This window comes from Aristolochia californica, unplaced genomic scaffold (assembly GCF_029961685.1).
Source record: "Aristolochia californica isolate CCGP_79_NKW_82.1479 unplaced genomic scaffold, dmAriCali1.0.hap1 SCAF_3, whole genome shotgun sequence".
Taxonomy (NCBI): domain Eukaryota; kingdom Viridiplantae; phylum Streptophyta; class Magnoliopsida; order Piperales; family Aristolochiaceae; genus Aristolochia; species Aristolochia californica.
Genome location: NW_027181992.1, coordinates 42,439,102 through 42,511,190, shown reverse-complemented (window position 1 = coordinate 42,511,190; position 72,089 = coordinate 42,439,102). Strand labels below are relative to the sequence as shown.

At 38.1% G+C, this 72,089-nt stretch overlaps 1 protein-coding gene across 3 annotated transcripts; it reads right to left on the bottom strand.

Annotated features, from left to right (window-relative positions):
• Positions 1–21,601: 21,601 nt before the first annotated feature.
• Positions 21,602–61,771, bottom strand: LOC137958751 (F-box/LRR-repeat protein 15-like). Of its 3 annotated transcripts, none has more exons than XM_068805864.1 (18): positions 61,579–61,771; positions 60,533–61,091; positions 42,418–42,679; positions 42,196–42,328; positions 36,391–36,490; positions 36,104–36,301; positions 35,729–35,999; positions 35,548–35,646; positions 35,370–35,458; positions 35,187–35,286; positions 34,930–35,100; positions 33,499–33,651; positions 30,809–30,969; positions 30,513–30,711; positions 29,918–30,366; positions 29,768–29,831; positions 22,101–22,187; positions 21,602–21,964 (listed from the first exon to the last, which is right to left on the bottom strand). In XM_068805864.1, exons 2-18 carry the CDS (start codon positions 61,045–61,047, stop codon positions 21,791–21,793), a joined length of 3,225 nt encoding a protein of 1,074 aa, XP_068661965.1. In that variant the 5' UTR covers positions 61,048–61,091; positions 61,579–61,771; the 3' UTR covers positions 21,602–21,790. The 3 variants fall into 3 exon arrangements, with proteins under 3 accessions (XP_068661965.1, XP_068661967.1, XP_068661966.1); XM_068805865.1 differs by having other exon boundaries at positions 21,813–21,987; XM_068805866.1 differs by lacking the exon at positions 61,579–61,771 and having other exon boundaries at positions 60,550–60,657.
• Positions 61,772–72,089: the final 10,318 nt, after the last annotated feature.

Here is a 72,089-nt window from a genome sequence, read left to right as displayed (position 1 = left end):
CATTGGTCTGCAAAACCAATGTAGGACAAAACACCCATCTACGTTCACCAGCGGAGTCCCCAGAGCGAGCGTCATTAGTGCCTATACGGGATGAAATCACTAGAAAAATGTGAAAGAGCATGATGAAGTGAGCATCTTATTGGCTTACTTCCGTCAACTTCAATTCTATAACAGACTCTGCTGTTAATCAGCGTCATATAACCATTACTAGTTGGAAAATTTTCTATTGAAAATATAGAATGTGTTGCTGGTGGTTCTGCCAAATGAAGTCTTCGACATTGGAGAAGAAATTACTCTATTTCCAAAAGGAGACTTTCTCATGAAAGAGATGAACTGAGGGAGCAGCTGTAGAAGTTACTCACCAAGTTTTGTCAAACAGAGCCCTACAATCTTCTTCCGAATCTCCAGTCCTAATGCCCACCCATCAGATTTTTGAAAGGAACTACCAACAGCACAGATTCTAACTGGTGATTTGCTGTGATTCGAGACGTTGCTGATTTCTCTGTAGCTTGGATCGCTGGTTCATCGCTACACCTCTTCTGTGTCTCAAATGCTGTCATATTTTTCGTCAGATTTGTCGCAATTATTGTCGTAATTGATCAGAAGTCCATCTTGAGTCTCGGCGCTTCTTGGCTGGGATGTCTTTAAAACTTGTTGTTTCATTATTGTTTCCATTTGAAGCCTGAAATCAGCTTGGAAAAGATCTGTTGGCTTTCCTTCAATCTGCCGAGAATACCTCCCAAGTTGGTTCTGTACATTGGTGTACTCCCAGATGTTACCGATTCAAAGATAATTCAGCTCTGTCGCTGTGGCATAACTATTTGTTACATGTTGGCGTAAGTTTATCATCAGTCAAAAAGTTTCCTACGCTCTTGTTTCTCAGTATTCAATCGTTGCTGGATTCAGAAAATTCTCTGCTTAGTCTCCTTTACTAGGTGGTCGTATATTTGCCAACTTTAGAGACGATAACTTCTCATTGACATCGTGTGTGAGGAAGTCATATTGATCCTGACTCGCTGGAGCAGATTAATCATCCTGGCATTAAAAAATATTACTGCTGATTTTTTGGTAACTAATCTACTGGATTGATTTATTTTGGGATGTCTCTTGCTGTTGTCCCATTTTTACTCAATGCCAGCTCTGCCTTGGGAAAGAAGATGACTGCTGTCAGATTTAATTTTTCCTAAGTTAGGAAATGTATTAAATCCGGCTCGAGTGCCTGCTCCAACCTGGACCGGACCGAGTTCCCTACCTGCCAAGTAAACTCAAGCCAACTCGGACTGAGTCAACTCAATTTGGGTCAACTCAGACAAGGTCAACCCAAATTGGCCTATTTGTTTTTCTACCTAGGTATATGTGTCTAGGTCCCAAGTTTTATACCTATTCTCTCGTGACTCGGTGCGACTCGGTATTTTTTCTATGGCTGGATTATTATTTTGAAGTATTGACAGCTTATTCCTTGGTCATCATATTATTTGGTACAGATACTTGCATTAGATTATTTAATGGGTCAATTTTACAAGGATTATTTTGGTTTGTGTTATATGGGCCCAAGTTCATTTCATTTGCTGTTATTGTGTCTCTTTGGATATGACAGTATTATTAAAGAAGAAGTAGCCTCGGTACCTTTTCTCATACCATAATTTATTTGACTATCAAAAATATCACGGTTGGGACACCATGAGAGTTGGTGCCTGGATTGGGACAACATCATTTATTTAACTCACAAAAATATCACGGTTGAGACACCATGAGAATCGGTGTCCGGAATGGGACACCATGATAAATAACCCCCCCCCCCCCCCCCCCCCCCCCCCCCATTAATGTCATTTATTACTCCTACCACTTGAGAGTCGTTGTCCTGTGGAGGGACACCGTGATGGAGGAGTTTTTTTTTTTTATTACACTTCATTGCAATGCCTATAACCAACTACCTATCAGAAGATAGGAATAAGCCCAACATCTAGCATGAGGACTGGAGTATGGAGCAATGTCTTAACGGCTAGAAGTGATTTTACTCTCACTTATCTTATGCCAGCTGAACCTCATGAATGAGAGCACCAGCGTAAGGGGGAGTGTTGGAAGATGAAGGCATATTGGAAGATGTGCTATTTTATGCACACAAAAAAAAACATCTATACATCATTTGCAGCAAGTTGGGAGTTCATATTGTTCTCTCACCCCCAGCTTGAGGGGAAGTGTTAGAAGATAGGGCCCAAGCCCACATATCCAAGTGTGTTGGCAGATGAGCTCAAATCCATAAGACCAAGGAAGGCCCATACATCCAAGTGATATAGAAGACAGGATCAAGGCCCACAAATCAAGGAGAAGGCCCATACGCCCACGTACAATGATGGCAGGATGGTAAATAAAGGGTCATCTCATAGAGATGTCATTGATGTAATTAAGTTAAAGTTCCAAGGTTAAAACCCTAAACCCTAAGTTCAGGGGCATTACTGTAATACAATAGTTTCATTAATCTATAAATAGAGTTTCAGGGGGAGGGTTAGGACAAGTCCATAACCTCGTCTTCCTCTAGTTTTCTCCCAATGGGTCTCTCTCCCTTTTTCTCCATGAGCTAAATTCATGGAGTCCTTAAAATCAATGAAAATTAAGCCATGCTAAAACTCAACTCCTTATAGCCTCTACAATTCCCACTTTTGATGATGTATATGCCACAGTACTCCACATTCCAGACTCTTCTTCCCCTTCTCCTACTGAAGTATCATCAGCTATGTACTCTGGTACTAGGGGCACATCAACCGACTGCGACCGAGGTCGTGGAAGAAATTATAGAGGAGGCCAGGGAAGAGGTGGATGGAATCGTTCCTCCAGAACATAAGCAAGGAATGCACCCTCTATGGGAAATGTGGCCACACTATTAATCGGTTTTGGAAAATCCATGGCACGCCAGAATAGGCCAAGGTTAACCAAGTCTCAACAAGTAGTACAACGAGGGACAAGTCTGCCGAACAAACAGAAAAGATGTGTATGACTTATTCCAAAAGATAGAAACCTTGATAGTCTCTCCTCCAAGTTCCTCCTCCAATGTTTTTTCCACCACCACTTCATGTATGCTCTCTGCCACTTCCTCCTCTTCATTTTGGACAATTGACTCAGGGGCTTCCGAGCATCTCATAGGTAACAAAAGTCTCTCCTTGTCTTTCAGATAAATTTGTTACCATAGTTGATGGATCACTAATGTTCTCGGGAAAGGATCCACCTTTGTTACACCATCACTACTGCTCATAGATATCCTTTTTTTCCTACCTTTCCCTTGAACCTTTTATCTTTTAGTCAACTTACTCACCATTTTAATTGCTCAATCACCTTTTCACCCACTTCCTGTGTGTTTCAGGATCGTACAACGAAGTAGGTGATTGGTGGAGACCGTGAACAAGGGGGGTTCTACTACCTGGAAGTGCCTCAAATCAATGCCATCTCAACCAAAAGAACCGAGGCGAGTCTATGGCATAATCGGTTGGGACATTCATCCACCCAATCTCTTCATCTTTTGTTTCCTACTTTTAAAAATGTGTCAAGTTTAAAATGTGAAGTGTGTAAACTAAGCAAATACCAGAGGACCACTTACTCTCCTTGGCCTGAACTTAAAGGTGTTGCTCCTTTTTCATTGATTCATACAAATGTATGGGGACCCTTGAGCGTCTCAAACATTTCAGACTTAAGTACTTTGTTACCTGCAATGATGATTTTACTCGTACCACATGGATATTTCTTTTTAAAGAGTTATTTGAAATATCATAAATCTTTCAATCCTTTCATGTTACGGTAGTCCCTCAATTTGGCTAGAAAATAAAAGTATTTTGGTTTGATAATGCCAAGGAATATAACTCTAGTGACTTTCACTCCTATCAAGAAAATGGCATTATCCATCAGACATATTGTGCCTACACCCAACAAAAGAATTGTGTACTAGAACGAATGAACTATCATCTTCTCGAGGAGCTCGCGGCTTATTATATACCATGAAAGTATAATACTTTTACTGGCCACATGCCATCCTTACTGCGTTTTTTCTTATAAATAATTACCCTCTTCTGTTCTCATTCATAAATCCGCATATTCATTATTATTTCCACATGGTGATCCTTTTTTACTCCCCTTGAAAGTCTTTGGGTATACAAGTTTTGATCATGTTATCCCTCCACATTGTAGTAAACTTGATCCAAAATCTATCAATTGTGTCTTCTTAGGATACTATCGCACGCAAAAAGGGTTATGTTTACTATAATCCTACTCTTCAAAAGTTACTTTTTCTAGGGTTGTAACCTTTTTTGAAAACTATTCATACTACTCAGAAAATGTGCCTCCAAGTCTCTCCTCTATCCCAACCTCTCCTCGATTGGTTGTGCCTAGTGTTGCGAAAACTATTCAACCCCCTCAACCATTGGTCGACACCACACCTACAGAGTTTCTGGATCAGATCAAGGTAAGTCAATCTTCTCTTGTTCCTTTTGGACCACAATATGAACCCCAACCTATCGTCTTAAGGAAGGACCCCATAACTATCACTAGGCCCTCTACTTCTTATCCCATATCCAATTTTGCGACTCACCATCGTCTATCTTCTTCATGTTGTCAATTTATTGCATCTATCTCCTCCATCTCTGTCCAACAATCCTCTAATGAGGCTCTGAGACATCCAGGGTGTAAGGCACTCTATGAAAATTAGACATGGGTTCTAGTTCCTCTTCCTTCAGGCAAGAAACCCGTTGACTGTAAGTGGGTCTATATGGATAAACATCATCTGGATGGGTCAGTTGCATGCCTTAAGGTCTGCTTCATTGCAAAAGGATATACTCAATGTTATGGGAATGATTATGAGGAAACTTTTTTCTCTGGTGGCCCAATTGAACTCGGTACATATCTTAGTATCCCTTGCTGCTAATTCTTCCTGACTAGTCTATCAACTTGATGTGAAGAATGTTTTCCTCAATGGGGACATAAAAGAAGAAAATTATATGCAACAACCACCTAGATTTGTGGTTGAGGGGGAGTCGGTATGCCAATTGAAGAAATCCCTCTATGGTCTGAAATAGTCTCCTCGTGCATAGTTTGTTAAATTTAGCCTAGCACTGATATGGGTCGGATTTCACATATGTTCTATAAATCACTTTGTGTTTATTAAAAACACACTTAAAGGGAAAGTACTTTTGGCCATCTATGTTGATGATATTGTCTTAATCGACAGTGATCTCGAGGGCATTCAGAATACCAAGGAAAAGATATGTGAAGAGTTCAAGACAAAAGATCTTGGACTACTTAAATACATTCTAGGTAGTGAAGTGCTACAGTCCAAACATGGAATTATACTATCTCAAAGGAAGTATGTCATTGATCTACTGGAGAAGATAGGAACGATGGGATGTAGACCAGCAAAAACTCCTTTGGATTCAAATACAAAATTATCTGTTGGCATTAGAGAAGACGTGGATATTGAAAAATATAAAAGACTTATGGAGAAACTCATTTATCTCTGTGTAATAAGTCTGGATATCTCTTATGCAATAAGTTTGGTGAGTCAATACATGCACAAACCACAACTTACTCATTGGCAAGCATTGGAAAGAATATTGTGACACTTGAAAGGAGCACCAAGAAAAGGGTTTCTCTATAAGAACCACGGTCACTTCAACATAGAAAGGTTCTCAGATGCAAACTAGACTGAATCCCCGAATGATAGAAAATCTACTTATGGATATTGTACAATAATAGGAAGGAAACTTGGTTACATGGAGAAGCAAGTAGCAAAATGTAGTTGCAAGGTTCAGTGCAAAAGCAGAATATAGGGCAATGGCTCATACAGTCAGTAAAATTCCATGGATCACGTCCTTTCTCATTGAACTAGGATTCTACAAAGAAACTCCTATGGATCTATATTGCGATAATCAAACGGTGATTCATATCATCTCAAATCCAATCCTTCATGAAAGAACTCAACACATTGAGGTGGATTGCCACTTTATACGAGAGAAATTTCAAGTTAGCATATTATCTCCCAAACATATCTCCTCACAAGGACAAGTTGCAGACATTCTCACCAAACCAGTTACTCATAAAATCATGTCCACTATTTGCAGCAAGCTGGGCATCTATAATGTTTTCTCACCCCCACCTGAGGGGGAGTGTTAGAAGGTGGGACCAAGTCCACCATGCCCACACGTCCAAGAGGTGGCATGAAGTGTCATCACATGAGATGGAAGATTTTATAATTTTCCTTGATTGATTTAATTTATCTTCCTTAATTGATGTAAATAGGGGTTCTAATTGATTGAGAATTTTCCCTAAATATGTAATGGAAAAAGTATTAATAGGGGTCTTGGTTGAAGGGTTATTCAATCAAGTCTCTTTCCCCTTCTTCAAATTCGTCCAAGTTGTCTTAGCCTAAAGTCATCTCTCCCTTTCCTTTGTTTCTCCCTTCTTTACTCAAGTTCTCTCTCGTCTTCTCTTATCCTCTTCTTCTCTTCTTTTCTCCCTCTCTTACTTTACTTAAGGTTCTATTTATGGGGTCACAAATTGAACACTATATTACATGAAAGTACCATACTTCTACTAACTACATTCTATACTTACTGCATGCTTTCATATTAATAGGCTACCCTCATCTGTATTCGGTCATAAATCCCCACACTCTCTATTATTTCCAAATGATGAACCATATTCACTTTCTTTAAGAGTCTTCGGGTGTACATTTTTTGTTCATGTTACATCACCTTAGAGAAACAAGCTTGACCTAAAACCTATCAAGTGTATCTTCTTGGGATACTCTCATACACAAAAGGGTTATGTTTGTTATAATCCTAGTATTTAGAGGTTACTTGTGTCTAGGGATGTGACATTTTTTTAAGACACTTCATACTAGTCTGCCAGAAATGATCCTTTGGGTCTCTCATCTATAGAAGCCTCTCCTTGACCGGTTGGTCTTCAACACCCTGAAGCATTGGCCGATACCACACCTACGGAGTTTACGGATCCCACCGAGGTAACTCCATCTCCGCCTACACTTGTTCCATTTCGACCACAATATGATACTCAGGCTATAGCCTTAAGGAAGGAATGTATGACTTGTACTAGGCCCTCTACTTCTCACCCAATATCCAATTTTGTGTCCCACCATCGCTTGTCCTTTTCATGTTGTCAATTTCTTGCATCTATCTCTTCCAACTTTGTACCACAATCCTATAAAAAGGCTCTGTGGCATCCAAGATGGAAGGCAGCAATGAAAGAAGAAATGCAAGGATTATATGAGAATTAGACATCGACTCTAGCTCCCCTTCCTTCAGGAAAGAAACCCACGGGTTGTTAGTGGCTTAATACCGTTAAACAAAATTCAAATGGATCGGTTGCTCTCCTTAAGGCACACCTCGTTGCCAAAGGGTAAACTTTGTGCTATTGAATCAACTATGAAGAGACATTCATTTCGGTGGCCAAATTGAACTCAGTCTATATATTGTTATCCTTGTCTGCTAATTCCTCCTAGGTAGTATATCAACTAGATGTAAAAAATATTTTCCTGAATGGGGATATTAAAGAGAAAATATATATGCAACAACCACATGGATTTTTGGTCGAGGGGGAGTCAATATGCAAACTGAGGAAATCTCTATGTGGTCGAAAATTCCCTTCATGCGTGGTTTGATAAATTTAGCCAAACATTGATACGGGTTGGATTTCATCGATGCTCAGTAGATCACTCCATATTTATTAAAGATACCCCCATTTTATAATACTCTTAGATATGTGGGCCTTCCTTGGTTGTGTGGGTTTGGGCATATCTTCCAACACTCCCCCTCAAGCTGGAGGTGAGAGAACAACATGAACTCCCAGCTTGCTGCAAATGATATATAGAATCTTTTTTTTATATAATGTGGCAGATCTTCTAGCACTCCCCCTCACACTGGTGCTCTCATTCATGAGGCCCAGTTGGCATAAAAAAAGTGAGAGTAAAATCACTTCAATTTGTATGACATTTCTCTTTAATCCAGTCAATTAAGTCCTCTCTTCTATAGGAAGTGCCACTCCTATCTTCTATAGGTAGTGGGTCTATACACTATTCGAAAGTGTAATAATAAAAAAATCTCCTCCATCACCGTGTCCCTCCACAGGACAACGAGTCTCAAGTGGTAGGAATAATAAATGCCAATTCATGGGGATATAACATAGAGTTAGTAATAAACACTTCCATCATGGTGAAATAACATAGATGTACTTACGAGTAGTGGATGTAGTAATAAGATCATCCGTCACGGTGATGTAACTTATATTGAGCCCACCTCTTCTTCAACAATAATGTCTCATCCAAAGAGACATAATAGCAGCAGTTGTAATGTAACACGACCATCTTCCAACACATATGACATGAACCAAAATAATAAACCTAGTAGAAGGACCCATGAAATAATCATAATCCGATATAAATATTTTTTTCTTAGATGCGGAACCCTTTTACTTGAATGTTTTGGTCACATTGTTGAAAGATAATCTCAAGCCCACTTGACCAAGGAAAGCCCACATATCAAAGATTATTATAAAATGGGCCACATGACCAAGGAAGGCCCACAAGATATGCCCAAGCCCAAAAAAATTAGGACCCACAATGATTACCATGAGCTGGCATCCTTACCACATCAGTTGGAAGATCAAGAAGGAATCACAAAAGTATCTTAATCTTAGGGTCATGACCAAGAAGAGTTTTAGTTTGAGTTATGTTTGTATTTTATCAATATTGAGTTATTTCATTATGTTAGGACTTATCTTTAAGAGTTAGAGTTTGGGTGTAATTGGGACAAGGGTAGTTTTATTATAATTGGACTCTACTACCTTCCTCTATTATAAATAGAGGTTCATGTACTCTGATTACAACAAGTTATTGATGTCAATGAAGTATTTCACTTTTCCATAAATTCAACATGGTAACAAAGCAGGTTCTGTGAGTTGACTTCATCAACTCACGGAGGTAATGTGAGCCTTTTCTCTAAACCCTAAACCCTAAGTCTAGGTTCGTAGTTATTATTTTAGGTCCCTACAACGGTAGATTGCTTTCTATTGTTTAACTCTATACGTAGTTTTTTATATTGCAAATTATATATTGACGGAAATATATTTGAGTCTAATTTCGAAATAAAACCTATTTGTTCCAATCGGATTTATCTACAGAGAGATATCGATATTTGAATGAACGAAGGTCAGATTGCAAAAAGGTTCGAGCAGCAGCAGCAATCTTCCTATTCCGAGGTATTTTTTGCTATCAAGAACTAAAATTTAAGTGGAAAAAATATATCAAAAGAAATATTTGTAAGTCTATTCTTTTACCTATTCAACCAATTTTTTACCTGAGTTATCTACAAAGAGAAATCGATATTTGAAGCAGCAAAGTTCAGAATGAAAATGAGGTTCAAGCGGCAGCCGAAAGCTTCAAATTCTGAGGTATTTTATGCTATCAAGAAAGAGACTTTATATGGATAAATATATATCAAAATAAATATCTATAAGTCTATTCTTTTACCTATTATACCAATTTTTTATCTGATTATCTAGAAAGAGAAATCAATATTTGAATAAGCAAAGGTCAGATTGAAAAAGAGGTTCGAGCGGCAGCAGAAAGCTTCAAATTTTGAGGTATTTTATGCTATCAAGAAAGAGACTTTATATGGAGAATTATATATCAAAAGAAATATACGTAAGTCTACTGTCTTACCTATTCAACAAATTCTTGGTGTGATTTTTTTATAATGAGATATTGTTATTGGAAGAGTTGATGGTCATTCTGGAAAAACAACAAAAATAGTACTTAGTTCGGCTAGATGACAGAGACCGAAATCTATCAGATTATTTATCTTCTGATAATTATATTTTATGAAAATAAGTTATACTTGTATGAAAGGTATTTAAGTCTACTTTCAGAAGGAAAAACTTTCATGTCAATCTGATCTATATTGAAAGATATATTCGAATCGGAAGAATCAAAGGTCATGCTGGTATTCTGTTGAATTAAAAATTCCGAATTTATGCCAATTGTTTGCGTCGCTGTTTGAGTTGATATATCATAAAAATATCTCACTTCTCCCTGGTTTGAGGGCTTATTTATACATCTCTATTATTTGGGCTTATTGCTACAACTATGATATTTGGTTCAAGCTGGGATCACTGCCATTACCTCCCAGCTTGAGGGGGAGAAGTACAAGAAGTACAAGAAAGAGGTATTTTATTTCATATGTTGTGAATAAGTTTATATGACCAAAATATTCAAGAAAAGGGAAGCACAAAAGATGAAGTTTGTGCGTCTAAGAAGAAATTTTTATATCGAATTATTTCATGGGTTCTTTTACAAAGTTTATTATTTGGTTCGAGTTATATGTGTTGGAAGATGGTCGAGCTATATTCAAATGCAGCTATTATGTCTCTTTGGGGACATTATTATTGAAGAATAGGTGGCCTCATGTCATCATTTATTTTACCCCTTCAAAAAGATCAAAATTATTTGTGGTTGGGAGTCCATAACGGAGGAACTTCATCCCTCTCAAAAAGACAAAAATTATTTGTGGTTGGAAGTCCATAACGGAGGAACTTCATCCCCATCAAATAGATGAAAATTATTTGTGGTTGGAAGTCCACGACGGAGGAACTTATTATTACATCTACGTTATCCCCCCCCCCCCCTCACCCCCTTGTAATGGATTTTATGTCTCCTACCACTTGAGAGTCATTGTCTTGTGGAGGGATACGGTGGTGAACACTTCAGAGCAATGCCGATAGACACACTACCAATAGAAGTGGAGTGTGTCCTACATCCAGCATTAGGACAGGAGTATGAAGCAATGGCTTACAGGCTAGGAGTGATTTTTACTCTCACTTATATAATGCCGCAGGGCCTCAATGAAGGACGCAACAGCGTGAGGGGGAGTATTGGAAGATGAACGCATATTGGAAGATGTGCCATTTTATACAAAAATATTCTATACATCAATTGCAGCAAGCTGGGAGTTCATTTTGTTCTCTCAACCCTAGCTTGAGGGGGAGAGTTGAAAGATAAGCTCAAGCCCACTCGACCAAAGAAGGCCCACATATCTAAGATTATTATAAGATGGGCCACATGACCAAGGAAGGCCCACAAGATGGGCCAAGCCCATAAGAAGTAGGACCCACAATGATTACCATGAGCTGGCACCCTTATCACATTAGTTGGAAGATCAAGGATTCACAAAAGTATCTTTATCTTAGGGTCACAACCAAGAAGATTTTTAGTTTGAATTATGTTTGTCTTTTATCAGTATTGAGTTATTTAATTATGTTAGGACTTATCTTTAAAAGTTAGAGTTTGGGTGTAATTGGGACAATGGTAGTTTTTTTGTAATTGGACTCTACTACCTTCCTCTATTATAATTAGAGGTTCATGTACTCTGATTACAACAAGTTATTGATGTCAATGAAGTATTTCACTTTTCCATAAATTCAACACACATAAACTCATCCATAAAATATGGAATAAAATACCTCTTTCTTGTACTTCTTCTACTTCTCCCCCTCAAGCTGGGAGGTAATGGCAGTGATCCCAACTTGAACCAAATATCATATAAGCAGCAATAAACCCAAATAACAGAGATATATAAATAAGACATCAAACCAAGGAGAAGTGAGATATTTTCCTGATATATCAACTCAAAAAAGTGACGTAAAACAATGGGCATAAATTCGGATTTTTGAATACAACAGAATACAAGCATGGCTTTTTATTCTTCCAATGTGAATATTTCTTTAAAAATAGATCATATTGACATGAAATTTTCTCCTTCTGAAAGTAGACTTAAATAACTTTCATCCAAGTATAACATAAATTCATAAAATATAATTATCAGAAGATAAATAATCTGATATATTTTTGTCTCAGTCATGTGACTGAACTAAGTACTGTTTCTCCAATTTTTTTCAAAATGACAATTGACTCTTCAAAGATCAATATCTCCTTATAAAAAATTATTATCGAGAATTGGTTGAATATTTAATAAAATAGACTTAAGTATATTTCTTTTGATATATAATTCTCCATATAAAGTCTCTTTCTTGATAGCATAAAATAGCTCAGAATTTGAGGCTTTCTGTTGCCGATCGAACCTCTTTTTCAATCTGACCTTTGTTACTTCAAATATCAATTTATCATTGTAGATAACTCAGATAAAAAATTAATTTAATAGGTAAAATAATATACTTACATATATTTCTTTTGATATATATTTATTCTTATAAATTTTAGTTCATGATAGCAAACAATACCTCAGAATCTGAAGATTGCTGCTGCTGCTCGAACCTTTTCGTAATCTGACCTTTTCTCATTCAAATGTCGATATCTCTCTGTATTTTACTCCGATTTGAACAAATCATTTTTCTTTTGAAAGTAGACTCAAATATCTTTCCGTCAATATATAATTTGAAATCTTAAAAACTCCGTATAAAGGTAAAAAATACAAAATAAGCTATAGGTATAGGGATTAAAAAAATAACTACAAACCTAGACTTAGGGTTTAGGGTTTAGATAAAAGGATCGCATTATCTCTGTGGGTTGACTTGGTCAACCCACTGAACCTGGTCTGATACCATGTTGAATTTGTGGAAGAGAAAAATACTTCATTGACTTGTTGTAATCAAAGTACATGAACCTCTATTTATAATAGAGAAAGGTAGTAGAGTTCAATTACAATAAAACTACCTTTGTCCCAATTACACCCAAACTCTAACACTTAAAGATAAGTCCTAGCATAATTAAATGACTGAATATAAAGAAAATACAAATATAAATCAAACTAGAACTCTTCTAGGACGTGACCATAAGATAAATATTCCTTTGTGAGTCCTTCTTGATCTTCCAACTGATGTGATAAGGATGTCATCTCATGGTAATCATTGTGGGTCCTACTTCTTATGTGCTTAGGCCCATTTTGTAGGCCTTCCTTGGTTGTGTGGTGCATCTTATAATACTCTTAGATATGTGGGTCTTCCTTAGTCGTGTGGGCTTGGGCATATCTTCCAACACTTTCTGGGTATTGAGGTGTTACAATCCAAGTATGGGATTATACTATCTCAGATAAAGTATGTCCTTGATCTACTTGAGGAGACAGGAATGATGGGGTGTATACCAGCAAATACCCCTATGGATTCAAATACCAAGCTATCTTCAAGCTCTGGAGAAGATATGGATATCAGAAAATATCAAAGACTTGTGGGAAAATGTACTTACCTTGGTCTAACAAAACCGGATATATCAAATCCAATAAGTGTGGTCAGTACATGCACAAACCACAACTTACTCAGTGGCAAGCTTTGGAAAGAATATTAAGATATGTGAAATGAACTCCAAGAAGAGGGTTTCTCTATAAAAACCATGGTTACTTCAACATAGAAGGGTTCTCGGATGTAGACTGAGCCGGATCCCCGGATGATAGTGCTAAAAGATGGGCTCAAACCTACACATCCAAGAGGAAGACTTCTTATAAAGATGGCATGAAGATATAATTACTTGTCTATTTATGTCTCATCTCGTGCTATGTTGTAGCCTTAAGGACATTGTAAAAACTATAAATAGGTGCCTTTGGTTCAGAGGTAGAGCATTAAGTTCTCTCCTCACTTCTCAATCTCGTCCAAACTCTCCTCTACCTTCTCTTGGAATCTGATCTCTAAACTCTCTCTCATTTCTCTCTTCTTCTCTTCTTTCTCTCCTTCTCCTCTCCCTCTTTGGCTCAAAATCAATATGAAGGAGTCCTAAATTCTACATGGTATCAAAGCTAAGGATTTAAGACTCCCATGTTGAAGTCATGCTTAAGTACCTTTGAAGGTTTCATGGAATGTGATCTTGAAGGAAGAGATTCAACCATGGAAAGATAAGTTATTTCTGGGTTTTTTCCTTATGTTCATACCATGTACCAAGCCTTTAATATCTACATTAGTTCAAAAAACAAATTTCTTTCATATGAGAAGTTGTGAAAGTTAATACTTGTTGTTTAAAGGATAGTATGACCTTGATCATCTTGCACACAAATATAGTAAGTTTGATCAAGATCAGTTGCCTACTAGTTTATGAAGACCTATTGATAATGAAGTTGATGGTTATATGATGGAAGAACAATATGAGACTTGCATGAGACTTAGTTTGATCCCTCATTATTCAAGACTGGTAGTTTACTTGATTTTTTTGGATTAAATCAAGTCGTTTGATGATTTATGTTACTCGGAGTCTCTAAACATAAAGAAATTGTATGTGGGACTTTCCCAAGCTCAAAGAGCAGTTGGTTTTGGTGATTTATGAATTTTGGAACTTCTCCAACCCTTTAAGACTTGTGAGAAATTTTGTTGCCCAAAGGAGTTTTTGAAAATGAGTAAGGGAAAGGTGTCTTTTTAAGTGATAAATATCACACCTATCATAAAGAAAAGTTAATCCAAACTTGTAAAGTTAGTCAACAAACCGGAAATTTGATCTTCATCTTCATCTCATGCACCTACATGATCTTCATCTTCGAGATGGGAGTTAGTGTGGACAAGTTCATGTCCACTGGAAATTGTTTTCCAGTGGTAGTGCCTCCAAATGAGGAAAACACAAAAACTAAGAGAATTACTAACTTGTAAAGTATACTTAATTAAAATATAATACTTAAACAACAAATTAGGTAAAATAAACATTATTACTACACGAATAACTAATTTAATGTATAACTAAAATATATTAATATACTAATTAATTTAGTTATATATTATATTAGTAAAAGATTAATGTTTATTGTACATTAATACTGTAATTACGTGAGTCAATTAACTGTCCACATGATTAATTATAAAAAAATAACGTTAAAAATAACATAAACGAATATAATACATTCAAGTTATTAATTTATTGATAATATATGGTGTTCTTTAACATAAATAAAGTCAAGATTAAACAAGAAAAATCTATCAAATACTAACTTTAATACACTATATATTTTTACATATTATTAATTAAAAATATTTTTCTATTAAATATAAAATCATTGATTTTATTAATTATAAAAATAAGTTAATTAAACCAAGTGCTTGAGTTAAAAATAATTTAATTACCACTATTAAATCACTAATACAATAGAGTAAATGGGGAAATCGAAATCGAAATCGAAAAGGGGAAATCGAAGAAAATGGGGAAATCGAAGAAAATCGAAATCGAAATGGGAAAATCAAACGAAATCGGAAGGTATTTTGGGGGAAAGGAGAATAGCGAGAGAGAGAAGGGAGTGGGAGGCTGAAAGGGAGAAGAGTGGGAGAAGAGAGAGCAGAAAGCGAGGTCGAGAGGGAAGAGAGAGAGGGAGAAGCGAGAGAGAGAAACGAAGAGCGAGTCCGAGAAGAGAGAGGGAGGCACGGAGATGAGAGAGGAGGTGCGAGAGAGAGGGCGAGTCTGAGAGAAGACCGAGAGACAAAGGCAGGAGACGAGAGGGAGCAGAGACGGAGGCCGGAGAAGAGATGGAGGCCGAAGAGGAGAGTCTGAGAGAAGAGAGGGAGCAAAGACGTCGGGGGCACATGGAGATGAGAGAGGGGGTGTGGGAGAGTGGGATAAAAAAATGAAAATGAGGACGCGCAAGAGAGGGGAAAAACAATGTCGCGGGTTCGAACCCCCGCACGACCTTCATCTGGATGAATGGCAAAAAGGGTGGAAACCACTTGAATTTTTTTATAACGTGAAGATGAAGGACCACTTCATCCCCAACATCCAGATGAAATATCTTCTGCGCTCCACTAACGATTTCAACTGATGAAGGGCGTAATACGGTTGATCTTCATCTCGGACTTCAAGTTAACTAACCCCACCTTAAGGCACAATTTTTTGTGTTTGGAGCCTGATTTAATGGCTAATACAGAGGATAAGAACTTTTCTTTATTTGATAGTGGTTGGTATTTGAAAGAAGATTAAGAACTTATCTTTAATTGAAAGTGGTTGGTATTTGAAAGAAAATTGTTCAAATTTGATTAAGAACTATTTTCAAATTTGAACTATGAATTTTTTCAACAAACCTGAGCCTCCCAAGATTGAGGTCTCAATTTGAATACAAGTTTGAATTGTTTTGAACCCTTAAAAGTCCCTCTTTTGTTCAAATTCGGATTGGGAGGAAAACTCCCTTACTCGAGTTACCTTTTTTTTGGACAGCATATTATCGCTTTAAGTGGTTCTCAAGCTTTACAAAGTGACCTTACTTCAGTCTCAATCAGCTCTTCAGTAGTTGATTACAGCAATAACGCCATCTAAATTGGGATTTTAGTTTCATTGGATCTCAATTGGAATTACAACTCTTCTTTTTTGTGCTTTGCTAAGCATTTGTTAAATTAAAATGGCTAAAGGAAATATAAGTAGTAAGAGTGACATACTCAAAATTACTACCATTCCCTTAAGAGGATTATCCAATTATCTTAGTTGGTCTCAATCGGCTAGAAGGTTCCTTGTTACTCGAGACTTTTTCGGTCACTTAACCAACTCATCACCACCGATTGATGAAGAAATTCAATCCTATCTAAAGTGGGTTAAGGATGACAATTTGGTGATTAGTTGGCTTATTATTTGTAGTGCAGCACATTGTGCCACACGAGTCATGATTGCATATTTGCATCTGATAATCTCTCTTCAACAACAGAATTAACAAGTTCCTACTAGTTGAGACGACCAAAGGTGCTATCTTTGTTTTCATTTGCAGAGATGAAGAGAAGTCTGATGTGATCTCGGATTCAGACTCTCACTTTTCTTACCAATAGGAGTAACACAAGAGAGTGATTTATGATCAATAACAGCAGTAGTGACCTTGTTAGATTTGTGATCAGTTACAAGAATAGTAACCTTGTTTGTACTCTTGTGCTTAGCAGTAACAAAACACCAGATTTGTTCTTGTGTTGCATATTTGCTCTCATGCTTGGGTATCATCATGTTCCTCTCTCTGGTTTTTTGTCACAGATTGCAGAAGGTAGTTGATCGAGTTGAGATGCTTTGTAGTCACTGCCTACCCTCTGCTTGTTCGTTGTCTCCCGAGTTGCAATAACTTATAGCTTCATTCTCTGTTCTCTCTCTCAAGCCAGAGTAGATGGTATTGTCTTGTTACATGGTATCCAGCCCAATTGGTGTTTTACATAATTGGCATATTCGATTAGTGATTGATCCATTGAGGCTCATCGTCCCAAAATAGCTTAACCAACTGACTCAACTCCGATATTATTCCATATTACTCTATTGATTTATCTCTGGATAGAAACTCCTGCTAGATCTTGTTTGATGCTCTCTCATCCAACCTGGTATTATTCCGAGTTGATATCATTCCCGTCTAGGTATCACGGAACTTACTGATCATCCCGTTAGGTTTCTACTCGGCAAGCCTTCTCTATTTTTCCCGTTGATCACGGGTTGATTAAAAACACCAGATTCTGATTGCATATTTTAAATATCTTGCCAAAACACAAGATATCTTGCATATTTTGACAATTGATCTGCTCATTGACTTCCCGATTGCCAATTAATTTTTGTTGATCATCTCTTTGGTATATAATCGTCTCTTTGCCAAATACTTTGGTATCAACTTTGTCTTTGGTATATGTTTGCCAACTACTTGTGCCAACATCAACAACGTATCTGATTTTGTTGAGTGCACACTTTCAATCATCAATTCTGAAAGGTTTTTTTTTGCACGATTTAACCCAGATCAACTCAAATCAAGTCAACTCGGTCTCTTCACTTGGTCACTCCTTATCTTGACTCGATACCCGACTCGGTGAAATTTTTTCACTCGGGCTCACATAGCCTGGGTTATTCCCTTGGATTATTATTCACTGATTGCACTACAATGAAAACTATTTCTATGGAAGAATTTTCACTACTTCAGCACAGAGAGCGTCTGATGGCATATCCAAATAGCCAGGCCACCTCCAACATTTTTTCTCCTATTACTGCTACTTCTATATCAAGTATGGTTTCAGCTACTTCCCCATCTTAGATTATTGACTTTGGGGCCTCTGAGCACTTAACTAGTAATGGTATCAACCTAAATCTATCTCATTGTTTGCCTGCCAATTATGTTTCCATTGTAGATGGATCCCAAATCAAGGATGGATCTCAAATAAAGGTATGTGGGGTAGTGTCCACATCTGTTACACCTACACTTCATCTGAAAAAATGTTTTATTTGTTCTTTAGTTTTCATTAAATATTTTATTCGTTAGTGAACTCATGAAATAATTTAACTGTTCCATCACTTTTTCTCCTACTTCTTGTATTTGTCAAATCTAAAAATAAAACAGGTTCTTTGGTGGACTCTACTACCTTCATTCCCTAGTACTAACCGCCACTACTAGTGCTCAGCATACAGTCATTTAGTAGCATAATAGGTTAGCACATCCGTCCTTAAAACAAATTATTCCTACAATACACTCCATTTATAGTCTCAATTGTGAAGAGTGTCAACTAAGTAAACACCAGTGGAATACATATTCTCCTCGTGATGAAACCAAGAGTGTTACCCCATTTCTTTAGTTCAAACTGATATATGGAGCCCTATGAACATCTCCAATGCTTCTCAATCTTATGTATTTCATTACATTTGTGGATGATTTCTTCAAAGTTACATAGTTGTTCCCAAAAGTCTTTTTGTGTCATGGTACCTTCTCAATCCAGTACTACATTAAAAACTATTTACTCCAATAATGCTAAAGAATATCCATTTTCAGTCTTCCAAACTTTTTACCAGGACAATGACACCATTCACTAAACCTCCTATGTCTACACACCACGACAAAAAGGTGTAGCTAAAAGAAAAAGTAAACACCTTCTTAAGGTTACTCGTGCCCTAATCCAACATATACATGTACCTCATTTCCACCGGCCTCACACACTTCTTACCGCCTATTATCTTATTAACTAATTACCTTCTTCAGTGTTTGGGAAAAAAATACCATATTTTTATTTTTTTCCTGACAATTTTTGGATGTTCCTGTTTTGAGCATAACACTTCCCCAAATACTGCTAAATTGGATCCCAAGACATATTTTTTTGAGATATTCTTGTAAGATATATTTATTACAATTCATCTCTCCAAAAATTATTTATTTCTAATGATGTCACATTTTTTTTGTGGATTAGCATTTTTATCCAAATGCTCCACCTAGTTTCTCTACGGCCAATGAGTTTCCTAAGGGGGGGTTAATCCCCCAAATAGATTTTTCAAGTTCAAGTTCATGTCCAACATGAAGATCATGTCAATCATGTACATGAAGATCATCTTCGCACTTGGTGTTAGTGTTGACGACTTCATGTGCACTGGAAAACAGTTTCCAGTGTTAATGCCCCAACATGAGAAAAACATAAAAAACAAGAGAATCTCTAAACCTTTACAATGCACTTAATTACAACATAATCCTTAAACCCCAAATTAGGTAAAACAATCATTGTTACTACACGAATAAATTATTTAATGTATACTTAAATATACTAATATATTTATTAATTGAATTAGATATTTTATTGTGCATTAATATGGTAATTACATGAGCCAATGAAATACCTACATGATTAATTACAAATAATAAATAAATAACATTATAAATAACAAAAACGAAAGTAATACGTTGAGTTATTAATTTATTAATAACATATGATATACTTTAACCTAAAAATAAAAATAATTTAAGAGAAAAAATTGATCTAATCATAACCTTAACACACTATATATTTGTACATAATATATTTTATGTATTATTAATTAATAATATATTATCAAAAAATTTAAAACCAATGGTTTAATTAACTATAGCAATCGGATAATTATGCCAAAAATAATTTATCAAATATTTATTTTAACAATATTTTAATTATGACTATTAAATCAATATTTTAATATAGTAATTGCAAAATAAATATATTAAATAAATAAAAATAATTATTTTATAAATAAAAATTATAAATTAATAATTTTTATGAAGAAAGTTTAATTTTTCCTAACTTAGGAAAAACTAAACCATCGTCGTCTTCCTCAGCCGCAAGCCAGAGGGCAATGGCGATGGTGATGGGGACGGGGACGGGGACAGGCTAGTAGGCGCCGACGACCGGCGACGGCGGCGGGCAACACCGACAGAGGCGACGCTCCGACGGTACACTGAGAAGGAGAAGAGAAGGAGACCGAGAAGCTTTGCAACACATGCTCGACCTCCCGTGCTCTGCGACGAAGGTCGAGAGGGAGAGGAGAGGGAGGATGGCTACTAAACCGAAGCCGATGGCTGAAATCAAAGCCGAATGGGGAAATTGATGACTAATCGAAGTAGAAATTAAAAAAATCAAAGCTCAAATGTCAAAATCGAGCAGGAGGTTCAAAGGGAGAGCTAGTCCGAGATGGAGAGAATGACGCCAAAAGGACGTTCGCAACGAGATGGACGCCATAGAGAGGGAGACCGGAGAGGGACGGTGGAGACGAGAGAGGGAGCAGAGAACGAGAGAGGGCTACGGGAACGAGAGATGGTTGCGGGAATGAAATGGCAAAGAGGGTGTGCGGCAGAGAGAGCCCCGAGAGACAGCCCCGTGCCTAAGTCATGTAGATAATTCTCAAAATCCGGCGAAAAACACTTTCTACCGTTTACTCTTGGGACATGAACTCCTGAGTCATGGATGTTCATGTACATAACATGAATTTAGGCGTTCCCTAACGACCTCAGGACATGAACTGCGTAATATGCATAAAGATCATGTCCTGAGTCATATGCACTAACCCCCTAAAGCTATTGTGCCAATTGATTATCTCGCCCCTGGCCCTATCAAAGTACCTGTCTATCCCACTGAAACACACTACACCTGTGGAATCAAGGTAAATTTTCTTTCCCCAACCCTTTATTTTTTCAACTTCTCTATGGATTACTGCTGCAACCTTTTCCAGAGATGCTAATCACCTTTTCTGATCACTTGCCCAACTATGAACAATGCCCTGAGCCCCAATTCTCTGTACCTCTTAGGAAAGAATGGCGCGTTAGCGTCAATTACATTTCAACTGTGCACCACAGATACAACAAATAAAAAACGACTTGAAACAGCCACATGATACTTCAAAAGATATTAATGTTTTATATTGACATAGGTCTCGGCTCTGAGTCGTATATTTAAAACCGTAATCCCCCAAAGTGGCACCTTAGTGAAGTAACGAGTCCAGGAGCCACGAACTCATATCCCAAACGACTAACGCCAAAAACATCAATCAGTACAAGATATGCCCCTAAGACGGTCACTAAACAATTGCAACAGGAAGCAACTCCTGCATATCAAAATCTAAACCATGATAAAACTCGGACAACATTTGGTACATGCATCGCAGGGCCTTCTACTACTACCACTATGTACAGTTCTTGAATTATTCTCCTCTACCTCAGCTAGGCCTTGAGAACCATTCTCTACCAATGGCCTGCAAATAGTACATCAAGAAAGGACATGCATGATATAATAAAATGCGTTTTGCCACAACATGTCAGACATTAGAACAGAAGCAAAAACGAGAAAAGAACAAAACCATCACCTAGAAAGGAAAAGAAGGAAAAAACTCCAGAGTATGCATCATGCGACATCAAAATAGGAAATAGATGATGATAAATGAACACATACTCGCAACAACAATATAATTGCAATAACAAATTACATTTGTCACCCCATTCTACAACACTATTAACCCACAACTGACAGTTCACTCCTATACCAGAACAAGATATACATGAGAAAAAACAAAAAATTGCTATTTACAGCAAGAACATCACAGCACGAATGATTGTGAAACCAACTCGTGCATATGCTGAAGGTGCTTAATAAACCTGATTACACCTAACCTAAAAGGCTGAACAATTACGCTTTGCGGCCCAAAACAATCCAGAATCACATTGAAAGGCTGTTGAAAATTCGCTTCAAACTGGGGCATACCAATCGCAGCCTTGCCAAGCAAACAGCATATATCTACTCAGAACGAAAAGATAAAAGTAAATTTCAGTGTGAAACAGTTGAACTAGACTGAATTTCATTTCTATACTAGTATTTTTCTTTTTCAAGAAATTTGCTTCAACATATACCTTTGGACAATACCGGATGTCAAGGGTCTCAAGCATGTTACAATGTGATATTGCAGTTTCCACTGCTTCTTCCTCAATATTACAAGACTGAAATATCATGGAAACCAGTGAGGTATAAAAAGTAAAACATGAATTGATGACATGCAATAATTTTTATTTTTATTTTGAAATGATGCAATAATTTTTTAAATAATATTATTAAAGACTAGTTGATTTTCAGTACGGAAAGAAGAATGAGATATAAATAATATATTTCCCACACAACGATTAATTTAGCTCAGAAGCGGCTCAAGTGGTAATCCAGGTCTCTTGGGTGGTTTGGCATTATAAAAAACCATTTGGAAAAAAAAATTCTGAACCTTACTTTCTGTACGAACAAAATATAGTCTGAAGTATAACAACTTTCACGAGCATACAAATCCTAGACAATACTCTTCACCCTCCAAAATTGGAGGAATACAACACAGTTCGAGCCCAAATACTTACAGATGATACTGTTCCTACACTTTAATCAAATAATGGGTGCAAAATAAGCTATAGTTCCACAGGAAAGTAAAGATAACAAGGGAAGCCACTGCCCTCAATATCTAGCCAGTTCAGGGGCGCTCTGAGACACCTCGTGGATGTGGCCAGGGTGGTAGAGGACGAGGCAGAGATACATCTGGGCATGGTCAAGGTCGTAGTGAAGGAAGTCATGACAGAAAGTGCCTCCATTGTAAATGTAATAATTATTTTTCAAACAAATGCTGGGACAAGTTTAGTTGCCAACTCAGGCTAACTTGAGCTTTCATAAGAGGGGAATCTTCTACTAGTGTAGTTGGGGTTATTCCTAGTGCACCAGATGAACTTCAAGAGTTGGTCGATGCATGGCACAATTGGCTGCATCATCCCCATCCATGGCTCAGAATATTTCCATCCCCACAGCCACCATAGCACAAACAGGAATGTCTGTACTGCATGTGTCTTCAATCTCTGCATCGGTTATTGACTCAGATGCATCTACACACGTCAATTATATCCACATTATTTTCATCCTAGACCCAGTCTTCCTTATTCAAACATAGCGCTCATTGATGATTCCATCTCACCTGTGAGTGGAGTTGGGAAAGTTCGGGTAACTCCATCATTGTCCTTAAACTTTGTTCTTTTTGTACCTCAATTTCTCTTAAACTGATTATCCGTTAGTCAACTACTAATTCATTACAGTGTTCCACAACATTTGGTCCTATTTGTAGCGTCTTTCAGAACCTACAGACGAGGACAATGGCTGGTTCCAAGCATGAGAAAGAGGGCATCTGCTACTTGAAATGTTTATTACAGCCATCTCCATTTCACCTTTCCGATTATACTTGCAACTAGGACATCTCTCTTTAGCCAAGTCATTCCAGTTATTTCCAAAGCTTGCTTCTACGTTGTCATTTCAATGTGACTCTTGTCAACTTTGGAGGCACCATAGAGCATTTTTCTCTCTAACTCAAGTCACAGTAATAGCTTATCTCTCTTTAGCCAAGTCATTCCAGTTATTTCCAAAGCTTGCTTCTACTTTGTCATTTCAATGTGACTCTTGTCAACTTTGGAGGCACCATAGAGCATTTTTCTCTCTAACTCAAGTCATAGTAATAGCTTATTTGACATTGTTCACTCAAATGTTGTTAAGTTGTGGAACCTAATCAACACCTTACACTGAGTCGGCACACGGATCGACTTTTGCGGTAAAGTCGTTGTGGGGGTTAGAAGCGCCCCCCTCCCGGGGGCGCGGAGGAGGAGTTCCCGCCCTGTCCACGATATATTAAGTGTTGTTTCATTAAGGGCAGTTTGAAAATTTTACTCTTGTATCGTAGTTGTCCTAATTTTCTCATTATAATTGAGGGGCGCAGCTATTAGGGTTTTATCATCACCGAGAAAGAGCTGGAGTTGTAGCCCGAGAGAGGTTAGAGAAAACACCCGTAAGTGTATGCGATTTCTCTTGTAAATTATTTCATCTTTATAGTGGATTACTACAACGACGGAAGACAGGACGTAGTCTCACCTTGAGGCAGACCAATATAAATCTTGTTGTTTTTTGTGCTTGTTTTCCTTTCTTTCGTGATTATTATTATTATTCTCGTTAGTTTGGAATTAGGGCGTCTGATTCCTAACAGATGTATGACATCCCTATTGGGTACCCAATGTCTTTTTTTTGTAAGATTAAAAAAATTCATTTATCAATGACTTCAATCAGACTACATGGGTATTGCTCCTACGGGAGAAATCAAAAGTTTTTTATGTATTCTTGAAGTTTTATAGTGAAATAGAGATTTGGTGTTTCACTTCATACTTTGCATACTAATAATGGGTTTGACTTCATGAATCAAAACTGTGATAAATTTTATAGTGCCAATGGCATTTTAAATCAGTCTTCCTATGTTTATACTCACTCCACAACAAAATGGATTTGTAGAACAAAACAATCCCCACTTACTTGATATTACAAGCACTATGCTCTTTCAAATGAAGGTTCCTAAATCCTACCATGGGAATATTGTCCTCTCTATTTTTTTTTATTAATAAGATGCCTTCATTTATGCTGGGTGGTAAGATTCCTTTACAAATTCTCGAGCCTACTAGTGAATTAGTTCCTCTATGCCCACGTGTGTTTTGATTTGTGTTATGTCATTGTACTTAGTCAATCTTCTAATAAACTATATCCTCAATCAGTCAAATGTGTCTTCATAGGTTATTCCCATACTAAAAACAGAACAAGTATTACTGTCCAGTAACCAGGAAAAATGTATGCAAATGTTAGCTTTTTTGAAGATGTCCCATATTTTTTGTTTGTTGAATCTGGTACCTCTTCTTCACACAAAGTTAATGATAGTGTCCCTCAATCTTTTGATAAACTATCTCCTCAAACAGTCAAATGTGTCTTCCTAGGTTATTCCCACACTCAAAAGGTACAAGTGCTACTGTCCAGCAACTAGGAAAATGTCTGCAAAATGTTACCTTTTCTGCAGATGTCCTATATTTTTAGAGTATGTTGAGTCTAGTACCTCTTCTTCACACAAAGTTAATGATTGTGTCCCTCAACATGTGGAGGATATTCCTAGCAGTGAGCTAGTTGCTAACCCGCCAACACTAAAGCCACTGCAGAACTATAAACGAAGGATACCTTCTAGGCTATCATACAAGGATCCTCTCCTCCACCCACACCTATGCCTTCCTTGTTTGTAGTTTCTGAGGTAAATGATTTAAATCTACATGGAACTAGATATCTTATTTCCAAGTTTGGTTGTTTTGATTCATTGTCTAGTTCTTCCAAAAATTTTGCATTATCCTTGTCTTCTTGTTTTATTCCTTCTTCCCTAAAGGAAGTTTTGTCTTCTCCTTCTTGGAAATAGGTCATGGATACAGAGATAAAAGTTTTAGTTGATAGGGGGTGAGATCTTTTCACCAATTACAAGACTATAATCAGTTAGAATATTGATTTTAGTAGTCATCAATAACAGTTGGCCATTGTTCCAGTTGGATATTATAAATGCCTTCCTGTGTGGTGACCCGGCCGAAGAAGTTTATATGGAGCAACTATCCACGGCCTCAAGCAGAGTCCTAGAACTAGGTTCCAAAAATTCAGCACAGTAATTATGTCATTAGGGTTTGCAAGCAGTCATGGTGATCACTCGCTTGTTTTGAAGAGAACTTCTTGAGTGATAGTGTTGATTATGTATATTGATGACATAATATTGTCAAGGAGAGATGCCAACAACATTGAAGAAGTCAAAAAACATCTTGCAAAATACATCCAAACTAAGAATTTAGGTATTCTTAAGTATTTCCTTGGGATTGAGATCACTAGTCAAGCAAGTATTATTCTAACACATAAAAATATGTTATTAATACGCTTCATGAATATGGACTATTTTTTTTGTTAAATGATTTTAGGAGCTAGGCATGCTAAGACACCAATGGAAGTAAATCATTGTCCCCATGAAGATGATGGTGCCCATCTTAAATACAAGACTGTGTACAGAAGATTAGTTGGTAAACTTATTTATACTACAATAACTCGACCTAACATAAAATTTATACTAAGCATGGTCAGCCAATTTAAGGAATATCCAAGGAAGACACATTTGGAAACCGTGCACAAAATATTATGATATTTGAAGGCACCAGAAAAGGGGTTGTGGCACACACCACATAATCACTTGCATATTACTGGATATACTGCCGATTAGGAGAGGTCAAAGTTGGATAGAAACTCTAAGTCAGAATATTGTGTTTTTGTTCGTAGAGTTAGTTGGGAAAGAAAGAAACAGTATTTTGTAGCCCACTCTAGCGCAAAAGCAGAATACCAAGCACTGGCTCACATAATTAATGAACTTTTGTGGATGAGATCAATGACATAATTCCATACAACAAAAGCTAGGAAGATGTTTTGTAATAATCAAATCATTTCTAGTAATCAGTGTTTCATGAACAAACTAAACATGTAGAATTTGAATGCTATTTTATTTGATGTTATGATGAGTAGAGTTGTAGTCACTCTGTATGTCAAGTCTATTGATCAACTTGGTGATATCTTTACAAAAGCTCTAGAAAAGAAAGAATTTTGAATTTTTGTAACAAGGGTCTTTGATATATACTCCAGCTTGAGAGGGAATATTGAAACATATATAAAATGGGTATTATGGTCATTTCTCATATGTCCCTCTTAGCTATTAGCATGTCTTCTTGTTAGAACTATTTGGTTAACTTTTTCTATCATTCTAAAATATAAATAGGGAGTTGCAAGAGTTTGTGCAGAGGACCATATATGTCATTTTACAATCTTTTAACTTAAGTGAGTTTATAAAGAGAATTAGGGTCAAACCAAACCCATAGGTTGTTACTCGATTAATGCAGCTTCAACTTCTTCTCTTCTCTTTTTCTTCATCTTTTTTTCTCTTTTTCATCTTATTTTTCATATTTTACAAATCTCATACAATAGGGCTGGCCCCACTAGAGATGACATTGGCATAGACGATATATAATGTTTTCAAAATGTTAGAAGATGTAATCTGTATTTATATAAGATTGTAGGAAAGTGTTTTCTTATAGAAAGTTACTTCTAAGGGTGTAAGAGAGCAGCGGTATTAACGTCCTTTTATCAATGTTTTATGCTCTAAATAGGTGAGATGAGGAAACCCTAATAACACCTCTTCCATAATTCTATGTGAGGATTTACCAACCAAGGGGAACCCTAATAACTCCTCTTCCATAGTTCTACATGAGACTTTACTAATCGTTTCTTTCTCCTCCAATGTTCTCTTTTTCTCCTAATACATTCATGAACTTTCACATGGTATCAGAGAAGACATGATTTTAATATGGAGAAGAACAAGAAGATGGAGAAAAATAAGGAGGAGAAGAAGAAGAAGGAAAGTTTTTTCCCTTGTGTTTTTGTTCTTGCAGACGTTTTTTCCTTGGAGCTCACACTAACGTATCATACTTTTCATATTCCAAATCTTATATTGACAGAATGATCTTTGAGTTTATTTTCCAACGCAAAAAGAATGTTTGCAATCAAGTTTCCTATGAAGAGAAATAGATATCAAAAGCAACAAAGATCAAGTAGCAAGAAGGTTTCAAGCAACAACAGAAAGCTTCAATGTGTAGGATGTTTGTAACATCAAGAACGAGAATTTATATAGAAAATTTTTATGCCAAAAGAAAGCTTTGTGAGTCTATTTTCTATCCTAAGAAACGATTTCTCAATCTAATTTTTCCGGGGAGATATAGACAGCAGAAGAATTAAAGATCATACTAGAAGGTTGTTGCATGTGGAAATCTAAATTTTAAGCCCAATATTTTTCCTTCTCTTTTTGAGTTGCTACTCTTGCTTCATCCAAAATCTCCTATTTCCTTTCAAATTCTATTGCAAATCTCTACCAATATGAGTCCTTTCTCCTAAGAGATTCTTTTTTCAAAGTTTCCTACTTAAAGTTGGAGTTTAAACTGTTTCTATTTTAGGAAATTTTCTTGTTTTAACCCTTAAAACAACGTCTAGGCATTAGTCTTGTTAAAAAAAACTCCTTCCAAGTTTTGTTGTTGTCTTTGTTGTTTCTTGCTATTAATTGAGTTTGATCTTAAATGTCTTTGTCTTCTTGTGTGTTTGTCTTAAGCTCAAGGTAGTTTTGAACAAAGTTTATTGCTATTGGTTCATTGTCATGAGTATAACTATTGGTATTGTTTCTAAATGGATCACTGTTAGCTGTTGTTAAGTGTTAGTTTTGCGGTATCGACATTTATGTTGTTTCATGATGGTTAATAAACTACACAACATATTAATGTCCTTACTTGGTGGCATTTTAATAATATGTCTCTAAGATTTGTCTTTTAGCAAGCTGCTTGTTTTGGGTTAATTTGTCTCTTAGTCAAGCATAATCAAAGTTTTGTTTCTCTTTGACCCTCCTTGGTGTCAAAAACTAGTCTCTTTTGTTCTCTCTTTGTTCTCTCTTTATCCAGACCTACGTTAGAGTGAATGGGTCTAAATTAGGATTTATCTCACAAAAGAGTCCTATTCATGTTTCTATTGAAGCGTAGGCTATGAAACCCCTAATAGTACTTCATCGATTGATTATGTTTTTTATCACTTCAGAGCAATGCCCACAAACCCTTTACTCATGACAGCCCTTTGTCACATGCCTTCTCTAAAGAATTGAAGGGTGCATGTGTTTTTATTGCTTAGAAAAAGTACATCTAACCAGAGTGATGAACTTTGACCTTCCTTAGCTTCGGTTTTTTGTCACTACAAAGGGTTGAGTTCTTGTGTTAGTGCTTGGTGAATGCCAATCCACTTATTTGTTGAAGTATGGGATTTGTTGTCTGGCTAAAAGTGATTTACTTATCTCACATATGTTATTGGCAAGCTAGATCTCTTAGTGTCTTGGATCCCAACTTGAGGGGGAGAAATGGGAGTACAAAGAAAGAAGGTATTTTAAAGAGCCTACAATGAAGAGTTCCACAAGCAATGGTGAATGTTTTATGAAAATGGGTAAGTTTTATAAGACATTCAAGAAAAGGGGAGAATGAAAGATAAAGACTAGTGTGAAGGACCGATTGCATAACAAGTTGAGGTAGAATGAGCTGAAGTTGGAAAGTGTGAGCCATTGGAAGACTCAAAAGAGAAATTTTTCTTCTCTTTATTTTATTTATTTTTATATGTAATGTAACAAGCAGAAATTATAAACTCCAACTTAAGGGAGGTCTTAGAAGATACATTGTATGTTTATATAGGTTTCTAAGAATGTGTTTTCTTACAAAACAATTATGACTATGGTTGAAAAGTGAGCAAGGGTGTCTTTTATCAATGTTTTATGTTATAAATAGGGGAGTAGAGGGAACCCTATTAAATCCCCTTTCATAATTCAAAATGAAACTTTTCCAGCCTTCTCTTTCACCTCCCAAGTTCTCTATCTTCTCCTAACACATTCATGAAATTTTCACACAGAAAATCAAGTACTTCTCTCAGCATAATAAGATCTACTGGACACACATTCTGCCAACACTGTAACTCGCAGATTGGCTAAAGACAAATGTTTCTAGAGAAGAAATATCTATTTCACATTGGCCAAATGTAACCAATTAACGCATCATCTCTTTAATGTTTTTTTTTTTTTTTGATAAAGCATCATCTCTTTAATGTCTACCTGAAGAAATAGACTAGTCAACCTTGGGCACTCAAGCTTTAAGAATTCCAAGGAGCAGCAATTGCTGAGAACAAACAAAAAACAGAAAGAATTAAGAGCTGAAATCACTTCAAAATACAATGGCAGAGAAATTCACAAAGAAACACTTACCTCAAATTGAGGAAGTTGAGATTAGAACAAGCTAGATCTACTTCCTTAAGGTTTGCTGATAGCGAAAGGTTTAGTGTTGACAAATGGAAACAATGCGCCAATGGGGGGATGACAACTTTCTTTATGTTTGGGCAGCCAACACAATTAAGATTTTGAAGCAAACGATCAGCTGGCTCAATAGATACATGGCAGTTCTGTGGATTGTCAGTTGTTGATAAGTCTGAAAAGCAAGGACCTCGTGAACCCCAATCAAGGTCATGCATATTAACACAACCATTCAAGCTGACATGGGTGAGATGTGTGCAACAAGCCAAAAGTTCCTCAATGGCAGACTGACAGATGGTGCCATAAGACAAGTCTAACTCACAGAGTGCAGCAAGAGCACCTTTCGTGTACAGAGCATCCAAAGATGAGTTTGTAAGGTACTTGCAAGCCTGCAATTTTAGTACCTATAGACACCATTGATTACTTAGAGGTTAAGGCATATAAATGAAAATGTCTTAAAAGCAACAAGAGAACAATATAAGTAGATATGCCAACCTTTCTAAAAAAAAAAAAAAAAAAAAAAAAAAAAGTAGATATGCCAACAGCTTACCTTTAACTGTAAGCAAGTTTCAAAGACAGGCTGCAAGTTTGTCAAGAAAGTGTAGGATAGATCAAGTAAAGTCAGATGTGTAAGCCAGCTCAAAGACGAGAGACCTTCAGGACCCACTGATGGGCAGGACATCAAGATAAGTGACTCAATTAATGGGCATGAAACCGCTGTGGCAGATAAGCAGTCATCAGTAAGTTGGCTGCAAAGAATTGAACAAATTGGTTTTCAGTAAGCCACATGAAATAAAAACAGGCATACAAAAGATAACACTTAGCTCAGGCATAAATAAGTTTAACCTGCAAAATGAAGCATCCAGAGATGTTAGGTGAGGGCAATCGATGATTGCCTGGGATAGAACACCGCAACCCTTCAGCTCCAGAACAGTCATTTGTGGTGCTTCAATCTGGAGTGTACTCAACTTGGGGCATATCCCCAGATTAAGCGAACGAAGACCAACCTACATCACATTTATGTATAGAGTAAGAACTGAATACAAATAATATTCAAAATGGCCAAATTCAATATGGTTATTATGTTCGGGTGTTAGGGTAAAAGTACCAACAGAGACTCTACAGAAACACCCAGAGTGCACAGCCTATCAAAGAATAAGAAAATAACTACAAACACTTTAGAAAGATCAGTTATCAAACAATTTGATCAGAATCATCTTTAGAAATTGCACTCCCACGTAATCGTTATTTTATTATATACACTCAGCTCCTGGCATCACCAAGATCAATATGCCAAATCTTAAAAATCTGGTGAATGGCAAGTGCACCTCGAATCTAACTTTAGAAGACGAGCTAAAAACCTTAAGAGTGCCTTTATTTCTGTTCCTTGATCAGGACCTGTTAGTAGGGACAACTATGAGAATGGCAACTCCAAAGGATGGGATGGCAGGAGGTAAATTAAACAGGGAACCCACCCCATTTAAAGTGAGTTTAGCTTTGAAGTTTTACCCACAATGCAGGTTTGTGCTTAAGAAAAACTCCGTGCACATGGGCAGTGCAAGGATGGGTTTTGGTGGCCCCACCACACAAGTGACAAAATCAAGTATGCCCTTTACTTTCAAGTTAAATAACATAATTTTATTTTAATAAACATCATGGGTAAACATGCCTCATGTAATCTTACGTGTTAAATACTCTGACAAGCTGTCTCTCTTTGTATTCTTTTAATACTTAATTTGTGAGGAAAAGTTGACTTCAGGATCTTTTCCATTTAAATTTATGTGCTAACTATTGATAGTTGCTTCTTTATATAAATTTTTTTAATTCTATGGTCGATTGTTTCTTGACACCAACTCATTGGAGCTCATACTCTCCACTGCAACAAAGCAATTGTTCATCTTGGAAATCATAATGGGGCTCAGCCACCAATGTACTATTTTATTTTATTTTGAATAGTGGTGAGAATTTTTATTGAGAAAGGATAAGAATACAAGCAGTGCCCCACAAGATGGGGCTAACCACAAACAACTTCCTGTTTAACAGCTTTTCAAGCTGCTTCAACCACCATCATGCCCCTACTTTCAAAGGGGGAAAATGTTACAAGGATATCCTAAAGTTCTATGATCAGACCGAAGTGGCATCGCTTTGCTACTTCACACATAGACACCTATTTGGGTGTTTTTTGGATGTGGGGGTGTTTCCCAACGGAATTATCCTTTTCTCTTACTTGAGTCCTTGGATGCATCACTCTGATAACAATGAGCTGAGATCCTTGTTGTGAGGCTTAAGAGATAGATTCAGGGGTCTTAGGGGGTTTAAGGCGACTCCCAGGTTGATACACAGGTTTATACAAGAAGGTGCAGAAATTATCTGGATTCCTATAACATTTCTGGCTCTACCTTCACTGAAATCAAAGGCATTTGCAGTGATCTTTGCATCTCTTGGATTTATGATTCCCAGCACGGCAAATAGGTTAGCATTCGCTCGCCAAAGAGGGAGAAGACCAGCAGCTTCTCATTGTCAGCCCCTCTTAATTTCTCTGTACTGTTGTCTTATTCTTCCTAGGGGTGCTCCTCTCAACTTGTTTTTGGCATCCATGTATTGCCACTTGTTTCCTCTCACAAATAAATTCTCATTATTTAATAATAAAATTCAATATGCAAGATAATTGCAAGGAAGAATTCTTCACATAAACCTCAAGGTTGCCACCAGGGTGCAAAAGAAGAGGAGTATCATAAGAGTGCTATCCTTAACTTTAACAGAAGTCAGGAACTTTAAGAAAGCCCACAGCAGAATCTTATTTACTTTTTGTCCTGAATTGATGTCTCAAACCATCAGAAGACCACAGATAAACTTGCTCAAGCCGTATGTGCTGCATGAATCCAGTCCGTACATGCTACAAATATGCAACTTATAATTATATTTAACAAATTTGAGAATCTAGTGATAGAAAAGGATGATTAGTCATTTCAAAAAAAAAAAAAATGATTAGTCATAGTCTGCCTCTTTCATCCCCTGATATCACCCTTCAAGAAAAGTATTTGTCCAAGTGCAACATCGGCCAATCAATTTATACGTGCATGCATGTAGGGTCATAGAAAAGCAAACAGCAGATACAAATTTGCCACTCTTTGGTATCAAAGTCTTTGCCCAAGTCATGTATAGGGGCAGAAAGTGCTCGACTGCAGAAACCAGTGTCCAATAATAAAAATCACTACTAAGATGCAATTCTACACATTACATTGACCCATCTCTGTTCCAATCTGTTCCCATGAATGACTAACAAACTCACTGACAAAATATAGAGTGCCAAAACTACTTAATACAACATTTAAAGTGCACCAAATAAACAACTTCACACTGGGAAAGAGGGCTAACATACAGGAGCTAAAATCATGCTTCACTATTTTTGTTCATGGTATAGCTAAATCCACAGATCAAGATTAGCACAGACAAAAGAAGGAGATTTTCCTTGCACCAAAACCACAAAAGAAGACCTCCCCAAATGACAAAAAGAAAATGTCACTAAAACTTACAGGGCAGAATGATGCTTTTTCAAGATGATCGCAACCATCCAATTGAACTTGCTGAAGATTTGGACATGCAAGATGCAGAGAAGTCATGGCCCGGCAACTAACAAGTGAAAGATCAACCAGTGTAGTACTGCTGAATCCCACCATTGTCAGATTCTGCCAAAGAAAAGAAAAAAAATAAACATATTTTTCAGGTTCACCAAAATTTGTTTCACGCATTTCACAATGATAAATTTAACCCAAATTTAAAGGCGAAAACTATCAGAAAGTATGCTAGAAACACATAAAAATTGAAAAGGCACAGAAAAAGTAAAGCATCCTGATCAAGATACTTCATATAAACCATTGCCTTTTCTAAAAGAAACTACTGCATAGCAGTAGTAGAAGAACCCTCAACAGGCATCAGTCTTTTAGATTTCTCAAAAAATTAACTAGGCACAGAATAAGTCAAACAAAAGCCTGATTAAAAAAACTCCATATTAACCATTGCCTTTTCTTAAAGAAACTACCACATAGCAGTAGCAGAAGAATCCTAAACAGGCATCAATTATTTAGGTTTCTCACAAATACTAACATCCACATCAATTCCTCCTCTGGCGTCATTGATTCCAATCACCTTAGTCTACCCGATTGCTTATTCCTCAACAATAATGACATAGTCACTCCTTAAATCATGCAAGGACAATCAGACATTGTAGACAAAAGTACATAGAATCGATGGCATCTCGTATTTCCCATTTCATATCCATTCTCCTTGCCACCACATGAACTAAAGCCTTCACAAGGTGTTATTAAGATAATTTTCCAACAAAAAATTATTTTTTACTTAAACATTTACAAGATTTAAAGATTTAAATATCCAAGTCACAAGGCAAATAAATAATTCTTAGGATGACAATGAAGAAAATATACAAGTAACTTCAGTACAGAGCACAATGAGTCTAAACACAAAGAATGTCAAACATAAGCCAAGGATCAATAATAAAATTTAATAATTCTAAAATCTTTGATATTATATCCTAGATAAACTGTAAATTGTAATTTTTAGACTCATAGACTTGAAGATAAAAGGAAACATGGGCAAATAACCACAGAACTTCAAAGAAAAGTACGAAGATCCCAAACAGTAAGCCTCATGGATCTCTTGGCCCTAGGACCTTCAACTCAAGCACATACTACTCAGATGTTCCTGTAAAATGAAATCTCCTAAAGTGGATGAGGATTTAGAATAGAAAGGGAAAAAAGTAAAACCACGAACTACAAATTATCTAGTAAAACCATCTCACAAAGAAATTATTGTCAAAGAAAACATCTAATATAAAAAAAATGAAACACAATTCAATATAGAGATCCTTTTCGCTACCAAAGAAATAAATAAATCCTGAAATGACAAAAAATAATAATCATCATATTGAATAATAACAGAATGTTTACCTCACAACTATCGAGGACTAACGATCTGAGTATAGGGCAACCCCCACCATCACTGAAGACTTGACAAATGGAATTTGTCAAGGACTCACATTCTGTAAGGTCAACCTCTTGCAAGCGATTGCACTGTAGTGACAAAGAGGTCAAACTCTCCTGCTTCTGCAATACCAATTTCTGCATGATCCAAGAAGTCAATTCCTAGTGTCCTAATCATCTAATACATCAAATAGGGAATTACATTGTTCAGTCATAAGCAAAACCTGCAATGAATTTGATATGATGTTGATGCGAAGGAGAGCAGGGCAATTAGAAACGGTTATAGAAGACAGCAGAGGACTATGTAAATTTAGATCAACAAACCTAGAGCAACAGCAATTGAAATAATTAGCAAGATATCAAGGGAAACAATGCAGTAGCAAAGACAAGAAAAGAGCAAGTCTTACTTGCGGCAGTGCCTAAGCCTGATATTACGCATGCGTGGCAGATCCAATGAAACCGAAGTCAAAAGACCACAGCAGTCAAGCTCTAGTTCCTGGTTTCACATTACAAAACTACGAGGTAAAAGGCAAAAACGTATCTCAAGGAAAATTGAAAACCTCAGACAAGAAGTCCTGAGCTAACCTCCAGCATAAAACTATGAGCAATAGCTGTCATTGAGGCAGAAGTAATACCCTCACAGCTCTGAAGCTTGAGATCTCTCAGCATTGGCAGCCTAACAGACTTCCAGGAAAAAAAACAACATCAGCAAGTCATACAGCAAAAGAAGTATATCCAAAAATAAGTCCAATGCTCATCAACTAACCTCAAGTGAGATATTAGGACAGTACGATGCATTTAGGACACGAAGATTAACACAAGCAAGTGCTATCTCTCGGAGTGTTTCATCACTAACACATGCACAATTTGACATATCCAAGGATGCCAAAAGCAAGCATGATGTCACTGCAGACCGAATTCCAGCATCAGACAGCTTGTGACAGGAGGCAATATCCAAGTCACGCAGTTGTGAACAAGTAAGCAAGGCATGGGCCATATTAGTACGCCTTAAGGACAAAGTTTCAAGCTTTGGACACCTACAAATGTAATAATAGTCAGCACATGAAACACTCATGAAACAAATAAATGTCTCCTACTAATAACAGAATCAACTCAAAATCAAGATTATGAGAATTTTTACCTAAGAGAAATGCGGAGGACACGACATTTAACAATTTGAAGATGCCGCAACCTCTCATGGAAGACTTGGATCTCCTGAAGACCATTACCAAGAGATGCCTCACATATGACCAAACGTGTCAGCGCATGACAATCAGATAGAGCATGAAAAAAGGCATCTCCAAGCTGCCCCTTTCCGACAGTTAGAGTCTCAATATTCCTGGAGATCAAATAACCAAATGAGGAACTTCCATAAATGATTATGAGAAAATACTGATGGAGGAACAACAGAATAGAGAAAAAAGTCACCTAAGTGAGACCATGGCTTCCATAACAAGAGTGTCAATAGAAGGAGCTCCAAGTATGTTAATCTCAGTGGCATTTGGGTACCGTTGACACATTTCAGTAACTGAACAATGAAAGAGGATAAGAATTTCCACAAATGGGAATAAAAGAACCATAATTCCATTATTAGATCTAAGAACATCCGTACCCCTATATTTAATATTACACCAAATAGCAGCTCAATATCTTTTTTTTTAAATGTGGTGTATATATAGCAGCTCAATATCATTAAGTACTTTCGACTAAATAGTGTTCACATGACTCACCTACTATGTACCCTTTCCCCTTAGTATCTTTCACCATGTTAAAAATTAATTAACCAATAATGACAATAATACTGACTTAAGTATGACTTAGATTACTTTATCTGTATTAATAATCAAATATGTTTTTTAAATAATTATCAGTTGAATGTTTACAAATACAAAATCATGTCAAATTACCATATGATTTTACCTGCATCTTCACACTAATGAATCTGTCAAGTGATACTAACTTGTGGTGGGTGTCCTCGGCAGAATTTAAATACTAGTGATACTACACAACATATTCTCACATGTGTATATATCTACCTTGGATGCATACCTTTATACCATAAATAGATATATACAGAGAGGGCAGGAAAAGAATGCAAAATTATATGTCATATTATGTGGTACTACAGTAGGCTGCAGCTGTTTTTGAAGATAACTAGAAAAAGATTACAATATATACAGTATCTCTCATTCAATTTGCAAAGTTGAAGCCATTAATAACAATGGAAGATGGAAATGAGTTAGATACCTGTAATCTAGGCTCTTTGGACAGTCATTCATTACATCAAGAAGAAAAGTACCCACCAATTGATGGCTCAAATTAGTGAACCAGCTACAGTTATCTTAACAGAATTTGCGAAGTTGTGGCGAAGTAAAGATGCCGTCATCATTCATTTGGTTCTCTAATTCTAGATAAATTGCCACATAACATGAATTTGATGTGTGCTTAGAAGGCCTAAATTACAACAGAAATTAAATTATAATATAAAATACACCATAGAATGATACTAAGTCAGGTATTTCTGTTTTCCTAATTTCATATTGATAATTGTTGTATATAAAGAGAAAAAATGTGATTTCCTCGGTTAAAACAATGAAGCTCTACAGCAAAAGAATCACTAACAAGACTTGTCCCAACTCAAAGCAAAACTTTGTGGCATTCCCTACATAATAGAAGTTCTAATACATTTACTAAGTTGCCCTATGTTGGTGATTAGTTTTCCATCTGCAAAAGCTTCTTCAGTAATTTCAAATTTCATGAGATAAAAGGAAGATTCAAGATGTCCACCAAGCTAACACCATGAACTGCTAGATGGCATCAGAATATGTACCACCTTCGAGAACAACGTCAAACAAGCATCAGCTTCCTCTTTGTCAAATGGGAAGGAAAAATAAACACAGTGTGATGGCTTAGGAGATTGTAGTTTTGGCACAGGACATATTTTGGTAAGATAAACCATCATTTCTAGTAAATAAAGGCTATCATGTTTTTTTTAAATGAATGTGCTATTATTTCAGCAAACAAGTAAATAAAACTCAAAGCGGCGCTCACTTTACAACAAGGCATTAGAGGGAAGCCCCTTGCTTAGCAAGCTTGTCACCAAAGAAATTTGATGATCTAAGAACATGAGACAAGGAACATAAAATTACAGAAATAATGTCAGAAATCTCATAAAAAAATGTCCCAATGCCACCAAGTAGGCTCATCAAGGGAGGAGTACCAACCTATTATCATCTTCATGTCACCCTCTATGAGTAAGGATCCGCTGAGGTGTAAACAATGAGCCCTTGGAGAAGGACAAAGAAGGACAAAGAGCTTCGCCGATGTAGAGTCAGAGATTCCCAATGGACCCGAATAGGTTATGAGAGGAGTCACATCCGAGCCTCGAAAGACTGCCAAAACCAGCCATGCCAAAACTACCAAAAGCACTACCATCAAAGTTAAGTTTGAGGGTGCCCAAAGGAGGTAGTTGCCATTTATTTATAGCTGGTTGCTTGCGAGTGGTGGACATTTGAGCCACAGCATGCCAATTGATACAAAGGGGGTCATCCGACAAGCAAGCAAACTCCTTCATTGGGTCAAGCTTGGAGGACACATGCCCAACAATACAGTTAGTGATCTCCTCCACACTACCAAACTTGCACTTGAACCTTCGACTATTTGTCTCTTTCCAAAGGCACCAAAGGATATGTGTGAGACATGCTAAGAGGAGTAGCTTTCCCAATTTGGGGATATTTGTCCTCAAAAGCATTCGATAAGGGCCGATGAGGTCCTTTGGAAGGCAAAACTGTAGGCCGAAGCGATTGAGAAGAGACGTCCATATCTGCCACGTGATGGGCAATGAAGGAGAAGATGGATGACAATTTCTTCTTCAGTATTACAGAACGGGTAAAGGCTGCATGGATTAAGATTGCCCCACCTAAGAAGATTGTCCAGTGTGAGAATCTTTTTCAAATAAGCATTGCAACGAAAGAATTCTACTTTGTTGGGAGCTGAAAGGAGCCAAGCAATAGCAGCCTCATACTCCACATGGCTAACAGTCCATCTATTGATGTGTGCATATGCCAAGGAAATCAAGAATTTGCCATTTTCTGCAGGCATCAAAATCATCTTATCTTTTACATGCCTCCGGATCTTGACAGCACCTACGACACTAATTAATCGGCAAACATTAGAGGTTTGTCAATCATTTAGTCCATGGGGGAAGTGAAGATTCCAAGCCCTAGTATCCCAAGCAGTAGCAACAGTAAGGTCACAATGTGTGGTGATTTGCAATTGTAGTGATCCTTAATCGGCCCCGACCGACTCCACTAGTCATTCCAAAACTGAATCTTATGTACATCTCCCACAAAGTAGCGCTCAAAAGCTGGTAGGGAGAAATAAAGACCTCCAAAGAGGAGATAGCCAATTACACCTTCCTCCCCTAGTCCACCAATTGTGATCCCAGCGAATCTTTGCAGCAATCATAGTCTCCGCATGTAGTTGGGGAAGAATTGAATTTCCAAAGTAAGCAAAAGTGCCCGATTCATGTCTTTAGTGAAACGTATGCCAATCCACCAAGAGATTTAAGCAAACAAACTTCCCTCCCAACTTTTTTTTTTAGGGAAAGTGTGTGAATATTCAATAAGATGATATTTGAACGCATTCCCAATACCCCTTCAGAGAAAGTGTTTCTTGATGATTTCAATGCAGAGACAGATTGATGCAATACCTAAGTGCTGCTCAAGCCTTTCAACCATTGGGATCCATAAATTCTTCTACGATCGATTGTCGAATAGAAGAAGGCCGAGGTAGGTGGTAGGAGGAAGGATCAAAGAACATCCTAAATAATCTGCCATAGAGCGAAGTCCCTCAAGATCAATGTGATAACCCAACAAGGTGGTCTTCTACCAATTATCCGTTGCCTAGATGATAGCTCAAATAGCCAGAGGAGAGCTTTGATCTTCCTAATCTGCTCAAAGGTGCCTTCTTCAAAATAGATTTGTGTCATCAACAACAAGAGTAGGGGAATATCAAATTTCGTCTAGGCGATGACAAGTCTGAACCATCCGGCTGACTTTGTCAAATACACCATGGAAGATAAGTATTCTACAACAATGCTGAAGAGCATAGGGGAGAGGGGATCACCCTAACTACTACCTTTGGACCCTTTGAAGAATCCACAAACACTACTATTGAGTAGGAGAGAATAAGAAGTCAAGAAGATGCAACTTTTAATCCAGAACGTCCACCGTTGCCCAAAGCCCATACTATCATCTAACAGCAACCAATTGACCCTATCAAAAGTTTTCTCGAGGTCAAGCTTAAGAGTGAACTGAGGGAATCCTAATCTTTTGAAGTAATCAATGATTTCATGAGCAACGCAAGCAACGTCAAGAAGGCATCTTCCCTTCACAAATGCACTCCAACTTCGGTGAATTACCACCGGGAGAGACACCTTAAGTCTATGGGCCAGAAAGCGCGCAATGATCTTATACGAACTAGAAACAAGACTGGTGGGACGAAAATTAGTTGGACCTTCCACATTCACCTTGTAGGGGAAGAGTGCAATCAAAGAGGCACTCTTGCTCCCAATGATATGCCTCTTTGTTGAAAATCATGCACCTTAGCAAGGACATCCTCCTTAATGATCGACCTACTTCTCTTATAAAACATGCCGCTTCCAATGCACTCTTTCACAGTAAGCTAGAGTTTGAAACTTGTTTTGAAGTGAAATTCAAGTAAAGAATTCGGTAGAAGAAAGGCACCTTTGCTTTTCGACAGTATCAAGGTCATAAGAGGGAGGCTTTTTCAACATTGGCAGTAGAGCGACAGTTTGAGGACCATTGTTTCAGCTTGACTTTTAAAATTTTGAGCTTCAGGGGGGAAATCCACCCAGCAGAGCCAAACACAATAATTTTGGACCACCAATCAGCAAGGACATTGTCATACTCTTTCACCTTCAACCAGGAATTTCTGAATCTGAACGGAGCAGGGCCCCACCGCTCAAACATGGTGTCTAACTGGATTGGCCAGTGATCTGAAGCGGTATGTTTTAGAGCCCTTCTAGTTGCATTCTCATATAATCTTAACCAATCACCATTGGCCAGAAATCTATCCAATTTTGATAGGATAGGTAACTGTTGTTCGTTTGACCATGTGAAGGACTTGCCTGATAGATATTAATTTCCTCCAATTCACAACTTCCAATAAGATCAGCAAACCCCCTCATTGAAGAAGTAATTCGGCCAGTTGGAGAAGATTTCTCATTACAAAATCTGATCGAATTGAAGTCTCCCACTAATAGCGAAGGGAGCTGCCAACCATGGAGGAGGTTAAGGAGCTCATCCAAAAAATTTCTCCTATTCCAGTAGCGAGAGGCCATAGACCCAGTAAGACTCCGAAAGAATTCTTGTCCAGCAATCTTGACCAATGGAGTATAGACCAGAATCACAGTCCAAGATATCAATGTTGTCAGAATTCCCAAGAATGAGTAATACTCTCGAGTGACCAACAGCGCTAACAGCCCGCCGATCAAGATAGGCACAGTGCCAAAAATCACGGGCAAGGGAATCAGTGGCTATTTATCAAGTTACACTTTGATCCTAATCCTAAGAAGAATCCAGGGGCATATAAATGTGGAGCATCCAGAAATCATAAGAATCCAGCATTGATCTCACGTTCAGGGTATATGTCCACCACTCATATCATCAAAAATCTGGAATCTGCGCCCTCCTACATCATTTGAAATTCTTCCTAGACAAGTTTTATGGCAAGTGTGCAACTAATTCTGACCTACCATAGGACCATGTCCCATCTTCCATAAAATTTAAAACATTGTTCAAGACCTTGCATTGATGTAGACCCATCATATGCACTCAGTTGTATTCTGACAAGGGGTGCCCTTTTGTTCTTTTATAAGAGCCAGGTGTACCCATATCAGCGCTGGGTTGCACAAAGGGCCACTTAAATCTAATAGCATACTTCAATACATTTCATGTACCAGTGCCACACCTACATACAGTTCAAAGACATTTCTCAAGTATCTTAATTTTTCAAGGTCTTCCCCTTTATTCTTCTATTATAGGTAAAAAAACGCCTAACCAGCAAGTACTTCAATGATGCAAATTCTAATTCTATCATATCTGGAATAACTGGTTCTTTTTTATCACGTAAGTATAACAATAGTATTGACACTAACAGCAACCACATGTAAGTGAATTTTTTAAGAAAATCAAGATTTGAAAACTTAACACTGTGTGGCAGAGATATTCCGGTACTCAAAATTTAAACACTTCCAGAAATCTTCATGAGCACTAGCCGTTCGCCATTGCCTACAAACTCCAGCAGCTCTACAAAGATCTGTATGGCCCAAAAACGAGAAAACCTGCAATTACATAATTGAGATGAGCACAAAGATAATTTGGAGCTTCCAACAGAGCAAAAACTACCAAAGAAACATAATGCTTGACATACCATGTGTAGCAAATCATCTGTAAGATCCATCCTGTTTTCGAAATCGTCCATTTTTAAAACATTACATCCATCCACAGCATCACTCCCACCACCACCAGAATCTATAGAATTTCCACCATTTCCACCACTGGGTAAAGGATTGAAGTATTGGATAATGTCACTCCTAGATGAGTGGGGAAGACATTGAGAAACATCAATGTCTCCATATATAGATCCAGAAGAATCAGCTCCTAAGTAAGCTTTGCTAGCACAGTGAAATTTCCTGCAAAGAATTTACAATTTTTGCAATCAATTCCCTGCAGATGAAAAGCAGAAATGATACAGTAAATGCCCAATGTCATATGAACATAAGGGGAAATCAACATCAACACAATCTTTGACATTTTATATACAGTCATGCCAAAAGAGTGACCATCAAAAAAATCATTCCTAAAAATCCTAACCTAACCATGGTTAGGAGGGGATAATCAACCAAATGAAACTTCGAAGGTTAAAACTAGGAACTATCTTTCCAAATCAAGTTTAAGAAATTAAAAAGAAAATATCCAAATATTTAATCTCTCTCTGCTTAATCAGCAAAATCCCACAGGGGAGCCACAGCCAACACCATAGTACAGCACAGTTCTGCATTCCAAAATGCAAATTTTAGAATAGCTGCAGCCAACATACAAACACAAGAATTCCACAATCCAAAAAAGCAAATTAAAGTAGAGCTGCAGTTAGCACATAGCCCAGAAGTGGATTTTTTTTTTTTTGGTTTAAGTAAGAAGATAGATTATACAAGGAGCTAGTAAAACTCTTTTTCTCTTTTAAATGTTGATAATTTTATTTCAAAGAAAGAGAAGATACATCAAGGGAGACTTCCCCTAACAACAAGAGATTGAAAGGGGGGGGGGGGGAGGATGAGGTGAAGCACCATCCGATGACAATCTTGGAGTTTCCCTCCACGATAAGGGGACCACTAAAACGGTTCTGAAAAATTCGCAAGCCGTGAAGGAAACCGAAGAGCTCAGCAATTCCGAGAGGGCCAGAGTAAGAGAGGATGGCAGTGCCCCTTGGATCAAAGATCACCCGACCAAACCCAGCCAAGCCCGGGTTCCCAAAAGCGTTACCATCAAAGTTTAGCTTATAATATCCAGAGGGAGTAGGCTCCCAAACAACAACTCGGCAGGGGGCAGTGGGGATAGACATCTGAACAATAATCTTCCAATTGGTGCAGACCGGGGCACAAGAGAGGCAAGCAAACTCTTTTCGGGTGCGGATCCAGGTAGATATGAGCCCAGTGGCGGTGAAGGAAACCTTAGCAGCAAAGCAGAAAGTACAGTCAAACCGTCTGGAGTTCCTTTCCTTCCACAGGCACCAAGGAACAAACGCAATGCAGGCAACCAGCAGAAGCTTGCCCAGGCTGGGCAGGCAGGTTCCAAAAGAGACACGACACATGGTGCTCAAGTCAAGCGGGAAGCAAAAGTTGAGTCCCATGTTGTTAACCATATAGGTCCAGACCTCCAGGCGAAGCCACAGTGGAAGAGGAGGTGATTCACATTTTCAGCCGCAGTTCGCAGAAGGGGCAAAGAGGATCGGGATGGGTGTTGTCACGCCTGATAAGGTTTTTGCAGTAAAGATCTTGTTGCAATAGGCACTCCAAAGGAAAAACTTCACCTTGGGTGGGGCTAAGAGGCTTCAAGCAAGAGCAGCCGAATGTGGGGCGAGAGGCTGGGTCCATCCCATAAGATGACGGTAGGCCGAGGAGACCGAGAATCGCCCGTTGTCATCAAGGAGACAAATCATCCGATCAGCCGTCTGAGGACGAACCATTACACTATCGACACTATCAATCAAACCACAAACAGAAATGGCTTCCTCATCAGTAAGGTCGTGTCTAAGGCAAAGATTCCATGAACCATTCCGCCAATCGTCAGAGACAAATAAGTTGCGGCCGGTGGTGAGCCGAAGTAGTGGTGGGTAAGACGAGGCAAGAGAGCTATCACCCAACCACCAATCCAACCAGAAACGCAGACTGGAGCCATCTCCCACTAAGAACTGAATGGCAGTACAGAAAGAGGAGAAAAATGAAACATGGCCATCTAGATGGGGGAGAGATGACAACAGTTTCCGCCAGTGATCCATCTATCACCAAGACACCAAAGCTTGAAGGCAACCATTAGCTTCCACGAAGCCCCCAAGGAAGAGTTGAGCTTCCAAAACCACTTGAGCAATAGAGCATGTCCCATTTCCTTGGCGTGCCTGATCCTAAGTTCACCCAAAGATTTTGGCTTACACACTTCATCCTAACTAACAAGGTGATAGTGAAACTCATTTTCAATGCCACGCCAGAAAAAAAAGTATCTTGATCATGTCAATGTGCCAACTAATATAGGCGGGGCAAGCCAGCAAAAGATAGGAAATAGTTGGGAATACCTGCGAGGCATGAGTTTAAGAGGATCAGTCTACCAGCCTTGGACAGCATCCTACCCTTCCAAGAGGAGAGGCGTCGCTCAAGCCGCTCTATCACAAGAGCCTCATTCGGGTCTGCTGTCAGTAAGAGGAAGACCCAGGTAGTATGTGGGAGCAATCGCAATGGGACATCCTCGAGTCTCTGCCATAATTTGAAGCAAGGGGGATTGATGTGATAACCCATGATGGTTGACTTTCCCCAGCTAACTTTCTGACCAGAAGTTCTCTAAAAGACCGAGAAGGGCCTTTATGTTGTGGACCTGGTCAAGTGTGTCGATGCCGAAGCAAATGGTGTCATCCGTGAACTGGAGCAGGGGGATGTCAAAGCAACTCTGTTCGGAGACAGCCTCTAACCAACCAATGTTGTGGGCAGAGTAGAACATAGAGAATAAGTACTCAGCACTGATGTTGAAGAGGAGTGGGGAGAAGGGGGTCTCCCAAACGAATGCCTTGAGTGCCCTGGAAGAAGCCACTAACCATGCCATTGAGGAGCAAGGAATAAGAGGCTAAAGAGATACAACTGCGGATCCAAAACCTCCATTTATCTCTGAAGCCCATACGCTGCATAATGTCATCCAAGAGGGACCAACTAACTTGGTCGACAACATTCTCGAGGTCCAACTTAAGGACAAACCACGACCGGGACATCTTGGCAAAATGATCCACAATTTCATGTGTGGCCATAGCTGAGTCAAGTATGTCACAGCCTCTGATAAAAGCACTCTGGCCCCGATGGATGATGGTAGGTAAAAACGAGACTGATTGGCCGATAATCCTAAGAGCGCTCCACACTAGTTTTCTTGGGGACCAGAGCAATAAGAAAAGCACCCGCTCTTAAAGGTGATTTCATGATCATAGAAGCTTCGAACCATGGAAATGATGTCCGACCTCACAGAGGGCCTGCAAGCCTTATAGAATTCCTGATTGAATCCGTCAGGCCCCGGGGGAGTCCCAATACAGCATCCTCAACCTCCAAGTCAGAGAAAGGAAGCTCAATGAAACTCACCATAATTGGGGAAATCATGGAGAAGTCAAGGCTAGGGAGCCTGAGCCGATGGTGGTGCTCCTCTCTGTAAAGATATGCAAAGAAACTAAGAAAAGCATCAATAATGGAGGTCCTATCCAAGATAACCTTGTTGTCCATAGACAAGAAGGTGACCTAGTTTGTCTTCCTACGGGTTGAGGTGATGGCATGGAAGAACTTTGTGTTAGCATCTTCCTCGGCCAACCACTTGAAGCAAGCTATTTGCTTACACTGAATCCTTTCAGAGTGCAGAATAGATTGAAAATTCCATTAAAGAAAGATGCGGGTAGAAAACTCAGCATGAGTAAGACATCTTTGTTCTTCAAGCGTATCAAAGGCAGCAATCTAAGACTGGAGAGATGATTTTTGGGAGGACGCAGCAAGGGGATGCTCCGAGGACCATGATTTGAGCTTTACTTTGAGACGCTTCAACTTGCGGGAGAGAGACCATCCATCATAGTTAGGGTCCCCAAAGGTTTCCCACCATGAGGCGACGTTGTCGGCAAAGTGCTTGTCCAACAACCAAGAATTATCAAACCTAAAGGAGGCAGGGCCCCATTTATCAAATTTGGTATCTATCTAAATAGGCTAGTGGTCGGAGCCAGCACAGCTCAAAACCGAAGCTCCATCCCCCAACAAGATGGCCCATGGGGAAACCCAAGTCCCATTCTAAGGGGTTGTGTGATCAAAGACTGCTCAAGTAACATCCTTCTTGTTTACACTGTTCTCTTTCATCATGTGAATGCAACCACGGAATAGTTAGCAAAAAAAAAAAAAAATTCATGTAGCAAAAACCACCAAATATATCCCTATAATGGATTACCAAACACACAAACCCACTAATGAAACCATTCAAAAGGAGTTAAAGTTCCACAAAGATGTACAAGTTCTCATACAAGGTTTTTCAGCAGAACTTCGATAGGTGAAAGCAGTAAGCACCACCAGGAGTAAAACCGCAAGGTGTGAAGCGATCTCTTACTAAATGAAACAACTTTCACTTTCTGCACAATAAATGAAAGAGAGTTAAACCGGTAATTGCAATTAGGCTCAAACTTGACTTTTGAGCCCCCTACTTATGTTTGTTGGAGTCTCCACACAAGCCCGTTAGGGCACTTGATGCCTCGTTTCCACACAGGAGGCCTATTTGTACCCCCAGACACTTGTTGCTCAAGCCATCAGACACTTAAGAGTATCAGCTTTCTGGCTCACTTCACTCGCTGGCTTTTGCTGCTCTTTGCAGCTACAATGCCTAAGGGCAAAGCGCACACACCCAAAGTAGAAAGAGGCACCTCTCACTTGTACAAATTTTTTGCAAGTACCACTCAACATCTAGACAAAGCTAAGAGAAATATCAAATTCAAAACATTTAAAAATAGCTAAGTCCTGGGTGCTATATAATGATGATATCCTTTTTCACTCCACAACATCTGGCTTTCCCCTTGAAATCTAGACAATGTCTTGATACCCATTCTCCTATGAATATTACAACTTCCACGCCATCAAATAAAACCCTGGCTTAAACAGTTCTATTGCAAAAGTTCTACTACAATAGCTAGTGCACCCTTCTACCTCGCTTTCAGGACCTATTTGACAATCTCTCCAATTTACAAGAAAAAGGATGGGCAAAGTCTCCACGTCATTTTAGACTAATTTGTTACCCTTCCAGTTCTTATAAGCTCATTACTAAGGTTATATTGCTAACACATTGAAGTTTGTCTTCTCATCTACCAATGTTGTCTGACAGAGTGCGACAGAAGAAGATTCCCAACATTAGCCACTCCCCGCCTACAAGCTTTTATCACTCTTTCAATGGGAACAAAGTACTGAATTATTTTTAAAATCCAACATAAAGAAAACTATATGTCGAATAAGGTGGTCTTCCCTTGACCTGTTTGCATCAAGATGATTGAAGAGAACCAAAATCCAAAAGCTGCCTTTCATGGGCCGCCTTTTTCACTATTTGTTTTTTATGAATGTTTATTGCACAAAACCCTAGTGAGGGTTGAACGCAAGACCTTACACCAGCCGGATCTTAGCTTCTTCAAGAGTTTAGATGGTTCCAAAAAGGGAAACCCCTCTCCAAGCTCCACTTTGGTATCGTTTGAGGATCCCTTAAAGCTAGCCTTAATGAGCCCAAACTAATGTCTCCACTTGCCATTGACTTCTCTTTGACACAACCTATGCTACACTTCATGGTTCAACTATCTACTTTTATGAAGGAAATTTAGACCAACTTAACAACCTTAAAGCCCTGCTCCTACTATAAAAGATAATTTTACGATAATCAAAAAATTGAATTGGGGCTTTGTCTCAATGGTCAAATGGAGAGGTTTATTGGCTGAGGACTTGGGTTTGAGTCTAACAAGGGTAAGGGATTCAACATTCAATAATAATAATAATAACAATAATAATAGTGGAACAGCATCAACCTGCCCTACATAACACAGGTGTCTAAAAACATGTAAATTGATATAAACATACCCAAGGGCATGAATATGGTCGCCCTCCTTAAACGGATTTGGAAACTCAACACTGCTAACAGCAATCTTTGGAGATCAATGGTATCTTTTAAGCTCAACTGGTATGAGACGTGGTGGACCACAGGGGGGGGGACAGTCGCTCGGTCCGTCTATGAGCAAACTGGTGGGTTAGCTCTAGGCCTCCGAAGGCCTCTTTTGGTAGCATCTGGCGGGCCTCCACGTAGTGCAGCTTATCTGTTGCGGATGCTTGGGGTGAGGGAGATTGGGATCTCCAATTACGTCGGGGGCTGGATAATGCAGATGCCCTTCTTGCTTCCCAACTGTTAGAGACAATTTCCACCTCTAGGCCTCGTGATACTTTGGATGACTCGATGATTTGGTGACCTGAGGCTAGTGGTTTGTTCTCGGTCTCTTCCGTCTACTCCCTCATCAAGGGATGGACCTCGGCAACCCCCAATCATAAGGTGGATTTTATTTGGCGTCACTCTGCTCCCCCAAAGATTAAGTTCTTCCTTTGGAATGTTTGGCTTAACAAAATTCTCACTGTTGTCAACCTTGATCGTCATGGTAATCTAAGTGTGTGCACCTCTTGCCTCCTGTGTGGCCTTGAGGAGGAGACTTCTTGCCACCTATTTGTATCTTGCCCTTACTCGTGGTCCTTTTGGATGAGCATCCTCAGTCGGTTCGTTTTCCAACTTTGCCTGTCAAAGGACATCCTCTCGATTGGGCATTTATTTCTCGGAATTCCCCTCCCAAAATTGGGGAAGTTGATCATTTCTGCCTATGTTGCTTTCATCCCCTGGGTAACTTGGACAAAACGCAACAATAGGCATTTCAGCGCCAAGCATCTTCCTCGAGACCGGGTCATCTCCTCTATTACTGGCCACATCTCCGCTTGGCTCCACTCCAGAAAGGAGTTTTCCGCTCTTTCTTGGTTCTCGCTCAAGGAGAACTAGAGCACCATTGCTCAGATGGGAGCCCTGTCGAAGTCTCCAGTGATACAGGAATGGCAACTCCCTCGGCAATCCTGCCGTGGCCGGATATGGTGGCACCTTTGATGATTCGGATGGTAATCAGCTTTTGTCCTATTCTTGTCCTATGGGCATTTTTGACTCCATTGTTGCTGAGCTTCAAGCTCTCCTCAGAGGCCTCATCATCTTTCGTGAGCATTTCTCCGGGCTGCTCCACATTGAGGGAAACTCTACGGCCCACCATGGCGACATCGGGATGTTTATTACTCCACTATGGAAACCTATATTTGGTCCCATGTTCCCAGATCTGGAAATTTTATCGCAAAAGGTTGTGCTCAGCAGAGGGCCTCTCTCCATGCCCCTATTGTAAGGTGGAGGCCTACCTAATCTTGTTTGCCTTGTTTCTGGTTTAATGAATTCATCACTTTTTAAAAAAGGATATAAACATACCCATAATTGTATTAACATCTCCCAAGGAATTCACAAATTATGAAAAAATTACTCTTGCTTCCTACTTGGGACCACTTGGCATTGTTGACTCTACCACTACTAAGCTCTAGGCTCTTTAGCATAGGCCTATCATCTTTAAAGAAAGCATAAGTGAGAAGCTACGAATTGAAGGAGATTCTCAAGTGGTGACAGGATGGTGTTTTGGGGGTGGATTTTGACCCTCCTTGGAGACACCGGCAAAAGCTTTCATGAGGTCATCGATATCTCTTCCTTGTTAGACTGTTCCTGAATTCATGTGCCTAGATCAGCCAAATGGTAAACTTTTTAGCTAAATAGGAAGTTTCCCTTCAATTTCTCGTAGTACCGAGACCCCCTATGCCTAGGTTCATCAAATTTTGTTCTCTAGCTTGGTGCCTTGAATAATTTTCTCAAAAAAAAAAAAAGAAGAAAAAAAAGAAAAAAAAAAGAGCATATCCCAAGGAGCTACGAAAAGAGATAGCAATGAGGTGGATAACAAGGCTACCAACTCAACGTCCATACTAACCATAGGGATGAGACAAGGATCCACCTCCATGAAACAAGGTCACATAGGAATTTTCACCAGGCTTCCCTCCATTAAATGGATAAAGGCATGATAAAAATTGAGGGATCAAGGGCATACATTATGTTTTAAGAGGCCAAGAACAAAATTACATACAATCTTGATTCTAGCCCACAAGATTTTTTACACTCTAATACTTTGTACAACCAATAAAGACGTGCCTAAAAATGAGAGTACAAAGTATTTTTGAAAAGAATAACGGCAACTTAGTAAATTTATGTTTACTAAAAACCAGGTCTCAAGAGAGGAGAACTTAACTTCCTTCACTTTCCCCAAATGGGCAAATCGTTCCTAAAAAATAATTCTCATTCTGAATGCGATTGATCTTCTCTTTCACCAACTTGACCTCTTCTTCCACTTCCTTCTCTCTCAAACTCGCAGCTCATGTATGATTCCCCTTTCTTATTGTTTGCCACTCAATTTGCTGGTCTACTCCATTTGCTGCATTGTTTCTGTCTCCTCTTCCCAATTTTACATTATCAGTTAAAAATCCCTTCACAAGAGATTAAAGTAGAAATTATTTCAAAAAAAAAAAAAAAAGATTAAAGTAGAAAGAGTTTGCAGAAGAGAGAGGCAATAAAGAAAGGCCAAGAATGGTGGGGACGAAATAAAATCTTTGGCCTGAGGGCAGGAACAGCAATTAAAATCACATCCCTCACAAAGCAACAGGGAAAAAAAATCAAGCAAGGAAGGAACTGACATTCAAAAACCATCCTCAACCCAACCTATTGTCACTCCTAGATAAGATGAAAATGACATCGAGTTAGACCAGTGATCTGCATCTTTTTTATGCTCTTCATTGGACTTTTTTTTTTTAAAATAAGGTGTGAATATATTGCAAGAAGAAGAAAGAAACACATACCTGACTAAGAAAGGCCTTCCTCCGCAACAAGCTGTTGGAGGGAAATGCCTAATTTAGCCTGATTATCTACTAAGTGATTAGCAGATCTAGGAATAAATTTCCATTTACAAAACATTTGGGAAATTAAAGTATAGATATCCTCAAATAATTGCCAATGCCGCCAGGGAGGTTTTGAAGAATTCATACACCAATCTTCATTGGACGTCTTTCTTCATATAATCCTATCCTTGATCAATTTTTTTAGGCATCTATCTTCTTGCCAAAGAACTTCGAAATAAAAGGCTCAAGCAGTAAATCTATCATTTTAGTCTTATCTTGTAAGAGTCTCTACCCATACCAAGACCATTGACAGATAGTTTTCTAAAAAAGAGTATCAAAATATTTAAAATTCCATTTTTTGAATTAGGAGCAGGTTTGAATATGCAATGGGAGTAACTTGGGCATGAATTATGTAAAGCTCATGAAACTATACAAGCCAAGCAGCTTTGAAAATTTGGCACCAAGAAATCAATCTTGTATAGAGTTTTAATTATATCCAGATATGGTCATCAACTCTTACCCCCTGATTTCTTCCAAATAAATAAAAGTTGACCACGGATACTATCCGTCACTATACTTCATGCTTGTTGGAAGCCAGTGACAGGCTTAAAATTATTTCACTAAAGGCATTATAATCCATGCAAGAACAGTTGATCCACCAAGTTTTCACTAAATGAGTGGGTTGGAGAATGATTTTTTTTTTTTGAACAATTGGCTTTTTAAATTTGAGAAGCTCAAACAATTAAAGAGTTAGTACAACGAGGTGATTTCATCCTGCATATAAATAGGGCAGGAAACAACCTCCATAGCCAGGGAGTCAGAATGTTGTTGGCTTCTCTAAGAGGTGTTTCCACAGCAAGCATTGACACTTTAACCAATGCATTCTCAACTAGCTTTAGCATTACCAGGACTACTTAAAATTTCACTGTTTGAATGTTAGGACTAATCAAAATTTCATGTTTGAATGTCAGGACTACTTAATTTTTAAGGCATGCACCTCTCTTTCCCTAGACAGTGAATTGGACCTTTGGCTCAATTGTCACATGAAAAGATTTCCAATGGAGGTCTTAGATTCAAATTTTCAGCTGCATTTGGGTTGGAGCATGCATATGAAGTGTAAGAAACATTCCCAAAAATTAAAAATGAATAAATAAAATAACATAAAAAAAGTCCTGCTTGCTATGTACAAAAGGGATTAAGACTTTGTTAAGATTTAGCCTAATTCCATCCCAAAATGATTCGCCATTTAGAAGGCCTATAGGCCTATTACTCAACCTTATCAACCAACAACTTTACATTACACTAATCTATGTTGGACTATTACAACTAAAATTCCCCCTTATGTGTAGGCTTACACGTAAGGAGGCCGAGAAATAGACAACACAAACAAGGTACAAAACTCAACGAAGCACAAATTGGGCTCAGGCCCAGGCAGACGTTCTACTCTGATATATATTAAGATAAAAGCCCGGTTCCAACCTAAAATGACAAGCCACTTAAGAGGGGCTCATTTCTAGACCACAAAAACCAACAACTTTTCATAAAATTCTACTAACAACTTTAATTTAAGATGACCTCATTTCATGAGGATGCCAATGAACAAGTTGTTTGCTTTCCACTTTGAACAATCTTCAAATGAGCAATCAAGGAGAGGAGCACATGACCTGGAGAAGGGACACCTTAGGAGTCTATACTGTTTCAGTGTAATGCCTTCCACCTCAGCTCTCGCTTCATACATCATTCCATTGCTGTTAATGAATGGATTACTGCACCTCCCAGTAAAATTACTCATTTCTTATGGTGAGCAAAAGAGAAGATTTTGACCATCAAGCTTAATAGAAGAGTTGAGTAGATGTTTTATTAACAAAAACAGTAGTCGTCGATTCTAATACTGCTGAAATCAGTGCTCTATTGTTCGGCCTCCAAATCTTCAAGGATCGTCTCCATGGCAAGTTAATCATTGAAGGCAACTCGAAGACTGTTATTAGTTGGTGTTCCAAAGTCAGCTCCCCCACCCCCCCTGGCCCATCATTTATAGTATTGTTGACTTTGTATCTTCTACTCATTGTAATTGGAATCTCATTCCAAAATCGACCAACTTTTTGGCTGATAAATTGGCAAAATTCGGAACTTCCCCGCAATCTCTCATTGTTTGGGAATTCTTCCCTCTTTTGTAAATTGCTCTTTTGAGTTTTTGTCTTAATAAAAATCAGCATCATTTCAACAAAAACAAAAAACAAAAAACAGTAGACAGCAAACCGCTAAAGAGAGTTAATTTGCACAAAAACTGCATAATCATCAACAAACAACAGTCTATAGACTACACTGTGTAAGAGGTTATCTCCTTCACAAAACTATCTACTGCAGCTGACTAAGGAAAATGAACCCAACTCGTGATTAAAGTTTCAACAAAATTGAAAATCTGTAAACATTGCTCATCAAACGTTCAAGATTGTTTGATCTGAAAACAGAAAAGATGGGTTAAAATGGGGAACCCACTCCACCCTGACCTACCCAAAGCATAGATGGTAACCAAAAATTCACCCCCTAAACAGTTTTGTGATCTATAGAAAAACCTCATGGCCTTTATGCCAATTTTGGAGCAAACGGAGGCCGGACAATGCATGAATGATAACAGATAATTTGGTTGCCCAGCCAAACAAGACTTAAGGAGAGTGAAGCGCCCCACTGTTGATAAGAGTTTACCCCTCCAAGCGGCTAGCCTCTTTTCAAATTTCTCAATGAGGAGGCACCATAGTGACACCAAAGGCCGAGAATCAAAAAGAGGGAGCTCAAGATATGTAGCTGGCATATTTCCCACAGAGCATCCCAGGTAGTCCGACATGTCCCGAAGCTCAACTGGATCAATGTGATAGCCAAGAAGAGTGGTTTTTCCCCAGTTTATATTCTGACCGGAAGCCAATTCAAATAATCCCAGCACAGCACGCAATTTTCTGATCTGATCCATAGTACAAACCCTGAAGCAAATACTGCAAATTAGAGAATCGGAATACCAAAGATTGTGCAATTTGTATGGACCAAGCTCATCAGCAAAATTGGTCTGCAATATTGTTCCTCCAAAAATCTCACATCTACTATTCATACGGTCACAAAAGCTCACCTCCCAAAGCTCGGAAAGTTATTAATCTCCTGTTGCGTCGGTCACATCGTTTGGGCCCTATGGAAAGAACGGAATAACAAGAGGTTTAATAGAAAATCTCTTCCCGAAAATATTCTAAGCTACAGAAGTGTTGGGCAAGTTACTTCTTGGATTCTTATGACAAAAGAAATTAAAAATCTCAAAACAGTAAACTTACGAGGGAATTGGCATCTTGTAGCGAAAATGTCTCACCACCCCCATCCTCCGATTATGGAAACTTAGTCTCTACCCTCGGTAGGACATTTTAAATTGAATTTCGACGGAAGCGCGTTGGGTTGTCCGGGGCTTGCTAGATATGGGGGGGGGGGGGGGGGGGGGGGGGAGGAGGGAGGGGATAACCGAGCTTTTGGGTTTGTTTAATGGCCTAAATCTGTTTCATCAACGGATGGTAGGCCCTCTATATATCGAAGGCGATTCAAAAGTTGTCATCAATTAACCTCCGTGGCGGCACTGGGATCTTTTTGAGGATATATGTAATTTAATTTCTCAAATACAGTGTACTTGGAATTATATTCCTAGTTCCGCTAATCACTTAGTGGATAGACAGGCTAAAGTAGGGGGTTTTCTCCAACATCTTGTTGTGGAGGAAGGTTCTGTATTGCAAGGTATGTATATTTTCTCTCAGTAATACATTCACACTTTTAAAAAAAAAAAAAAAAAAGGTTGTGCAATTTGTCATGGGGAAGAGACATCCCATGTTCTTGGCCGAGTAGATCAAGGAGGATAGATATTCTGCTACCACGGTGAAGAGCAAGGGGGAGAGGGGGTCTCCCTGTTTGACCCCCCTGGTTTCCTTAAAATACCCACAAATTGTTTTGTTGAGAAGGACGGAGTAGCTTGCAGAGGAAATGCAGTTCTGGATCCAGAAGCGCCATTTTTCCCCGAATCCCATCTTCCCCAGGAGGGTATCCAGAAACTTCCAGTTAACACTGTCAAATGCCTTTCGAACACTTGATTCCCTGTGTCCCTCTCTTTTGCACTCTTCTACATTATCCATAATCAGGGAACGAGATCTCGAGGACGAAATTATTAAAAAGAAAGTTTTGAAGATGTTGATTATTGAATAATTTCTAGACAAAGGATAAATTTATTAAATACCTACTTACTAATATTTTTTCTTCAAACCCCAATAAATATGATAGATAATTTCCCATTTCTCTAGATTACATGTTTACTAACTTTCTGTTATTATGCTTATAGTTTGCTTTCCATCTCTGCCTTCTAAAGCTTTTCACATTTTACCACTTTTTGTATTTCCATATGCATCAAAGAACACTCATGGTTACATATCAAGGTTTCTTTTTCTTCATTCTATAGCAGTAGTATCATTAAAAAGAAAAACTATTGCATCAATTTTTTTACTGATCTTAAACAAATCTTTCATTTTCCCTTTTTAAACATTTTTACATTTTTTAAAATATATTATTCATCATCTTGAAAAGGTGTGTGTTCATTGATTGTCTGAATTGACAGGATATGGCAAGGGCTAGGGAACAATGCCAAGGACCGGGGACTTGGTTGCGGGGTTTTTCCTTAGGTAGGACATTCCCAAACCCGCCTTGCTACCACTCATACCAACCATTTTCTATCTTTGGGACATAAATTTGACTTTTGATGCTACTTTTCAAATCCTCCACTAACTATTTAGAGCATGTTACCTCCAATCCATTGAAGGAATTAAGGAAGGTTCTGATTAGGGGTGGCATCGTACAGAGCCGGTTCGCGAGTAACTCGAGCTCGGTTCAGTTCAATTTATCTCGATCTCGGATCGAATTCAAGATCGAGATCAAGATCGGGCTTGTTTAAGTTAACGAACCGAGCTCGAGCAAACCGTGGTACAGTTCAGAAGCTCGTGAGCCAGCTTGTTACATAACGACGCTTCGGGGATTCGGCAGCGGCAACCTTCGGAGTTTGGGGGATTCTGGGCTCAAAAAAATCGGAAGATCGATGTTCCTCTTAGATCTTTGTCTCAATCGATTTCTATAACCGAGCATCGCCGACTGAAGTAAGTTAATCAATTTTTCAAGCAACGGAACAAAGGTAATCGATTTTTCAAGCAACGGAACAGAGGTAAGCTAATCGATTTTTGCATTCTTTATCTGCTGGTATTCAGGTTCATCTCCTTCGTTCGGCCCATCTCTCTTCCTTTTGCTTTCTCTGATCCAAATTCCAATTACAAAATCTTCCATCTTCCACGAGTCCTCCACGCTTCTTCTCTCTCCGCTGCCTTGCTTCTGTTCCTGTTTTTCCACCTCGAGAAAGCATCAACCTTCATCTTTCTGATCTCTTCTTTGCCCTCAAGCTACAACCTTCTCCATTAATCTGATTTTCAAGTAGCAAACTTCGTTTCCAGTTCCCTATTACTTTCTCTCAGATTTTTCTGTTCTTTTTTTTTTATTAGGCTCAGTTATTTCAGTAGGTAATGCTTTACACTTCGATTTTTTTCTCAAATAAACGAACAATCCTTGTTGATTGCATCACTATATATGTATTTGTTATAGTGCTGACCACTTGTTTGACAATATGTGCATGAGAAAACTGTTAGGCTAGAATATCATAGTTTCTTGTTTTTGTCTTAATAGTGTATTGAGTTCTCTATCAATGCAACATTGTACTCATTTGAGTTACAAGTGGACTTTTCTTTCCCAGTTTCTTGAGCCCCTGTGCTCTCTGTATTGTTTTTGTATCTTTCAGTGACTCTCTAGTTTAACCGAGAAAAGAACTGTTATGAGCTTGTCATTCTTTTAAGTTAATTTTTTATAGTTTTTTACCATAAAAAATACCTTCTATTACAAGGGAACCAGAGAAACTTTGACAAAAATCCTTACTTTACGAAGACAGGTAAAAAGTTCCACCTTAGATGAATCATATTGCCAAATAGTGCACTGACTTTTGTCAAACAGTGAGCTTTTTAGGATCAACTCCAAGGGTTTTACGATGTTGGTGTCTGATGTTCTTAGATTCTTTTTTTTTTCAATCTGTCATCAACATGGAGCATTGACTAGGAGTATGTACTCACCCATTTTGCTTTTCAGTTGTTTCTTTCTAGTTCTGAAAATGGTTATGGTTTGTACTATGGTTGCCTTTGGCGCTGTATCAGGCAGGTTAAAATTGTGTTAGACATCCTGATATGTCCTTCCATTCAAGCAATTGAACTTGCTACTCTGATGTTACTTGAAAACTTTGACAATCTCGTGCTGCTCAGTTTGCATACTTTTATCTCTTCTTTCTATTTTTATTTCTTATATTTCTTTTCTATTTCCTCGTATTGGGAATTGATTATTTTGGGAAATGATTGAGGGTGCTCGGTTGAAGAATATATGAATCAAGGGAAGAAAATCTTGACATTGGTTTTGTTATGATGAAGATACCTCTCTCTAAGTACTGTAATTGAGTATAACAAACAGTACTGCATACTCAAAATTTAAGTCATACATGAAAATATGATTTGATGGGTTTTTCATGCCAGCAGTACACTAGTTTCACCCCATCCTAATGCAAGAAGGTGTTTAAGACATTAATGTATACTAAATTTATAGTTTTTGTTTGGGTGTTGTAAATTTGGTATAGATATTCCATTTAATTTTTTGTGTTTGATTATTGAATAAAGTTTATGCATATTGTTAAGCGGTGTTTACGAACAATATTATGCAGAGGTCATACATAATTTTAAATAAATTTTATGCATAATTTTATGTACACTTTATTTGATATGTATTTTATGCAAACTTTTAAAAATAGGTTAGAGCTCGAACTCAGTTAAAATTCTTGGACTCGAGCTCAATTACAATTTTAGGTTCAAGGTTGGGCTTGGCTCGAATTCGAGTTCGAAATATTTAAATCAAACCCAGCTCGAACATATGCAGGTTCGAGCTCAGCTCGACTCGATGCCACCCCTAGTTCTAAGTATGCTTCTCTAATTGCCATGAGTTGTGCATTTGGAAAGAATACAATTTCTGAGAAATGAATAATATAATGTGAGTATCAAGCAGGTTCTCCACCTGAGACATTAGGCTTCCTGAATTCGGCCATCTTCCTGACTGGATGTTGCCTTTAACAATGTGAGCTTTAAGATGGAATTAATGGCAGCTCCATAAGTAACACATAGCTTGTGCCAAGGCTGGTGGCATCATTATTGAAGGGGAAGTGAGGATCCACACATCCTTCCATGTGAGCCCAAACAAGCAAGAACTCACAATATCAGATCCACCAAATCTGCTTCTCTGAGCTTTAATTGTGGAAGTTGTTGAATTTAGGATCCCTTTTTCCATAATTCTAAGCAAAAGAAAGAAGAAAGAAAAAAAAAAGAAAAGGGAAGAAAAAATAAAAGAGAAAGGAGAAGTTGCGCCAAGCAAGAGAGAGAGAGAGAGAAAGAGTAACTCGAGATTGAGATGTGTAACTTGATGAATTCCGAATTACAACACCTCTATTTATAGTAGAGGAAGAGGTAGAGTCCTTATACAATTTGCCTTTCAATCCTAATTACATTCCAACTCTAACTCTCTAAGATAAGTCTATTCAAACTAATCTACTAGAAAACTAATATGAGTTGAACTAAAACTTTTTCTTCATTCACATGAATTAAGGGAGGAGGCCAGCTCGTGGCCTTATGCTTGTGGGTCTTTCATGATCTTCCAGCTCATCTTGATAAGGTTGCAAGCTCGTGAGATATTTGTAAATCCCACTTGATTTTCAAGTCTTCTAACTCAATTCAGCTTGTGATTCTTAATTCCTTACCTCGTGCTTGCTTGGGTGAGAACTCTTCTTGGTGTCCCACGTCCTCATAGTGGGTCCCAAATTGTAACAGAAACAAATTTTAGTCCCCATCTGCTAAGAGCCTAAGAAGAAGACTGCAACGCTTCCATCAGATTTATGATCAGATTATAGACTTAAGTAGACGTTGGGAACATCTTAGACCCATATCCTTCAAAGGATGATCACCTGACTGATATGAAGGCTAGGGATGGTCACCTGACTGATTTGAAGGCTAGGAACTAACTCTTCCTTTAGCATCTTGTTTTGAGAGAACACATCATTTTAGCTTAGTGCTTGTGTTCAAATTCCCTGACAGACTTTTTATATTATTGCCAAAACTTTCTCTCATCTTGGAAAGCTTCATACCAGTCATTCATCGTATAAACATTTTCTCATTGCTTAAAAAAAAATAAAAAGTTCAAATTTGTTGTTGTTCGGACATGCCAATTCAATGTGGCTTTCACTAACTGTCCTAAATAATATCTACTTAATGTAGGACTCTATCCGCATTCCATTTCCTAACGAATGGTCTTGACCTACAACAGCATCACCAATAGAAGTAATTAAGTGAACTAACTCCCCCCCCCCCCGCAAAAAAAAAAAGGTTTAGTTTGTGATCTCATGAACAAACAAGCAAACTTATAACATGAGCTCCTGTTAATACAATACATGGGTTACTAAAACAATAGCACAAATATAAATTAACTTCCATTTTGAATAGTTGCAACTATGATGCCAAACAAAGTGAGTGATATTTAAAAGAAGAATCTTATTTTCAGTAACTACCTCATAGCAATAGGTCTCTTCTACATTATGAATAGCCGTCAAGCACCCAAACAAAGTTTGAGTCCTAACTATTATGGGTGCAGGAAACAGATAACTGTTCAACCTTCATATGGTTATGAGCTAAAAATGCTGCTTGGAACTGACTACAAAAGTAAGCTCACATGTACACTAGTAAAATAAAGACAATCATAGTTTTGATGAATTAGGGAACAACAATGGCACACACTCGCCAGATTCAGTTCATACATGCTTTCAAACAGAACAAATTCATCTAGAACGTATCCATCTTAACAGCATGACTGCAAGCTTTGTACATATAGATAATTCATCTGGTACTTTAAAACAGACTACAAGAAGAAGGAAAAGATTTTACTTTACTGCAAAAGAGGAATAAGAGTCTAGAGAACATGAAACGAACAACCGCATAAGACTTCCTATAAAGAAATCAATTACGCAAACATTTTGAAAGAGTTAAAACTATGGAAATAGAGCATATGAGACAAGTGGAGTAGACAAACCATCCAAGAACTTACTGAGAGTTGAAAAGAACCTTTGGCCTCTTATGCTGGACATTATGATCAGGATTCCCCTGCTCTAAACCCACGCAAGGCTCTTCATCCAAGTTCCGTTCTTCAACGTGAGTTGAAATTTCGCCACTTTTCTGAACCTTTCTACTGCTAGATGCATGCCAATCAGAACTGCCAGACCCGATTGCTAGCTCCAAGTCTGATCCACCATACATAACCCTCTCACGGGGCAGTAGGTCGGCCATCCCAGTGCTTGCGAATCTGTCCCCTGCCCAGGAGCCATTGGTCCCCCTACTCAGAAACCTATCAACCACATCAATTTGCGAATATGATCCCTCGTTCGGAATATCTTCCGGTGTGGGGAAGTTTTCTAATCCTCCCGCCGGCCACAGAGAGAACCCTAACCCCAGCACTTCAGACTCACTATTCCTCGTCCCAGAATCAGCTAACTCCTCAGACTGACGCTGAACTTCAGTTGAAAAAAATCCCTCCGCAACACTTTTATAATTCTCATCCGCCATATCATTGCCAAAATCAAAGTCCCTCCACTTCCACAAGATTCAACCTAAAACGTAGCGAAAGAGACAACTTTATAAACCCTAAATGAAAACCCCAATGTCACTTGGCAAGCAGATCTAACTAGCACAAGCCTGGTTACAAGCCATAGAGATGAAAGGAATTCATAAAAAGAAAAATATCCATTTCGATACGAAAAAGTGGGCAAAAATACAAGGAATTTGAGCATATTGAATTCTGAAATTCCGAAAACAAGAACCATGCAAGCATCCCAACTTATACGCAAAAAGGTACAATCTTTTCTCAAATGCATTGAGAAATGACCAAAAACTCGTGTTAGCTCACTCAAACACGATGCGAATGACAATCTTTAAAAGGTTACGCAATGAGAAAATAGAATGACAGAAACCCCAAGGTCATCGCTTCCCACCCGTTGAACGAAACCAGTACAAAACGGAATGAGAGAAACCAGGTAAAAGATATTATTCTCTTTAAAATGCGGAAAGCAGTGATGCAGAATCTATTGGGGTTTTCACCTGAAATTAAGTACGTAGACGCGATTACAACAGAATCAAACAACTATTGCAACAACTAGAGAGATCTGAAGGGATCTTCCGCCACAGCTAGTTCCTTTACCCTCATCTTTCTCTTCCTCCCTGAGATGATCGCCTCGTAGGCTCCTCCTATGAAAGAGATACGTATTTATACGACGCCCCTTCACGGACAAAAAGTAGAAAATTGGGGAAGGAAAGATTTATGGCTTTTTTTTTGCCTTTTCAACATTTTGAATTTAGGTAGAAATCTTAAATTCTTTCTGATTCGCAAATCGCTATCCCTTTCATAAATAATTTGGACCAGCATCACCGTGGCGAGGAGAGAAGTACAAACACGGGCGAATGCACGAATCTGATCTGTGCTGTTCACCTAGTGGACCATCATCGAAGGAAGTCTCACTGGACCCACATGAACAGTGTTTCATCGGATATGGCTCCTTTCACGGCCTCGAGGACCCTGTATAAGTGGTAAAATCTGAAAAGTAAACGAGATATTTACTAACAGGCCCTGTCCGTAGACCAGCGTTGATGGAGACCTCATGGGAAGGGCCCGAATAAAGAAATAAAAAATCCCCCCTTCCCCTCCCCCTCCTCACCACGCGTGCACTTTTCATTTCCCTCGTCCAAATTGGAAGAAACCCACTCATACTTGCCGGGTCGACTTTTTTTCCAAGAAACACGTCTGGGGCGTCTGAGACGCCTCCGTTATTTCCAAGCGTACGTAACGCGCAAAGGTGGAAGCTATCATCGGTATTCAGCGCGGACGCTTTTACGAACAAATGGAAACAGAATACCCTAATTCTGGGACGATCAACGGGAAGACAAAATGAATGGGCAAACAGTGAGCAGTAAACTAGAGCATTGCTGGAGGTGAGATCCCATTGCTGATTGCTCACTCAGATCTGGATCTCCTCGCGTCTCCCTCCACGAGTGGAGTACAAAATGCAATTTCTATTGAGTTTTGCCCTGCCCTAATCAGGAGAATGGCGTCGTCTGCACTTGGCTGTAGTCACGCCGGTGTTACGGTGGGTTTCGACGGCGTGTCCAGCTTCAATTGAGTATGGAAGATCGACAAACACACGTGGAGACGCAGTGTTTGCCAGACTAAATGTTTTGTTGCGCACGCGATACAGATAATCTGTCTCCAGAATCATTTACCATTACATGACGCTTTCGTAATGCACGGTGATCACCGGTTGAAAATTTATATTTTAGAAAAAATTAAAAATATTTTTTTAATACATACATATATATATATATATATATTTAAAAAAACCTTCATTATAACATTCTAATAATTTTTTACTTGGAAATTATATGAAAATTTTAAATTTTTCCTTATAGCTATTATTGTATTTTGTTAAAAAATAAATAAATATTATTAATCAGTCTTATACATTACCTTACTTATTCGATAAATTTTTAGTACAATAAGATATCAAATAAAAAAAATTAAAATTTTTTTATCTAAAAACAAATAGATCATATTAAATCAATTCCTCCACTATAGGAGAGGCTTCCAACCGAGCTGGCTTGCGAGCGGCTCGAGTTCGGCTCGGATCGATTCGATATATACCTGAATCTCGAACCGAGTTCGAGATCCAAATAAAGCTCGTTTGTCTTAACGAGCCGATCGCGACCGAGTCATGATTCAGTTCTAAAGCTCAAGAGTCGGCTCGTTAACGGGCTCTCGTCGGCCGCCTTCTACACTTGTTTTCATTTTTTCCTTCGATTTCTTCCTCTCCTACCTTCGCCTTTGTTTCAGTCATCGTGTCATCCCCGACAACAGGTCATGCGCCGTTAGACCCCTTCCCTCGGCAGAGAAAACCAAAAACCAGAGACCTAAGTAACAAAGAGGAAACAACCCCACCCCACCCCCCCTTCCCCTTGCGCGAAGTCTATTTTGAATGTGCGAATTTCGCTTGTGCGAGATCATAAGCAAGACAAAAAAAAAACTCTTTCTTAAACTCTAGATGTCCCTTCCTCGTGGCTCTTGAAGAAATTGAAAGGACATTTTCATAGAAATACATTCCTATGGACTATTAGTGGTTTTTTCAAAAAATGTTGAAAATACATTTTTAATAGAAATACGTTTCCAGGAACTATTAGTGCATCATGGTTTTTGGAAACATTTTTCTAATTCAAAATTCTTATTAAAAAATCGTATAATTTTCTAAGTAAGATTTTCCTGCCAAGATGGTCAAGAAAATCGTATAAAGAATTTTTGAATAAGTATTTGACAGTTGATGTTGTAATACTTTTAGCATGAGGCAATTTTCATAGCAATTCTATGTTTGACATTTTATTTTATTACAAATTTATCAATAAATATATTAATATATTAGATTGATTATTAATTTTTATTTATTTTCCTATAAGAGGCAATAAGAAGTCCATTTAATTTTCTTAAGAAAAATTTAAAATAATTCTTGTAATTTCTAGTAAGTCACTAATAGTAATAAGATTTTATTTAAATTACATTTTGGAAGTATGTAACATAGGAAAACATTTTAGTTTTCCCTATAATATAAATTTTCAACCAGGGGTACTAAGGACGTCATAGTAAATTTATGGCCAAATTAAAAAATTACAAAATAAGCTAAACAATATTTAGGATAAAAAAGATTAATATTGGTGCGTTATAATCCATTATCGAGATTCAATCCTGAACCTCCCTATCATTCTTTTTTAAAATGTATGCATAATTTTATATATAATTTATTTGACATATATTTTGTCTAGAGTATTAAATGTAGGTTAAGCTCGAACTCGGTTAAGATTATTAGGCTCAGGCTCGATTACAATTTTAGGTTTGAGGTTAGGGTCGGCTCGAGTTCAAGTTAAATACTTACATCAAGCTTGGCTCGAACATAGAAAGGTTTGGACTCAGCTGGATTTGATGCCACCCTTATGCCCAATTTTAAGTAGAGGTCATGCCCAATTTTATGTAGAGGTCATGCTTAATTTTATGTAAAATGTATGCCCAATTTTATGTAAAATGTATGCATAATTTTATATACAATTTATTTGACATATATTTTTTAAAAAGTTTTAAATGTATGTTGGAGATCGAACTCGAGACATGTATTTTTTAAAAAGTTTTAAATGAATGTTGAAGCTTGAGCTCGGCTCGAACTCGGTTAAAATTATTGGGTTTGAGCTAGATAACAATTTTAGGCTCGAGTCGAGAGTTCAAAATATTTAAATCAAGTTCGGCTCGAACATAGGCAGCTTCGGGCTCGGCTCAGCTCGATACCACCCCTACTCCACTATATATATTTTTTCACATTTGAGCAGTTATATTATTACAAAAATGGTTAGCTAATTCAATGTATTCATTTCTCCTTCTCCCTGTTGTTGAGATTGTAGGTAGGTTAATTTCTTCCTCCAAATCATCTTCATCTTCCGAGTATAAAGCATAATCAAAACACTTTTCATATGTTATTCATAATAAAGACCAACTGTTAAAACACAAGAAAAATACAAATATATTGTGATTGTTAAGCAACAAATACTAGTCCAATGTCTATTTGTCAAATTTGCCTAATGTCATATAGTAAGTTAGACTTTAGCATAGTCTGCTATATAATGGGATTTGCCATACCAAAGTTCAAGGGACCACAACCTCTCACCAATCAAAGAAAAGTCATGAAAAGGACCTTTTTTGTACACATTTTTTGAAAAAAAAAAAAAAAACTTGCCAAGGGTCTATGTAACAATAGGGGCAACTAATTTTCCGAGTATTGTAGATCCTTGGCTAGTTTATGAATGATGTCATTAGGCTTTATATTGGTATATCTTTTGCAAGAGAAGACAACAAAAATTCACAACTTGTAGACATTTAGCAAACCAAGAGAAGATTGCTTATGCTTGAATTAGAAAAAGAAAAACAGTATAGTGTCAAAAGGTATAGCAATACCTTTCATATATTTAATACAATCCTAAAGTTTTTCACTTGTTTCATTAAGATGATGTGCTTCTCATTTCTCCACAATCCAACACACAAGCAGCAAGACTTTAACATTATCTCCTTATTAAACAAATGAGGTCTCCTTGGTTGGAGAATAGAACTTAATTATAAAATATGAATTGGATCAAAGCGTTAGGCAAAGCAAGAGAGATAGAGAGTCATTGTCATTCAATCACTCCCTCGGCACTTCCCCATGACAACCTTTTGACTTAGGTCTTGAAGTTTTCCCCTTAACAACCTTTTGACTTAGGTCCTAAAGTTTAATCATCTTTTGACTGACAAAGACATTCATTGAACATTATCGTGACAACAATCAAACACCAACAATTTATACATATTATTTTTCACACAACATAATAAATAACACCAAATATTTTGTTATCGATATTCCCCTATTGGTATCCACCGCCCAAGAATTTATGTTTGAGAAATTTCACTAATCAAACTCTATTAATTGGAATTTACATAAAAGAGATTTTGACTCTCTTTTTAAGTTACATATATGCTCAAGTACACAATTTACAAATCAGTCTCCCCAAGAGATTGGCTAAATTCTAGTTCTAGCAAAACTCTTTCTATCTAGATTTAATCATATTCTAGATGAACATATCTCAAATGAAATTACAAAAGAACGATAAAAACTTACACCCTTATCAATTGGAAAGAAACCTTCTCCTTTGAGAGATCCAATCCTCCAGCCTTTGTAGCACAATGAAGAATGTTGGAACTTAAACTAAGATGTATACAATGGAGATGGTATGAGGAAAGGGAAAGAAATTTTCTAGAGTTTTGGTTCACTCTTTCTAAAAAAATGCACTATAAAGATTTTCAAGGAATTGAGAGTAAATGTTTGTAGATATACCAATAAAGGCTCGTTAACTTCTCAATGATAGGTTTGGTGGAGTATTTATAAGTTCTCCAACCCAAACTAGCCATTTTTAGCCAATTTGCAAAAAGTTGAGTTTACATAAATCGATCAGTGTAAAGTGGATGATCAATCACTTGTGTGTAACAGCTATTTTTCTGTCAGAATATGACTTATTGATCGATAGTACATTTTAAGTTGATCAATCAATGTACATGGTACAATTATGCATGATCGATCATGTTTTATAGCACAAATTGATCATATTTTGGATGATCGATCAATCAACTTTGGTTGATCGATCATGCTTTATATTTTTTTTTTGTGCACTTTTGGTTGATTGATCGTTGGTAGATGTTGATTGATCCTTCCAGTACTAGTTTATCTTATTGACTTTTAAAACATGTGAATTAACGAACCTAAGTGACTCTAATATGTATAAAATGTATGTATGCATGTGTGAAAATATGTTTAAATGCAAAATATGTCTTAAAGGTCCAAATTTGTATTATACCTCAAGTTTTGGAAGGAGTGGACTTCTCTCTTACATAGATTGAGATTTTTACTTTTTTTAGTATTCCTAAAACTCTATAGTCTTCAATTTTTCTTTATCTTCTGAGAGCTTTTCTTCACGAGTTCTTGACTTTCCATGAGGCTTGAGGTCTATGAGAAACTTGTATCGATTCAATGCATTTGTTAGAAGGTTCCCATGTGAAAGGTGGCACTACTGGTAAAAAGGAAGAATTCCTCACCCACATCCAGAGATGGCAAAGGAGGTAAATAAAGTGATATTCGTAAGGATGAAATAAGGGTGTAATTATGTAAGATAATCTATGTCCACTTATGTCTTTTCTTTCATAAAGCATGTAGCTCTAAGGACATTATAGTCATTGTAAACGTCCTCCCTTAACTATAAATAAGAGCCTAGGGGCATTAGGTAGAGCATCAAATATCTCATCTTCTCAAATTCGTCCCTAGCCTACGGGGGGTTAGTCAACTTGACGCAGGAGATAAACTTCAGCTGTATTACTCAGTTCATCTCTTGATGTCGTAAGTGGAGCACTAGTGCCTGATTCATGTTGATGAATCAGATGAATCCAAAAATCATCTCCACTATTTATTTTTCGGGAATCCGGATTTCGCAGTATATTGCAAATCATCCGGATGAAGTGGGTGGGACGCATCAAAATGTCGTCAATTTTTTTCAGTCTCTCTCCTGCACTCTTCCCACTCTCGGTCTCCTTCTTCTCTCGTCTCTTCTTCCTTCGAATTTTTTCCCCCTCCCTGTCTCACATAGCATGCGAACTTGCACGTGAAGTTCACATGTGTGAGTTTTGCAAATGAGATTTTTTTATAAAAAAAAACTTGAAAATCTTATTCTCAGCCGCTGCTTTTGCTCCGAACGATGCAATTTCGTCTGCCCCAACTGCCTTTAGTATTGCTTTTCCTCCGGACGATGCAATAATACGTAAAAATATAGTGCGTTAAAGTTAACGTTTGATCATTTTTTCCTGTTTATTTTTTTTATAATTAATAATGTGCACAATTAATTAACTCACATAATTACTGTATTAATGTACAATAAACTACAATCATCAAATAATATAATATCTAATTTAAATAATTAGTATGTTAATATATTTTAATTATACATTAAATTACTTATTCGTGTAGTAATTATGTTTGTTTTACCTAATTTGGGGTTTAAGTATTATATTTTAATTAAGTATACTATTACAAGTTACTCATTATCTTGTTTTTTATATTTTTCTCATTTTGGGGCCCTAACACTGGAAACTGTTTTCAAGTGCACATAAACTCGTCCACACTTAACACCAAGTTTGAAGTCGAATTTCATGTAGATGAATGAAATGAATCTGAATCAGGAGATGAAGATGAAGTTCAAATTTTAAGTTTGTTAACTAACCCTCCTTATTCTCTCTTCTCCAAGGAGCTCTCTCACTCTCTCTTTTTCAACCAGTGTGCCCTCTCTTCTTCTTCTCTTCTTCACTTCTTCCTTCTCTTCTTCTTCCTCCTCACTTTCTCCACCACGTAAACATAAGTTCCACATAGTATCAAATCAATGATTTTAGGATTCCAAGTCCCTTGATTAAGGTACTAATCAGATGAGTTTATGAACCTTACCAAGTTGAAGTTTCGGTTGAAGCAAAATTGAACAACCCATGCTCATCCAAGATAAGTGTTCTTCTCACAGATGATTAACCTCATGAAGAAGGTCCGAGGATGAGTATTCTCCTCTTATTTTAATAAAGATTAAATGTTGTTACTTTATATGAATAAACTTTGTTTTTTTATTTAGTTTCCTCTCAATCCTACAAGTTTTCGTTAAGGAGCAGTTTTTTATATCCTACTGTTATTTTTTATACGGAATTTCACTTAAATACCCATTTAAAATAAAATATTTTAAAAAATACTGACATCATCAAAATATTTCTAAAACTACCCAACTTTGACTGGTCAAATGCCTATGTGTGCAGTCAAAAGCGACACATAAGCTTTGACTGCTTATGTGTCGCCACATCATCTGTGCAATAAACATAGATCGACACGTCGTCTGCCACATTATTATTTTACCATGTCATCTGCCACATAAAGCTGACACGTCATTAAATAAAAATTAAATAATCCTCACTGTATTCCACCGCATTGTATTTCAAAATAAATTATTTTAAATGCCTTATGTGTCCCCTCCCATCTTTCTCTCTCCTCTCGCCCTCTCGCCGCCCCGCTCGGCCTCCTCTCCTCTCTTTTCCTCTCGCCCCCTCTCCTCTCGCCCTCCTCTCCTCTCCTCTCATCTTCTCGCTGCCGCTCGGCCTCCTCTCCTCTCCTCTCACCCCCTCTCCTCTCGCCCTCTCGCCCTCTCGCCACCGCTTTGCCTCGGCCTCCTTTGGCCTTGCCGTCTCTCCTCTCGCTGTCGTCCTCTCCTCTTTCCCCCTCTCCTCTCGCCCTCTCACTGTTGCTCGGCCTCGACCTCCTCTGGCCTCGCCCTCTCTCCTCTTGCTACCGTCGCTCAGCCTCAGCCTCCTCTCCTCTCTTCTCCTCTCCCCCCCTCTCCCCTCTCCTCTCCTCTCCCCTCTCGCAGTGCCTGCTGCCGCCGCTCCCCACCGCTCGGCCTCAGACTTCGCCCTCGACGCCCCCCTCTCAAAAAATAAAAAAATATTTTAAATCGATAATAAAATATGTTAAATTAGTAAGAGTAAATTTTTTTAATTAATTATATATTTATTTTATTTTTAATTATTTTAAATATAAGGTAAAAATAATTTTGAAAAAAAAACATATTGATAAATTTGATTTTTAAACTCAAAACTAAAATTTTCAAAATTTTTTATTAAAATAAATTTTAAATCGATAATATTTATAACTTATTATTTTAAATATAAGGTAATAAAAAGTGGACCGGTACATTTATTTTTTAAACTCAACTAAAATTTTTATATTTTTTCAGTTAATAAATATTTTTAATTGATAATAAAAGGTGTTGTAAGATTTTTAATTAACTAATATATATTTTTAATAATTTATTATTTTGTTAATAATATGATAAAAATTATACAAATAAATTATATTTTTAAACTCTAAAATAATTTTTAGGCTTCGAGACATAACATTTATTACTTTTCCCAAAGATGAATGTCCAATATTGTAGATATTAGGTAATAAAAAATGTATCTGATTTTTTTATTTTTTAAAAACATATTTAATTTTTATTTAATGACGTGTCGATCTATGTTTACTGCATAGATAACATGGTAAAATAATGACATAGCATACAACGTGGTAAAATAATGACATGGCAGACGACGTGTCGATCTATGTTTACTGCATAGATAACGTGGCGACACATAAGCAGTCAAAGTTTATGTGTCATTTTTGACTGCACACATAGGCATTTGACCGGTCAAAGTTGGATAGTTTTAGAAATATTTTGATGACGTCTGTATTTTTAAAAATATTTTATTTTAAATAGGTATTTAAGTGAAATTCCCAATTTTAAACTTACTCGCTTATCATGTTCTTGGCACAGTGTTATGTAACCCTCTGGGAAGCCATGTTTGATTACCTTACCACTCGTCACCGCCGCTGCTCAAACACCTCTTCTATTCGAATTAATCTAGTTTTATACTCTCGATGCCTCGTCCAAACCAGTTTTCATTACTGCATCGGTTCTCTGGTCTTAGCACATTCATGCGGAGAGACATGGGGAACGAAGAACTCAAAGGTTCTTGTACGTAATGGGCTCATAAATTCTCCCTCATAAAGACTACATACAGCAAGCTTCTCCCTCGAGTATGAAAATGTCACTCTACCCTCTGCCACGGACTAGAGAAAGAAGGGTACTGCTGTTACACCCATCAACTATCCGCTGCCATCGTTTTCGGTGGCAAGCTACGCCGTCCTGTTCAAGAGCGGCGTCTCCACTGGCGATTGCGCCACTGATCTCAACCACGGCGTCGCTGCAGTCGATTATGAGAGAACAGTCATGATTTATTTTAAATGGGTATTTAAGTGAAATTCCCTTTTTTATATTTGGAAAATTATTGGAATCAAGCGTAGTTGATTCTCTATTGCAGTCATGATTTATTAAGGGAAGAGGTAATTTTGGTCATTCCCGTTCTCAACCTTTCGTCTTCCTCTCCTCCGTCCTCGCCGAGAAGCAAGAGAGCGTGAGGCTCTCTGTTGGGACTGTGCCGTCAGTCCCCGGAGGTCTTGGTGGTTCCGTCCACCACCATAGGAGCGTAGAGGTCTCCGTGCGAGAGGAGCCGTAATCCTTGCGGCGTGGTGCTTCGTCCCCGAGAAGACCAGTGCGTGAACATTGGTCTCGTCTGATTCGTCGGCCTTGTTCTTGAAGAAGATCTCTGTTAACATGGTATCAGAGCTTGGTGGGAGCGATTTGAGGTAGGCCATCTCCGTCGGACGCATCGTTGCCGACGAGGTGCTGTCCGAAGACTCAGAGACCGATCAGAGCTCAGGAGGTTAGAAACTTTCGTCTGAGCTCAGAGGAGTGGTCGGAAACCACCGACCGAGCTCAGAGGAGGGAGACGATGCATCCTTCCTGCCGGGTTCTCGCCCGAAGACGTCCGACGAGCTGCTGTTCGACGACTCAGAGGTCGGCCGGAGATCAGGCAAGATCGGAACTTCCGTCCGAGCTCAGTGGAGTGGTCGGAAACCATCGACCGAGCTCAGATTTCCGTCGTCGCCGGGAAGGTGAAAGGTCGTGATTTCTTTACGAAAGGTCTGGAATAATTTTTCGTGAGGTAGTGGAATGATTTTTGCCTACGGTGGTTTTTGGCATTTTTGAGATTATGGGGACAGAACTGGAATTTCTGATATTGTGGAGACAGAAGTGAAATTTCTGAAATCGTGGGGGCAGATTTGGACTTTTTGGCAGCCATTGGGGGCAAATCTGGAAGTTTCAGCGGGTATCATGTCAACGGACAGGTTAGATTTCTCTCCTATTCGGTTCACGGGTAAGAACTATAGTGTCTGGGCATTTCAGTTTCGACTATTTGTCATGGGCAAAGATTTATGGGGTCATATTGATGGGAGTGATCCGGCGCCTCGCAAGGCCGAAGCATTGTCAAAGTGGACCACCATGGATGTTAGAGTCATGACCTGGATACTTAGATTTATCGA

Bases quoted from the DNA above. Each gene is read 5' to 3' on its own strand.
- LOC137958751 (XM_068805864.1), bottom strand. From the start codon at position 61,047: ATGGCGGATGAGAATTATAAAAGTGTTGCGGAGGGATTTTTTTCAACT. The intron at 35,647-35,728 runs GTTAGTTGATGA...TTTTCCTGGAAG, and splicing joins GTCCTAATATCTCACTTGAG to TCTGTTAGGCTGCCAATGCT. The intron at 35,101-35,186 runs GTTTTGCTTATG...TGGATCATGCAG, and splicing joins TCATATCAAATTCATTGCAG to AAATTGGTATTGCAGAAGCA.